The 72,089-nt window shown below is 37.8% G+C and overlaps 3 protein-coding genes, 3 non-coding genes and 1 pseudogene across 6 annotated transcripts; 2 read left to right on the top strand and 5 right to left on the bottom strand.

Moving 5' to 3' along the window:
- Positions 1-20,014: 20,014 nt before the first annotated feature.
- On the bottom strand, positions 20,015-20,086 carry TRNAY-AUA (transfer RNA tyrosine (anticodon AUA)). Its single transcript has one exon. It is a non-coding gene; the product is annotated as a tRNA-Tyr (tRNA).
- A 316-nt stretch (positions 20,087-20,402) lies between these two features.
- TRNAY-AUA (transfer RNA tyrosine (anticodon AUA)) lies at positions 20,403-20,474 on the bottom strand. Its single transcript has one exon. It is a non-coding gene; the product is annotated as a tRNA-Tyr (tRNA).
- A 577-nt stretch (positions 20,475-21,051) lies between these two features.
- On the bottom strand, positions 21,052-21,123 carry TRNAY-AUA (transfer RNA tyrosine (anticodon AUA)). The gene has a single exon. It is a non-coding gene; the product is annotated as a tRNA-Tyr (tRNA).
- A 1,051-nt stretch (positions 21,124-22,174) lies between these two features.
- LOC149653754 (uncharacterized) lies at positions 22,175-23,041 on the bottom strand. The gene has a single exon (XM_089847051.1). The coding sequence runs from the start codon at positions 23,039-23,041 to the stop codon at positions 22,175-22,177; it is 867 nt and encodes a 288-aa protein (XP_089703177.1).
- A 69-nt stretch (positions 23,042-23,110) lies between these two features.
- On the bottom strand, positions 23,111-23,515 carry LOC149653753 (uncharacterized). The gene has a single exon (XM_089847050.1). The coding sequence runs from the start codon at positions 23,513-23,515 to the stop codon at positions 23,111-23,113; it is 405 nt and encodes a 134-aa protein (XP_089703176.1).
- A 21,981-nt stretch (positions 23,516-45,496) lies between these two features.
- On the top strand, positions 45,497-47,287 carry LOC149653752 (uncharacterized; annotated as a pseudogene).
- A 5,911-nt stretch (positions 47,288-53,198) lies between these two features.
- Positions 53,199-54,497, top strand: LOC149653751 (uncharacterized). Its single transcript, XM_089847153.1, has one exon. It carries the CDS (start codon positions 53,329-53,331, stop codon positions 54,091-54,093), a length of 765 nt encoding a protein of 254 aa, XP_089703279.1. The 5' UTR covers positions 53,199-53,328; the 3' UTR covers positions 54,094-54,497.
- Positions 54,498-72,089: the final 17,592 nt, after the last annotated feature.

Below are 72,089 nucleotides of genomic sequence, written 5' to 3'. Positions count from 1 at the left end.
CCGCCAGCTTCCGCTTCCATCGAATGCTGCCCCACTCACTCTGTTCAACCAACAATCAACGTCTGTTGGGAGGAAACCGAGGCTTAATAAAAATGCCAAATTATTTTTGTAACGGTTGTAGGAATGATTCAAGGTATTCGCTTAAAAAGATATGAAAGGAATATCCTTCCACGCGTTTCCAAAGGCAAAAACCCAGATAGAAAAATGTAAAAGATGGATATTAGCTTGTGGAAGACCGATTTCCACTAGCTTCTATTCACTTTCAATAAATTTCAAGCTTTGTTTTTGGTTTGGGAAATGGTTTGAAAACGATATTTACCATGCCGTGTATTGTTAAATACTTAAGGTTACTTGAACAATTAAAAAACAACACTTCGTATAGTTAACCATGGCAGAAATTTAAACACGACCTTCCCCTGCTAGATCAAAGCCGGTTTTTAAATTTGACGCATGCGCACGGACACCGCGATGAGGCCCCGAGTCAGCGCCAGAGAGAGACGATTTTAGCCACGTAGCGAACGAACGCGCCTATTCACTTTAACACTCCCTCGCAAGTCTCTTCTCCCTGATTGTATCAGAAATTATGGTAGTTTATTGACTAAAGCCATGTTCACACATACATGGGAAACTGGTTCGAAGCGATTCAAAACGCTCATATTTATAATAAGTGAACAAAACTGATACTCTAGAAACTAATTACAAACGCTGTTTCTTGAAACAACTTCGCAAAACAACGTAAAAAGGGTTTGGAGGTCAGTTTTTACTTCTCAGGGATATTTCACCTGGGATGAGACTATATTTCAGAGTTATTTTAGCTGGGATGAGATAAGTCTTATGGATATTTTCGCTGGTCTTAGCAGGCAACACTAAATTGAGACCTAGCAAAGCTTCGTTAAGTGTGAACCGAAGCTGTTCAAATCGGTAATGAAAAGGGTTTTATAACTAGTTGGGCAAACCAGTTCTGAACCGATTCAAAGCGAAACTGAAGGTTAAAACAACCTAAATTGAGTCCTCGAATCTGATCACAACTGGACTAGTGTAATAAAACCAGTTAAAGAAATTTCTTTCTAAAACACGTGGGACCAATATGCAGTCTTTTTAGTGTTCATATAAATGACGTTGGTGCCACTGATTTCGGCGCCAAAACCCAAATTCTGCCTAAAAAGACGGAAAAGGCTCAAAATCCCTTCGTGTAAGAGGGGTATTAATAATTCACCAAAAACTTTGTATCTTCATCTTCTACAAATTGTCAAGAGACTTCATCGTAAATTACGTATGAAAAACTCAACCCTTACATTCCCGTTCGTAGATCAATTTAGGAAACTTTTGTAAGATCTGAGGCAAGAAGTAGCTATTTCGGCATTAAAATGTATATATACCAAAGCCTGATGTGTTTTTTTAGTACCAAGATGTCTTAGTTACTTTTATAGGCCAAGCACACAGAAAGAGGTATAGGTATCTTTAGGGATCGCGCACTCTACTTTCCATTAACAAGGCAAACCCTTTTCTCACGCCTCGTGCCTAATGCACTACTAACTGAAGTTCATAAGGTAAAGCACCACGTAACTTAACTATAATAACATTGAACATTTTCTTTCAGTATATTATCATTATTATTGTCGTTGACTATCTCAGAATTATGTAGGACAAGAATTTGTTTCTCCATCCACATTTGTAGTAAGGAAAGTGTATGGAGGCTAACGTAAACGAAACATTGACTACATGAATTAGTTTATTAATTTAAAACATTTGCCAAATTAATTTAGATTTAAAATAATTTTCAATTTTTAAAAAATTTTGAAATTGCTTCTATCAATTTAAAATAATTTCAAAATTGCTTCTATTAATTTAAAATAATTTCCTAATTGCTTCTATCAATTTAAAATAATTTCAAAATTGCTTCTATTAATTTAAAATAATTTCAAAATTGCTTCTATTAATTTAAAATAATTTCCAAATCTATTCTATTAATTTAAAATAATTTCCTAATTGCTTTTATTAATTTAAAATAATTTCCAAATTGATTAGTTTTAAATAGTTTGCCGAATTTGTTCTAAAAATTTAAAATATTTTAATATCACAAACAACCAAAAAAATCAAGACGCTTCCGAATATGGATTGTGGAACTATCTTCGTCAGAGAGGAAAAAGATAACCACAGAAAATTTTCATATACTTGCAGACTACCTTATTTTTATTTTCCTTCGATTTAATTAGCCCAGTTTCGACAGATGGAGCTCCATTGGAAACCTCAGCTCAGGTTTTTCTCCACACGATAAATTTTTGTGATGAATTTCTGTTAGAAGTTCGCGGCCCTTCCCTTTTTTATTACAGATTCTCTTGGCCAGAAAGGTGAAAAAAGTGTCAATTCTCTCGAGGGACTTGAGCATTCGCACCACCTGTGCACTACTACGAGCTGGAACGGCACTCAGCTTGTCGAACTTCACTTTTTTGGACGGTGTTTCTTTTTATTTCTCCTTGAAACAGGCCATGGGATGTGGAAAAAGTCAGATTCATCCGATAGGGAAATAAGGTAAGGGAAGATGTAGAGTAGAGAGAAGGGAGTTACTCTCTCGAAGGTGGTTGCTTCTAGAAGCTGCATAATTTATCATCTAGTGACAGCTTTCCGAAGCGCTTTATTTCCTTATTACATCTAAAAAACTTGAGGCCTAGTCCCGAAACAAGTTAATAGCGTTAACGGCCATACTTCTACTCTGTTCGGGTTCGCCGATACATCAGATGGCCATTTTTTTTCCTCAACGGAGTTCAAAGGGAAGCCAACGTACACCGAACCTTGGGGATGTTTTCTGAAGGTAGAAACGTTGGGAAAAAGAAGGACAAATGACCCTTTTAGTACTACGTGAAATTTTCCTCATTTCCATGGCTAATGGAAAACAAGGTGTTCCAAACTGGGTGGTTGAACCGAAGTACAGTGGGTTCAACGGAGCGTTTTGAGTCGAAAATGTTCAATGGCATTTTTCCGCAAAGGCCATCGTTTAGATGTTATGGACTACGTTTAGTAACTCACAATTGCGTTCGTTTTGTTAAAACTACGTCATAAGTTATTGAACGCATTATTGGTACGTTGTTCAACTTGTTCCGTCTCGTTCAAAATGGCGTCTGCTCCTGCGTAGCGAAACAGCTCAGTTAGGGTTGAACACGTCGCCATCTTTTAAAATTCTGACCCGACAAACATCAAAAATATCAAGTTTGCGAAATTTAAGTGATTTTTATTAGAAAGGTTCAGTAGTTTTGAATTCTTATGTTTTACCTCGGACGAAATCGAGGCTCTTTCACCTTGTTGGTATTATAAACTATATATAGAAGATCTGGAATACGTTTTTCTTTTTGAAACACTTTCTTCTTCTGGGCATTTCTATACTTTTAGAGGCGTCTCACGTCGAGGGAGAAAGGGCGAGCATGGGTCGTTCGCATCTTCAGTTTGAAATAGGATTTTGTTGGCTTTTTAAAAATCGCATCTCGGCCCAGAAAATGGGAAACGTGAGGCAATTGAATAGACCCTTTAAAACCCATCGTTTCCAGCTTTCGGGAAGCCTTCCTCTAAGAAAAGACAGCCAATTTTGGCGCCCTTGCAGGAAATAGGGGTCACAGAGGGACAGGTTCTGGGCAGAAACAATATGACCGTCAGATTTTACGATTGCCCTCCTTTATTATTACGCCCTTTCATTTGTTTTATTTTCTGTTTCAAAGACAGTATAGATGGTATACTTGAGACCTCCCTTTAGCCTGGTATACTGTCGTTTTTCACGTCAGGGGCCGCGTTTTGACCCGTCATCAGGCGTCACTTTGGAAAAACAAATCTTAAGTTTGGGTAAGAAAAGTGCGAATAATTTACTAAAATATTTAACGCCATCTTACTGGCACGATGCGTAGTACATAGAAAAATTTGTTTCATCGCTACACCAGCTCGAAACGCGACTTTTTAGCGGACCCTCGATAACCTCGATAGCTTGTAGTAACTGCAAGGATCGATTATATAAAAAATTGAAAATGATTGAACGGAAAGTTACATGGCATCCATAGCAAATCAAGCAATGCAGTGAGGTATGTGAAAATATAAGTCTTGCTAGCTCAAATTTCTCTGGATTCAGAACAAAAATTAATATTTTCCTATTTTATTCCAATTTTATTGTTGTTCTGTTAGGCTTAGCAGACTTATTCCTCTTCCAAATGAAAAAATAATGTCAATATAAGTTACCTGGAGACGTTACCTGTAATTTAACCTTTAATTTACAGCCACCGCTGAAAATTACTGATTTCTAGCATAAATCAATTTTACCACGGTGTTTCGCCTTTATATTACCGTCAAATTATCAATAACTGTATCAATAGTTTGTGTTTTGGCGTTGAGAACCAACAAAAATAAATCATATTTAAATAAACTAAATTATGACTTCAAAAAATAATGCAATTTCACATCTATATCCAAAACTTCCTCTATGGCTCACAATATTGTTATCGCTCCCCAGGCAAAGTTCTGGTGAATAACTAAGCATTCTACCGAGCTACGATTTACTAACTCTTAATGTCACTGATCATTAAGTCCCCCTCCTGGATTGTTGAACTTTAAAACTCTATAAAAAGCGGGCAAAGACAAAGAAACTCTAATTTGTTCCGGGAAAAAAGTTCTTTGCAAAAATGAAATCCTTCTAAAAGAACAAAGAAGCTTTATCAAGAACCTTTTAGGAACCTAAAACTTTGATTCAAAAGGTTTTTCTCGAGAAAGAAATTCTACGTCCCCTTCACTAGCAGCAATTCCTTAATTTTTCGAATATAAAGCGGAGTACTGCTAACCGCGAGTTTTAATTTGAAAATTGAGAAGATTTGTGTTTGTCGTTGCGGTCAGAATGAAGTAAGTTAAGAAAAAATCAATGTTCGGTTTTTATTAAAGTAATACGCTGTATAAATGGAATACGACTTGGTTCATTATTGCAGGAATTACATGGCAAGACTGTGATAAATGTGCAGAACTCTCGTAAAACCAACTGCACCTATCTATACTAATGTAATAAATAGGTAGCATATGTTTTTTGTTTGTATGTTTGTGTGCAGGGCCAATATCAGAAACCACTTTACCGATTCTAAATACTCTTTCATTAATTAAAATCTACACTAGAACTGATTAAATTAATATTTATATTATAATATAAAGATGTAAATTTGATTTAATTGATTGTATATCTGTTTTGTATGTATGTTTGTTTCCTTCTTTCTGGGTTTTTATGATTGTTTGTTTGTATGTAGAAGTAATCTCAGGAATTACTGAACCGATTTTAAATCATATTTTTCTAAATCGCCGGTAACGGCTAAATATTGCAGAAAGAAATTCGGTAGGTATATACTGTTACTTGCATGTCTGCTCTTTCGATTTTATTAATCAATATGCAAATATTCTAATGAAATTGAATTCATTGTGTTTACAGAGAAGGTGTTTGGTCAAGCCATGGTTTTATGGGCACAAAGAAAATTGAATTATTTCAAGTTTTTTAAACGATATATTATACTGCTCAGCCCAATGTATTTAATGAATTCTTTATTACTGTAGAACTTCAGAATTTTTCTTTTTATTTTTATTGTAAAGTAAAAACGAAATCCACCGGGTAAGAATTCGGATAGATTTATCGCATTTCTTAGAATTCTTTTCGATAGAAGGAAAACAAAACAAGATGCTCTATAATGCAAACCCCAAAGTTCTCAACACTACAAATTCGACATATTATTATAATTTATTTAAATTATAATGATATCTAATGAAATGTAACCACGCTTCAGGTTATTAATTTCTGATGAAAATCTAACCTTTTACTTCAATTACAATTGAACTGTGAAGCGCTGTGTAGTTCCGGCAGTAGGTCAGAGATAAAAAAGGTTAGAGCCTATTTGAGTTCTTTAATGCTTTACACATTTCCACGATTACTATTACCGTATTGATCCCTAACCATTTCTTCTTACTTGCCATGTTAAAATATCCGAAAACCGTAAGAACTAGTTCTACTTCTTCTTCAGCGTCGAAGTACAAACTAATACCCACATTGTATTACTGCACAATATAGGACGAGGCTGAACATGGTCCGAAAGATAAGAAACCAACGGATACAGAGATCCTCTAGATTGTTTTTTTCCAAGAAAATATATTATTTTAGAAATAAAAGCGAAATAAGAAAACTTCAAACGAAATGAGATAAAAGCATTTATTGTCTATCAGTTTGACCGCGGGTTCCAGTTCGTGAGTTCAACACAAAATCTCGTATAGAAATCTGCAGGGATTGACTTAGCTAAATAGCTATTCCCTGAGGAAGGTATAGTCTTCAGAAACGTGTCGAAATCGCAACGCGGTCTCAATTTATCTCTAGCACACAGTTTTCCATTTATACGGTATTCCCACGGGAATCGAAGACTTTACCAAACAAAATGACGAAAACCATCTTTATAGCATCCCTTGAAATATAGAGATACTCAGAAGTTAAACATTGCTTAACCTTAATTTTTTATCATATGAGAAAATGGGTACTCTCAGTGTTTTGCGAGAAAGCCTAACGTGTAGTGTCCATTACACGCCATTACCCAAACTTATTTGTTCATATCTTCTTTAATATTGTGGATGGAATCACGTTTGCAATTGATGAATTAATTTTTTATGTGCTCTTTCAATTTCATTTAGGAAAGAGTAAATCTATTTCAGAGTATCCCTTTTAAGGAATATACACACAACTTCACTCTGCGCGTTATCGCTATTCGGCGCGACGCCTTTTTACTTCTTAAAAGAGCATCTCGAAAAAGACTAGACAGTAACTGTATAAGCCCCACTGCATAATTCGTTCCTAAAATCTCAAACTTCGCAAACCTCACGATAGTAATTAAAGAATACGCCGGTTGAGTTTGACGGACCGTCTCTCACTTTGCATCTGTTAGTTGGTATATAGAGTACGCAGATACAGCTGTTGCTGAAATTTAAGAACGCCTGGTAGCTAACGTGTCATTTCGGACGTAACCAAACTTCCGACAGAAAACCCCATAATACGATCGTTTCGTGAGCTTGCCGAGGCTTTCTTTCATCATGGCTTTACGAAGAAATGGTTTAAGAACTCTTGTGTAATGTTCCAAATGTGAAAATGATAACCTCTTCAGTCTGTTCTTAAACAAATTCCACACGTATTATGGGAAGCTTTTGAATTTGGTCTAAAATTACCTTAAATTTTAAAGCAAAAAACTGAAAAAAATTCATAAGAATCACTACTAACATTTGATTTCTTGGCTTTGAAAAAAAATATATTTTCAGTTCAACAAATCAAATCAGTTCGTTATCCATTTTTCGAGGAACTCTGCCTGCGTTACGATTCGTGCAAACCGGAGAGAAAATAGTAATGTTAAACGTCGGATTAAGATGCCAAAAGACTTCTCGTGTCATAAAAGGTTCCACATTATTATTTTTAGCTGACAATATTTGGTTTACACTTTCATTTTTTTGCGACGAGAAACAGACCTTTTCAATATTAGAGCAATATATATCCGTAAAAAATATAAATAATATGCGAAGAGTAAAACTTTTTATTATCCGAAGTGCATATAAAATAATGAATATTTAAAACATACAGTTTATCGATAACTATAGAAATTATCGTACGCATTCGAAGTCTTTTAAAAGGTCTTCGTTTCAACAAATGTACAAATGTGAATTATTTATTTTCAATGTGATTTTATATATGTTTTGAATAAAAGTGTAACGTCAGAATAATTATATATTTGCTTGTGTAACTTTTTACCAGTTTTTTGTATTCTTTTGTGTGTCTTCTCGTGTGTCGTCCACGAATTTAAATTTTAAGTTCAATATTTTATCGTGGTGATTTATTTCAGTTTTAAATGAAAAAGCGTATAGTATATGTACATTGATATTTCATAGATTAGATTTCATTGAGATATATGGATGTTTTAAATAAAAAAATGCTCCATTATTAAGATGTTTTTAATGTCTCCTAGTGAACATAATAGTAAATTCTTATTTTATATAAGCAATTTATGAAGTTTTTTTTGGTTTTTAGCCATATCGTAGTATACGATAGGCTCTTAGTTTGACCCGAACCGTCTTCCGTAGTAGTAGTAGTAGTGGCCGGGGTTGTCGCTTCGTTATCGTCAGATTTTATCTTAAAAGGAACTTTACATTACCACAACCCACCCATAGGGGTTACTGGGCTCGGTTAGAGATTTAGTTTTAATTAAAATTTTTTCAGGTCAGACCCGGGAATCGAACCCGGGTCGCTGGCGTAATAGACAAACATTCTACCACTGAACTATAGAGACTTGATAGAAACCCCGAGTTTTTTATCATTTATTTTATGTCTAAAATGTCGGGGTGATGTGGGGTGGGGTACCTCTTAATCTGTGGGGTCGGATACTTTTGAATTTTAATCTGTGGGGTCGGATACTTATGAATTTGTATGTTTGGGGTTTTTATATTTATTTTCTTTTTATGTATTAAATATATAACGATTTTCCCCGTTTCCTACCGCGCTCCTCATGTGTTTCGTTCTCGTTCGGTAGCTTTTGTCATCTATGTTATGTTTGACTGGAACGTTTTGGCGGTTAATTCAAATGTGGGTTTAGATAGAGCTAACATAGTGTTAAATGAACGTTATGCGTTTGATCATTTTAGCATTGCTAAAGGTAATTCGAGGGGATAATCACTAAAATGCGTAATCACTATAACTAAACTTTCTCTTTCAAAAGTTTCTGGTCATAAGTCCTTGTTAGAAATTTATAAGATGCGATAAGTGTGCATCGGCATAAGTCTATGTTGTAAACTCATCGAGGGGATTATCACTAAAAACTATCTGTTCTTCGATTCGCCGGAATATTAGAATTACAGCAAAAGTAAATTTATACGGTTATAATTTAATCACTGTTTAGAGTAGGGAATCGAGGGGCTATTCACTCTGATTTTATGCACGGTAAATCATTTAAGCATTGAAAAAGATAGCGCTATTCACTCATTAGGGTAAGGTATAGAGGGGTTATCCACTCATTAGGGTAGGGTATAGAGGGGCTATTCACTCGTACGATGTGGCTACTATTACGAGCCCTTGGGCCGTCTTGTTATATATTGAATTATGGCTTGCCAAATAATAACAGTGGAAAAAACTGGTTATTCAATTTGAATTTCAGGGAAACTAATGAGCAAAACAACTACTGCGGATCATTAATTTAAATTGACTTTGGTGCGTAATCCATTTTTAATTAATTAAATTCAACTTCTTCAAAATGGATAAAACCTCACAAATGGCGACCACAATGGCGATTGAAATTCCGTAAAAGTATATGGTGAAAACGGGACTGAGAAACCCAAGGGACAACGGAATGGTCTCTTCCAGTTGATTGAAGTCCGTCAAAAGCAATTCCCGAGATTTAAAGGCGTCCTCAATTTCTTTTGGAGTTCCTTGACTAGTCTCCGAAAACATAAGTGTTCTGATTAAAAAAATAAATTCATCATTTTGCATCTAAACAAAAAGTAATGGTTAGTGTGGACATCCCTTCATATACATAGCTTCTTTAATTGTAATCATTTGAAATCAATAAACACGTTTGCATGTAAAAAGGAATGCATGTATTTTTAAGTATTTCTCATGTTAGTCCAGGCCCTGGGCGACAAAGATTGAAGGAGTACAACATACATTGGCAATCCTACCCTATAGGTGCCGACTGCTCCTATCAATTAAGACGTTTTTCTTAAATTTTTAAATAAATATAGTTGATATTAATTATTCTAGTTAAATCGTTTTAACAAATGTTTTGCCTAAAATCATTTTAAGCATATCTATTGTTGACGTCAGAATTCAAACGTACGACACTTAGTTTTTAGGAATTTAGGGTATAAAAGGCGATTGATTCACAATATGTGATAAGAAAACCAACAATTGCGTGAATCTTTGGTGGAAGCCCTACCATTGGGAGGCTTAACGTTTCTCGTAACCCTAGCCGTTCGCGGCGTGGTTCTTAATCCTAATGATGATTAAGCCAAATATTGCTTTCTGCGAACATGTTAGCTCCGATTTGCCAAATGCGAGCATGGTGACAGACCCACTCACAGACATTTCCAGTTTTATACCTCTCCTTGACGTCATCGTCACTCGGAGAAGCAAAACCGCTTCTATACACTTTGGTAACATCAAGTACAGTACTTACAAATAGTTGATGTTTTCAAGTATGTCACGAGGGACGTGTTTGTTTATGAAATAATGATAATATCTTGGCTCGTAAGACTCTTTTCCAATGTAAATTTTTCTTCTTGATTTCACCAAATTGGTTTGAGCGTGATAAAATAAATCTGTTAGAATGTATTTCTTATCTTGAAAAAGCGCAGTGGTGCCACGGAGAAAAGCTTCTTCAAGTATATAAAGCGTAAAAGAGTAATTGTAGATGAACCCATTTTGATCAATCTTTTTCTGGAGTTTGGTGCTAAATGACGAGTTTCTCTGAATGGTTCAAAAATAATTTTATACTTTTCGGTTTTGATGGTTGAAAGATGAAAATCGGTTCGTAATACCTGCTAGTGGGAGGGAAAGGGGCGGGTGACTTTCTTACTCGTCACAGCGCTTGCATACATATACCCTGTATATGTAAATATACCAATGCGTATTCTATTAATTGAGAGACTAAAGGGGTAATTCGTTTCCCGCTTAAATCTATATATTTTCCTAGCCTGAGAATGTGAAATAGTTCCAGGTATATATTTTAAAAAGATGAAGTCGTTTTAAAGCAAGTGAATTGCGATATATGTCGTTTGAATAGCTCTAATTGGTTTCAACACATTTATGAACTACTTTTTCTAAAGCATGTAAAAATATACAGTTTTAGTAATAAACGGTTTGGTTTTTAAGAATTGTTTGAAATAAGTGAGTGGTAACCCCCTTTAAAAGAACTTAGTGGACCATCTCGAATATTACCTTATAGTTAGTTTGAAAATATAACGTTTCCTAAGGCCCTTATACATAACCATCTCTGACACATATAAACATATTTTATAATGAGCAACCGAGTATTCCCAAAACGATCATATTTAATATACTAATAACCAATTACAAATCCTACTAAATGTTTGAATCGCAGCCCTTTCAAATCCAGTTTCATGAAAATGAACATAATGCTCGACCCTTCACCTCCGCTTATTTTTTCGAGTAACATCCCCCAAAACTCGGTCATGTGAGTTTGAAAGCGCACACCCCTAGCTCCACTGAAAGTATTACGATCAGCATGAAAATGGAGGGTCCTACCTTCATCGACAAGTGAATAGGATTGTTTTCCGGTATCATTAAAGTAATGTCTTTCTGCTCACAAAGATCGTCAATGGTATTTATGTATTTTGTTTTGGTTAATAACAATTCTGATTTCAAGGCACCAGAAAAGCATTTGGTCAACACCGAACACCCGAGTAACCATCCGCACAAAATGATCCTCGGTGACTTCGAATTTATGTTCTCGAAACTGTTTTCTAGGAAATCCGATAAATATTGCCAAACATACTGATTGAAGTTAATCGTCAAAGCAGGTATCCATCCTAGAACAAGTGCATTCAATGTGAAATAAATTTGTTTGAGAAACGTAAAAATAGCCGACTCTTTAATTAAAAAGCCAACTTTTCACGTTTCGCTTTTAAGCGAATTCTGTAACCTTTTGCTAATGATAAGGATGTAGCCAATGATGATACCATAGACATGATTAGCAATGCCGTAGCGATCAGGCACCACGTGGGCGTATCCAAACCATCCACGGATAAACGTGTGTCGTGTTTATTCACTGTGTCGAAGCACGTTGCAATGCGAGAATCACCCATTAAAATGGTTGGAGAAACGTGATAAAGAAAAGGGTCACTGGGTACTAATGAATAAGTTACGACACCCATATCAATAACCTGTTAACATCAATACGAACGTAAAAAGGAAGAGCTAAAAAACCGGAATGTGTAATGATAAAAGATAACTTTTCAGTACTCTTTCGTCGTTTTTGATAAGTCTTAACGATTAATATTGTTCCAATACCCAGCAAAATGACTTTTTTAAAGGCAAACGCTTAAAATCCTTTCTCTTTTTTTGGCTAATTCCTTCTTTTACAAACTATACTTTCAATAAGAGACTGTCTCTACTCTTGTGTTGTAATAGTGAATGTTACCCGAATTAAGATGGTGGTAAATTTTTTGGGTCAAAAACCATAGTAGGTTTATTTTCCATATTGTCTAGTATTGGAACTACCTCGAGCAAATAGCCGAAATGAAATGCAACTAAATTTCAAAGGCAATCATACTAATATATCCATTGCTAAAATATACTCTGACGTAATTTATGTAAGAAAGAAAAAAGACAGGTCTCAAATTCGCCTTCGTTGAAAATTATTTAAAGGTATTAGGTTTTTGAGGGGATGCGGTTGAATCAATGATCATACATTTTAACCTTAAACGGAATGGAGGCTTTGTCTTTAATCATCATGAGTTCACCAGAGGTGTTTCATTACAATGTGGGTGAATTAATGATCAAAAATATTATAAAAATTTAATGAACTAACCTTTTCCTTTACTGCGGTGGCAAACATGTGACCAATCTCATTATTTTGATAACCGTGAACCTTCAGAAGGGTTTCCGAGATGTTTAAAAGTGGTATATATTTTAATCTAATGGAAAAGGAAAAGCAGAAAATGTTGAATTCGTAAATAGCTTTTGATTTCATCAGCTATACACCAAACAATATAATTTCACTATTTGATTACTTACGATACGTTTCGAATATTGTTAAGAATATAAGCAGGCAGAAAATTCGTGAACGGATACCAGAGAGTAATAAGTCCATTTGCTATATATTGTCCAAAATCGTCGGATTTCTGTATGTATTTAAGTCATGAACATTTTAAGGATTATTTACATTAGTGAAGATTTCTTTAATCTCGTATAGGGTACTTTTCTTACTTACATGTGCTGTTCCAAACTTAAATTCTCGTGAATGATTTCCTTCAGACATCTTGGGTTTATGTAACAACGCTATAAACACCAAATGAATTTCAGAGTGATACAAGCTAAGAAACTAAATTGCTATAAGGGTCTTGAAGCGATCTGAAAATTCAAATATGGTCTTAATATTTTATCGAAATATTTTTGTCGGGACTCCTATGGAGTTCTTGCCTTATCCCTTCAAAATATATTATTCGAATGTAGAGACCCGTGTTAATTTGATATGTAATGAAGTTTTCGTACAAATATCATTCCGTATAATTCAAAATGCCTCATGTAAACGGATGGCTGAAGTGTGTTATATGAAGCGTTAATTATCATAAACTCATCAGTATTCTGATTGCTTTGACCTCGTAAAATCCTTTCCTCTAATGACATTCATTTCATAGACTAATTGTAAATATAAAAAGGTAGAAGAAATGAAAGGGTTTTGTCACATGTGTTATGCAACATTGGTGTATACCATCACCTTATTTGCCCAAAATAATTTATATTGTAAAACTTCCAATTATCTTATTATCCAATGCTCTGGGACTTAAGCTTTATGAATCTTTTCCTGAAATATCTAAATAATACTTGTGGAAGTCCAGGAAATGCTTTTTCGTTATGCTGACCTTCTATTCGTGCTTAGTCTATGACAACACTGTGAGTCGATGCAACACGCACATAAACACTATCAAGTCGAAGAGATTTTAAACTCATGGCGACGTTAAAAATTTCCATATCGTTCTATTAAAGGACATTGATCCAATTTGTGCAAGATGTGCCTAGCATTTTTGAAGCATATAATGCAATTGCAAGAAAGACCGAGTTCTACTAAAAGGTTTATTTTCATTTATTTATTTCTTTTTTATTTAAGGTAAGTTTTCTGGAAATATGATTTTCATTTTAACATTTTTTAAATAATATATTAAAAATATTAAATTGAAGTAGATAGTATTGATTTTACCTGATTAAATCGAGTTTAAAATGCTAAATATTCCACACGAAAATTTTCCATCGAAACATGAGAAAATGGTCCATTTTTGGCAGTGCAAATCTTCGTTGTCATTTAGACAGGGAAATGCATGTCTCATTTAAAAGAAAAATGTCCATCAGTATGTGTTAGTTCATGGTTATACTTAAAATTGGGAAGAATTTGTGTTTGCGCTGTTACTATACATGAAAGTGAGGTTTACAGAGGAGCGTGCAATGATTCTATATTGCCTTGGTCAACATGCTTCTTCTAATTACCATTTTAATGAGTTTCCAACGGATTTGGATGTCGTATTTTCCCTGTGACACCGCCCATTCGAGAACATTTGCACCACAAGACAAATTAGGTGTACGATTCTGGGGAAATGTTTCCTATTTGCACTTATGCACTTTGATTTCTTCGGATTTCGTTTGATCTCGTCGAATTTTGTTTGATTTCAAAATTTGATAAAATCCGATGAATTTCGTTGGATTTTTAGATTTTTCCATTGATTTGGCCGGACTTTTGATTTTGTTATTGATTTCGTCAGAAGTTAATGACTTCTTATCCTGGGAAGTATTGGACACTAAGGCTTTATATAGTATCCATCCCTGCTAGTCAAAATTGCCTATGGCAATCGTAAAACTACATGAATTAGTTTATTAATTTAAAACATTTGCCAAATTAATTTAGATTTAAAATAATTTTCAATTTTTAAAAAATTTTGAAATTGCTTCTATCAATTTAAAATAATTTCAAAATTGCTTCTATTAATTTAAAATAATTTCCTAATTGCTTCTATCAATTTAAAATAATTTCAAAATTGCTTCTATTAATTTAAAATAATTTCAAAATTGCTTCTATTAATTTAAAATAATTTCCAAATCTATTCTATTAATTTAAAATAATTTCCTAATTGCTTTTATTAATTTAAAATAATTTCCAAATTGATTAGTTTTAAATAGTTTGCCGAATTTGTTCTAAAAATTTAAAATATTTTAATATCACAAACAACCAAAAAAATCAAGACGCTTCCGAATATGGATTGTGGAACTATCTTCGTCAGAGAGGAAAAAGATAACCACAGAAAATTTTCATATACTTGCAGACTACCTTATTTTTATTTTCCTTCGATTTAATTAGCCCAGTTTCGACAGATGGAGCTCCATTGGAAACCTCAGCTCAGGTTTTTCTCCACACGATAAATTTTTGTGATGAATTTCTGTTAGAAGTTCGCGGCCCTTCCCTTTTTTATTACAGATTCTCTTGGCCAGAAAGGTGAAAAAAGTGTCAATTCTCTCGAGGGACTTGAGCATTCGCACCACCTGTGCACTACTACGAGCTGGAACGGCACTCAGCTTGTCGAACTTCACTTTTTTGGACGGTGTTTCTTTTTATTTCTCCTTGAAACAGGCCATGGGATGTGGAAAAAGTCAGATTCATCCGATAGGGAAATAAGGTAAGGGAAGATGTAGAGTAGAGAGAAGGGAGTTACTCTCTCGAAGGTGGTTGCTTCTAGAAGCTGCATAATTTATCATCTAGTGACAGCTTTCCGAAGCGCTTTATTTCCTTATTACATCTAAAAAACTTGAGGCCTAGTCCCGAAACAAGTTAATAGCGTTAACGGCCATACTTCTACTCTGTTCGGGTTCGCCGATACATCAGATGGCCATTTTTTTTCCTCAACGGAGTTCAAAGGGAAGCCAACGTACACCGAACCTTGGGGATGTTTTCTGAAGGTAGAAACGTTGGGAAAAAGAAGGACAAATGACCCTTTTAGTACTACGTGAAATTTTCCTCATTTCCATGGCTAATGGAAAACAAGGTGTTCCAAACTGGGTGGTTGAACCGAAGTACAGTGGGTTCAACGGAGCGTTTTGAGTCGAAAATGTTCAATGGCATTTTTCCGCAAAGGCCATCGTTTAGATGTTATGGACTACGTTTAGTAACTCACAATTGCGTTCGTTTTGTTAAAACTACGTCATAAGTTATTGAACGCATTATTGGTACGTTGTTCAACTTGTTCCGTCTCGTTCAAAATGGCGTCTGCTCCTGCGTAGCGAAACAGCTCAGTTAGGGTTGAACACGTCGCCATCTTTTAAAATTCTGACCCGACAAACATCAAAAATATCAAGTTTGCGAAATTTAAGTGATTTTTATTAGAAAGGTTCAGTAGTTTTGAATTCTTATGTTTTACCTCGGACGAAATCGAGGCTCTTTCACCTTGTTGGTATTATAAACTATATATAGAAGATCTGGAATACGTTTTTCTTTTTGAAACACTTTCTTCTTCTGGGCATTTCTATACTTTTAGAGGCGTCTCACGTCGAGGGAGAAAGGGCGAGCATGGGTCGTTCGCATCTTCAGTTTGAAATAGGATTTTGTTGGCTTTTTAAAAATCGCATCTCGGCCCAGAAAATGGGAAACGTGAGGCAATTGAATAGACCCTTTAAAACCCATCGTTTCCAGCTTTCGGGAAGCCTTCCTCTAAGAAAAGACAGCCAATTTTGGCGCCCTTGCAGGAAATAGGGGTCACAGAGGGACAGGTTCTGGGCAGAAACAATATGACCGTCAGATTTTACGATTGCCCTCCTTTATTATTACGCCCTTTCATTTGTTTTATTTTCTGTTTCAAAGACAGTATAGATGGTATACTTGAGACCTCCCTTTAGCCTGGTATACTGTCGTTTTTCACGTCAGGGGCCGCGTTTTGACCCGTCATCAGGCGTCACTTTGGAAAAACAAATCTTAAGTTTGGGTAAGAAAAGTGCGAATAATTTACTAAAATATTTAACGCCATCTTACTGGCACGATGCGTAGTACATAGAAAAATTTGTTTCATCGCTACACCAGCTCGAAACGCGACTTTTTAGCGGACCCTCGATAACCTCGATAGCTTGTAGTAACTGCAAGGATCGATTATATAAAAAATTGAAAATGATTGAACGGAAAGTTACATGGCATCCATAGCAAATCAAGCAATGCAGTGAGGTATGTGAAAATATAAGTCTTGCTAGCTCAAATTTCTCTGGATTCAGAACAAAAATTAATATTTTCCTATTTTATTCCAATTTTATTGTTGTTCTGTTAGGCTTAGCAGACTTATTCCTCTTCCAAATGAAAAAATAATGTCAATATAAGTTACCTGGAGACGTTACCTGTAATTTAACCTTTAATTTACAGCCACCGCTGAAAATTACTGATTTCTAGCATAAATCAATTTTACCACGGTGTTTCGCCTTTATATTACCGTCAAATTATCAATAACTGTATCAATAGTTTGTGTTTTGGCGTTGAGAACCAACAAAAATAAATCATATTTAAATAAACTAAATTATGACTTCAAAAAATAATGCAATTTCACATCTATATCCAAAACTTCCTCTATGGCTCACAATATTGTTATCGCTCCCCAGGCAAAGTTCTGGTGAATAACTAAGCATTCTACCGAGCTACGATTTACTAACTCTTAATGTCACTGATCATTAAGTCCCCCTCCTGGATTGTTGAACTTTAAAACTCTATAAAAAGCGGGCAAAGACAAAGAAACTCTAATTTGTTCCGGGAAAAAAGTTCTTTGCAAAAATGAAATCCTTCTAAAAGAACAAAGAAGCTTTATCAAGAACCTTTTAGGAACCTAAAACTTTGATTCAAAAGGTTTTTCTCGAGAAAGAAATTCTACGTCCCCTTCACTAGCAGCAATTCCTTAATTTTTCGAATATAAAGCGGAGTACTGCTAACCGCGAGTTTTAATTTGAAAATTGAGAAGATTTGTGTTTGTCGTTGCGGTCAGAATGAAGTAAGTTAAGAAAAAATCAATGTTCGGTTTTTATTAAAGTAATACGCTGTATAAATGGAATACGACTTGGTTCATTATTGCAGGAATTACATGGCAAGACTGTGATAAATGTGCAGAACTCTCGTAAAACCAACTGCACCTATCTATACTAATGTAATAAATAGGTAGCATATGTTTTTTGTTTGTATGTTTGTGTGCAGGGCCAATATCAGAAACCACTTTACCGATTCTAAATACTCTTTCATTAATTAAAATCTACACTAGAACTGATTAAATTAATATTTATATTATAATATAAAGATGTAAATTTGATTTAATTGATTGTATATCTGTTTTGTATGTATGTTTGTTTCCTTCTTTCTGGGTTTTTATGATTGTTTGTTTGTATGTAGAAGTAATCTCAGGAATTACTGAACCGATTTTAAATCATATTTTTCTAAATCGCCGGTAACGGCTAAATATTGCAGAAAGAAATTCGGTAGGTATATACTGTTACTTGCATGTCTGCTCTTTCGATTTTATTAATCAATATGCAAATATTCTAATGAAATTGAATTCATTGTGTTTACAGAGAAGGTGTTTGGTCAAGCCATGGTTTTATGGGCACAAAGAAAATTGAATTATTTCAAGTTTTTTAAACGATATATTATACTGCTCAGCCCAATGTATTTAATGAATTCTTTATTACTGTAGAACTTCAGAATTTTTCTTTTTATTTTTATTGTAAAGTAAAAACGAAATCCACCGGGTAAGAATTCGGATAGATTTATCGCATTTCTTAGAATTCTTTTCGATAGAAGGAAAACAAAACAAGATGCTCTATAATGCAAACCCCAAAGTTCTCAACACTACAAATTCGACATATTATTATAATTTATTTAAATTATAATGATATCTAATGAAATGTAACCACGCTTCAGGTTATTAATTTCTGATGAAAATCTAACCTTTTACTTCAATTACAATTGAACTGTGAAGCGCTGTGTAGTTCCGGCAGTAGGTCAGAGATAAAAAAGGTTAGAGCCTATTTGAGTTCTTTAATGCTTTACACATTTCCACGATTACTATTACCGTATTGATCCCTAACCATTTCTTCTTACTTGCCATGTTAAAATATCCGAAAACCGTAAGAACTAGTTCTACTTCTTCTTCAGCGTCGAAGTACAAACTAATACCCACATTGTATTACTGCACAATATAGGACGAGGCTGAACATGGTCCGAAAGATAAGAAACCAACGGATACAGAGATCCTCTAGATTGTTTTTTTCCAAGAAAATATATTATTTTAGAAATAAAAGCGAAATAAGAAAACTTCAAACGAAATGAGATAAAAGCATTTATTGTCTATCAGTTTGACCGCGGGTTCCAGTTCGTGAGTTCAACACAAAATCTCGTATAGAAATCTGCAGGGATTGACTTAGCTAAATAGCTATTCCCTGAGGAAGGTATAGTCTTCAGAAACGTGTCGAAATCGCAACGCGGTCTCAATTTATCTCTAGCACACAGTTTTCCATTTATACGGTATTCCCACGGGAATCGAAGACTTTACCAAACAAAATGACGAAAACCATCTTTATAGCATCCCTTGAAATATAGAGATACTCAGAAGTTAAACATTGCTTAACCTTAATTTTTTATCATATGAGAAAATGGGTACTCTCAGTGTTTTGCGAGAAAGCCTAACGTGTAGTGTCCATTACACGCCATTACCCAAACTTATTTGTTCATATCTTCTTTAATATTGTGGATGGAATCACGTTTGCAATTGATGAATTAATTTTTTATGTGCTCTTTCAATTTCATTTAGGAAAGAGTAAATCTATTTCAGAGTATCCCTTTTAAGGAATATACACACAACTTCACTCTGCGCGTTATCGCTATTCGGCGCGACGCCTTTCTATAGTCGAATGCTCTACCACTGAGCTGTTCCCCCTTGTTCATAGCCGTAATGTCGAATTAACTAAAATAAACGGAATGATCCGTGCTGTTACAGGGGGAACTCGGGTTTGAACCAAGAACCTCTCGATCTGCAGTCGAATGCTCTACCACTGAGCTATCTCCCTTGTTCATAGCCGTAATGTCGATTTAACTAAAATAAACGGAATGATCCGTGCTGTTACAGGGGGAACTCGGGTTTGAACCAAGGGCCTCTCGATCTGCAGTTGAATGCTCTACCACTGAGCTCTTCCCCTTGCTCATAGCCGTAATGTCGATTTAACTAAAATAAACGGAATGATCCGTGCTGTTACAGGGGGAACTCGGGTTTGAACCAAGGACCTCTCGATCTATAGTCGAATGCTCTACCACTGAGCTGTTCCCCCTTGTTCATAGCCGTAATGTCGAATTAACTAAAATAAACGGAATGATCCGTGCTGTTACAGGGGGAACTCGGGTTTGAACCAAGGACCTCTCGATCTGCAGTCGAATGCTCTACCACTGAGCTATCTCCCTTGTTCATAGCCGTAATGTCGATTTAACTAAAATAAACGGAATGATCCGTGCTGTTACAGGGGGAACTCGGGTTTGAACCAAGGGCCTCTCGATCTGCAGTTGAATGCTCTACCACTGAGCTCTTCCCCTTGCTCATAGCCGTAATGTCGATTTAACTAAAATAAACGGAATGATCCGTGCTGTTACAGGGGGAACTCGGGTTTGAACCAAGGACCTCTCGATCTATAGTCGAATGCTCTACCACTGAGCTGTTCCCCCTTGTTCATAGCCGTAATGTCGAATTAACTAAAATAAACGGAATGATCCGTGCTGTTACAGGGGGAACTCGGGTTTGAACCAAGGACCTCTCGATCTGCAGTCGAATGCTCTACCACTGAGCTATCTCCCTTGTTCACAGCCGTAATGTCGAATTAACTAAAATAAACGCAATGATCCGTGGTATTAGAGGGGGAACTCGGGTTTGAACCAAGGACTTCTCGATCTGCATAAGAAATGCTCTACCACTGTGATATTCCCTCTTGTTCATAGCCGTAATGTCGAATTAACTAAAATAAACGCCATGATCCGTGCTATTACAGGGGGAACTCGGGTTTGAACCAAGGACCTCTCGATCTGCATTGAAATGCTCTACCACTGAGCTATTCTTCCTTGTTCATAGCCGTAATGTCGAATTAACTAAAATAAACGGAATGATCCGTGCTGTTACAGGGGGAACTCGGGTTTGAACCAAGGGCCTCTCGATCTGCAGTTGAATGCTCTACCACCGAGCTCTTCCCCTTGCTCATAGCCGTAATGTCGATTTAACTAAAATAAACGGAATGATCCGTGCTGTTACAGGGGGAACTCGGGTTTGAACCAAGGACCTCTCGATCTATAGTCGAATGCTCTACCACTGAGCTGTTCCCCCTTGTTCATAGCCGTAATGTCGATTTAACTAAAATAACGGAATGATCCGTGCTATTACAGGGTGAACTCGGGTTTGAACCAAGGACCTCTCGATCTGCAGTCGAATGCTCAACCACTGAGCTATTCCCCCTTGTTCATAGCCGTAATGTCGAATTAACTAAAATATATAATATAATATAATATAATATAAATACACAATATAATTCCATGAAATACCTTTTTGTCCGCAAAATTTCTTTCAATTGGTTTGTGTTTAAGTTTTTCCAAATCGATTGGAAATCCTGGTCCCCTCTCTTAAAAGTGAGAGCATTATCACTAAATATCGAATGTGGGATTCCTCTCCTACCGACCATACGCCTGAATGCCAGCAAGAAATCGTCCGTTTTCATTGAGTGCGCCAGTTCCAAACGCATCGCCCTAGTTACACCACAAGTAAACAAGCAGATGTAATACTTGGTTTTAAATTTCCCGCTAGATATGTACAACGGTCCTGCAAAATCTATTGCTGTTACCCTAAATGGGGCGATTTGTTGATTCTTTCTAACGGTAGGGGTGCTGTTGGAGCATGATAAGGTTTAGCCGCAAACCTTTTACAAATTAAACAATCGGGGATGACAAGCCTTTGTCATCTGCCTTCCCGCTATGATCCAGTATTATCAGAAGGGGATAATAGAAGAAGGATGACACTCTGTATCCTCTTAATGCTTTAGTTATGTAACGTCATTCTTCCCAGGCTCACCCTTTTAGTTTGCTTTCCCGCTCATCAAACTACAAATGGGCATCGCACCGTAAAGTGAATTCTATAATTGTTTGGCACTAAATCCCCAGCAATCATCCCACAAACCTCGTCTTGACGTGGGACAAAAATGCACAAGCGCGTCTTGCCAAATATTTAAACGCTAATAGAGTAATGATGAGGGAACTATTTATCGCGCATGTGATTCGTTTTAGTAACCTTGCTCTAAATGTTCCGATGTTGGGAAGAGTGACGTTACACTTACCCCGATTTGTGGTACACTTCTCTCGAAGAGAAGTATTATATACTTCTGGTATTATTCACGGGTTTGCGCGAGGGTGGTTTGCACTCTCCCGTGCAACATTTGCCAATGACTACGATTTGTTATTAATTCTGAAAGCTTATTTTTGGGCAGAATGATTGGGTGCTTTTTCGCGTATGACATGAGAGATTTTTGCAATCTCCCCCCAACGCAAAGAATCCCGTCCTCATTTAGGTGGGGATTTAGAGAAAGTATTTTTGATTTCGGGTTAATTGGTTGATTAATTTTTAAAGCGTTTATTTCAGGTTTAAATTCTCTTCCTTGGGTATGTTTGACCCATCTCAATTCAGCCCTACCCATTTCTTCGGCCGGGATTGGCCCCGTCCTATTGTTAATACCCATTTTAAGCTCGTAGAACCTAAATACGAATGCTGTTACTCGTAAAAGGCGCCCTAGAGAACTAAATTTGTTAATGTCTATCAAAATTTCCAAGCTTTTGGGTGTTTTTATATCAACCGCTAAGGTTAAAACTTTTCGTTTTTCTTTTTCAAAGTTTTCTAATTTAGTTTCATCTAGTTTAAGATCGTTTAAATGTTTGTTTGGCCATTCGGATTTTCCCAAAATTAACCAAGGCGGCCCCGAAAACCATAAATGATTGTTGACATATTTATCCGCCGACAGACCCCTTGTGAGGAGGTCTGCGGGATTTTGTGTGCCTGGGCAGTGAGCCCAACTTTTGGGGTTCGAAAGTTTCTGTATTTCGGCTATTCTGTTGGATACGAAAGGTGTGAATTTATCCTTTTCGTCTCTTATCCAACATATTGCTATTGTCGAATCCGACCAATAGTAAACGGCTTCAAGATTTTCTTTAAAGGTTGGCTTAATGTAATCAACTAAATTAACGCCTAAATAACAACCCATCAGCTCTAACCTGGGTAGAGTGTGTTTCCCTTTAAGGGGTGCTACCCGAGTTTTTGACGTTATGAGTGACTAGTCCACCCTTTGAGAAGTGGTCGTAAATCTTTCATAGACAGCGCACGCATGGGCGCCCAAGCTATCGTCGCAAAAGCAGTGAAGCTCTTGCGTAACTACCCTTCCTCCTCCAAAATATTTTCGGGGAATTTCTAATTTTGATATCTGTGGCATTTCCTTTGCCCAAGTTTCGAATGCCTTTGTTATTTCGTCCGGTAGGGTGCTATCCCAATTTTTGTCTTTGATTTTCCAAATCTCGTGGAAAATCAGTTTAGCTCTTGTGACGTAAGGCGCCAAAAGACCGATCGGATCAAATATTTTGGCAACCGAACTCAAAACTGAGCGTTTGTTATTTTTTCGTTTTGTAGCTTCTCGAGTATGGTTTCCAAATTGAATGAGAATTTGTCTAAACCTGTGTCCCATTTAATGCCTAGTATTTTTACTATTTCGGAGTCCGTTTCTGCTCTGAATATTTCTTCACCTTCGTGATTTCAGTCGTACGTTTCCCACATGTCTCTAAGTTCGGGACTATTTGTTTTCCACTTTCTGAAACGCATATATAACGCTAGGTATATATCATTAATTGATATATACCTAGCGATAATTCGAATGCCCCCTGGAAATTCTCCTCCCCAGTCCCTAGATCATCGACGTATACCGATTCATCCAGAACTTTAACGATTTTAGGGTCTTCTCCCTTGCCATTGTGAATGTGGTATTTTATGGTCCCCCCCCCCAACAAAAATGGCGAGGAATTTATCCCGAAGGGTACTCGGGCTATTCGCATTATTTTGTACTGGTTAGGCACAATGTTTTCGTTTTTCTCTCTGACCAATAGGAATCTAACATGGTCCCTCCCGGACGGGTTTAACCCCACCATCAAGAACGCTTTTTCAATGTCAGCTGTGATGGCGATGTTATTTATACGAAATTTTAACAAAGGCATTGTAAATAAAGGGACGGGCTTGGACGAAACGGCGAGGCGCGGGGGTGGTGGGATGAACGTTTACACGCCCGGTAAGCCCCGAAATGCCGGAAGAGGATGCTGGAAACCGAAACGAGGAGGAGCATATGGATTCCATCTCACAGGAGGAGGGTACTGATGAAAGTCAGTAGGGGCGCGCAGTTGTGGGACACCGACCGGATGAGCATTCGGGCTTGAAAGCGGGGCATAATGCGCCACTGAAGAGAGGTGCGGCGTCATGTGAAGCATCGGCGAGTTATTCTGGGAATCAGAAGTGCGGGATCCGGAAGACTCATGGTGAGGACGAGGTTGAGGTCGAGTGGCGAGCGGGGCTCGATGGTGGGGAAGACGAACTACTTTGCAGTTACGGACCGCCAGGCCAGTTTCGCCATTGTCTAAACGTTGCTTAAGTTCAGCTCTGGCCGCGACATGTTTAGAACGCTGTTTGGGAGTATAGTCAGGGCGAGCTTCAACGGAGAAGCCAGGGTCCGCAGCCTTACGCTGGCGTATGTGGAAGTAAATCAAACCCTTGTGGCCGGGCGAAAGGAGAATAACCTTAACAGGCCTTGGGCGAGCACCTGCAGGGGCAACACTTGACCGAGACGGAAGAAACGCGAGAAGGATTTCACATAGCAGTCGTGTAAAAAGGAGGGGATACGCTCGGAGTCAGCATCGTGCCCGTCGTCAGGAAGCCCGGACAGGAGAACATTGCATTGACGGTTCAGCACTAAATCAGTTTCTTCGTGTAACTGATCAACTATATCAGTTAGGTTAGGTCTGGGGCAACCGTCACCCGGCTGGTTGGCAAGTTGTTCTTCAACTTTTGAAGTAAACGCGGAAATTGCCTCGTCATGACGTTTGATGTCAGGGGCGAGGGCACTAATGACACAACGCTCATGTTGCGTCAGGGAGGTGGGTCCAGATCCTGCTACCTCTCTCTTCTCTAGACTCTATAGTACAGGAAAAATAGGTTTTAACCCTGAACAAATTGAAACAAAGCTGAAAATTTCAGATCTTATAGATTTTTGGGCGCTCTTTAACGTGGTGTGGTCTCCCACACTCTCCCATTGGAGGAATTTCCGCCATATTGGAAAATGGCGGACAAAATCGAGAAAACGTTTAATAACTCCGGTTCTACTTAACCGATTAACACGTAATTAGGCTTCCATTGTAGATGATCTTCAAACACATAATTCACCTCCTAAGATATTTTGTCCTACAACTAACCGGAAGTTCACAATCTGACTCTGAAGATTAGCCTCATATAAAAATGGGAATTTAAAGCATTTTATGGTTTCTATATTCAGAATACATTTCAAAATCGAGAAAAAGTTTAATAACTCTGGTTCTACTAACCCGATTAACAAGTTATTAGGCTTCAATTGTAGATTACTTTCAAACACATAATACATCCTAAAGATATGTTGTCCTACAGCTAACCGGAAGTTCACAACCTGACCCTGAAGATTAGCCTCATATAAAAAATGAGGATCTAAAGCATTTATGGTTTCTATTTTCAGAATACGTTTCCAAAATTAAACATATAGTTCCTATTACTGACAAATTTTGTTTCTTTTCTTACAAGAGCTATAATGTATAGTACGGGAGAGGGTAAAACAGCCTTTGTACCATCATAAAACTTAATGTTTTAATATATACCATTGTTCGCCCACACTTGCAGGGCCGGATTAACAATATTTTGGGCCCTAGGCAAGGCCTTAGACCCGGGCCCCCAGCCCCCCAACAGACCACAGTTTAAGAGAATCTAAGAGACATACTATTTTCTATACCTTTAATTGACTTAACACTTAACTGCATATTTAAATTTCTTTTTGAACTCAATAGTTAAATTTCTTTCATTCTAACTCAAGAAATTTATCAATTATCTCTTCATAGTCTATGAAGTTGTTTAGTAAATCCTTTTCAATATATATAAGATAAAGAATTTAATTTTTACTGGGCTAATGTGGTTCTTAGGTAGTTTTTCACTCTTTTTAAAGCTGAAAAGGATCTTTCGCCACTTGCATTGCAAACACAACTAAATTCTCAAAACAATTTCTAAGTTTGGAAAAGTTGAAATGATATTATTGGTACGAATGAAGGAATGAAAGAATTCTGGGTTTTTGCTTTCTTCATTCTTCACGAAATGCTTGAAATGTAGCAGTTCGTTTTCAAGCTCTTCAAAATTTAAATCATTGCAATACGTTTCTGCCAATTCTTGGAAAGCTCCAGAGAAAGATTCATCGGGAGCATGAATGTTAAAAATAGGTTTGAACTTTTCATCAGTGTCCTTGTTAACTTCAGATTGTTTTTTAGTATTTGTCATTAGATACGACGTAAAACACTTTTATTTTGAAAGCGCCCCGTCCACTCAGTTTGTTTTTAGCCACATCGTATGATGTACATCTACGATGAGGCTCTTAGTTTGGCCTCGTTTGGTTCGTGTATTTTAAGAGGATGGGCATTTTAATAGTAACTTTAAGCATTGCATTTAATCAGTGGCGTCGGAACCGGGGGGCAGGGAGGGCTCAAGCCCCTGCTCTAACGAAATGTGAGGGGGCGCAGCCCCCTCACATTTGGTTTTTAATTTTCTTACTTTGTATTCATTTAGGTATTAAATTTTAGATTAAAAATAAAAAATTGCTATATTTTAAGACCTACTGCATTACAAAAAATTGTAAAGCATATTTTAGCTATACTTTCTGAATTTCTTTAATAGTAGTCTCACCCCTTGAGAAATACGGTCCAGGGCTGATACTAAGTCACTTTTTTCAAATTCGGTTACTAAAAGTCACTTTTCCAAAAATTAGTTACTATTTGCCATTTTTTTTGGATTTTTGAGTCTTTCGGTGTTATTTATCTTCTCGACCACAAAGTTAAACGTAATATATTTGTCTTATGACGGTTTAAACGAAAAAATAGCGAGATCACAGTTGATCAAAGTCCAAAATCGTGGAGCTCGCTTCGCTCGCTCAGCAAATTTTTAACTTATTATTTAAAATTAATCCAATTCAAATGAATGTTTGTTTTATTTTTGAATGCTTTGCATTCTGTAATTGAATTTCGCCGTAGACCTTTTATGAGGTGACCTTTCTTTTGACTGGAAATATCTAAGACCATAGATTGGGCTTAATTACGACTCCGACCTTTAAAATATCTTTTAAATCGGTCATCTCTGAAAACATTTCATTTCAAGTGGCCCTTTTTATAGCTTGATTTACCCCTATTTAGTCCCTTTTTGCTTTCTATTTCTAAATTAATTAGTCACTTATTCAACTAAAATTGAGCGTATGAGTGAGTATCACCCCTGAATACCTTATGCATAGTCTCATTCCAGGTTAATATCGTCTTACAGTCTCATGCCTCATCCCCGGTGTATATCTATAATTATACTATTTAAAATAATACTTGTGTAAATTACGACAACAGCTTTCAAAAGACGCTCCGGAGCAGGTTTGGGGCGTTATCCCATACATCCTCCCTGGTCTTCATCGGAGCCCGAGCCCCCCAACTTCAAAACACTTCCGACGCCCCTGCATTTAATTGTATCAGTAAGGGTTAGCATTTTGAATTGTGTTTTACGATTGCTCGACATATTTAAAGCGAGATAAAGGATTATGGTGTTACCTTAATTAAAATGGAAGGTTTAATACTCCCTTTAAAATTCCTGTCACCAGTTGACAATAAGGGTTTCACGCTTTCAATCCCGCTCCCCTATATCAAAATTCAAAGAACCGACGTTAAATTTAGAATGGCCTTAAGGAGATGTTAATTATTAGAAGTTACGTGTATTTCTCCACAAATCGAGAAGAATTTAAAAAAAGCACTAAGTTGTGGCCCTAAATATTACAATTATAATGTAAGTAAATTTATTGAAGTAAGGATTAAGGGTTATTATTTTTGTTAGGGCAACGAGGGGTTATTCACTCTCATTTTCTGTACTTCTTTTAATGGGCATTTACGGGTATTTCGTTTAAACACTGATAAAGGATGCTCATCGTGGGGGTACTCACGTTTTTCGTTCGTGTCACACTATTATAATTATAACAGAAGTAAAAAATGAAGTAATCATTTTAAAACAGTTCAGGTAGCGCATCGAGGGCTATTCACTTAAATTTTCTGTACGCCTGTCAAGTACTGTACGATGTGGCTACTATTACGAGCCCAACCCTTGGGTCGCCTTGTTCTTTCCTGCGCCTTTAACATATTTACGTATTTTTTCCCCTTTCTTCGTTACTTTTGTAAATTATCTCTTTTGTGAGCTGAGCAATTATTTAAAATATTTCAAATTATCACGACCACCCCGAATAAAGCTTCTCAAGGAATCATACAATGCAACCCCAGTGTTTAATGACGGTCAGTAACAACACGATTCAAAATGAAATTTCTTTCTCCGAGGATTACGACTTCTCAAAATACATTTCCATTGAATTTTTAAGTTTCTTTTCGTCTTTTTCTTTCTTCCTTTATAAATTGCCATAATGTTTTTGGGTAACGGTTTTTCCAACATTACGCTGCCGTTACATCTCACCTGGCTTTTCCATGGTGTCAGTGACGTTATGTTTTGGTAGAGAAAGAGGGGGAATATATTTTTTGGTTTTTCATTTTCTCAATTTTGGAAAACTAGCTGATTACGGGCCCCTCAGATATCCGGGCCCTAGGCAATTGCCTAACTTGCCTAGTGGTTAATCCGGCCCTGCCTTTATCCAATAGACGAACCTTCTGGCATTTGGGGTTCGATTTTCCATCATCTTTCAAAAAATAACAAGTTGGGAAACCAAAATAAACTTCTCCGATTCGAGAGATCGCCGAGTACATCTCAACCCTAACGATGATAATGGAGTAGAAGCCAATATTACTTTCTGTGAAATGCGAACACGTTTGCTCCGATTTGCCAAGTGCGAACGCGGTGACAGACACACACGCAGACACGTTCAATGTTATACCTCTCCGTCACATCATCGTCACGCCGAAAAGTAATGAAAAAACCATCGAGCTGAAGGTCAACGCCGGGTGCCTTGCTACTAGTGCAATATAGAAAAGAAAACTTTGTTCTTCTTTCGAAATCAGTTTTTTTTTTAAATTTTGTTATTTAAATTGTCTGGCGACCTCTTAATCAAAACGACACCATTATGGCGTTCCGTGTCGCTTTAGACACTGCGTTGCACGCCGCACCATCTATGTAGCAAGTGATAGTCGCCAGCTGCAGATATTTCTACCATAAATTATCTTAGTTACGCTGAGCTGTGTGCCTATTTTATTTACTGTTATTGAAATATTTTCAATTAAATCATTAGTAATGCAAATTTTTAAACTTTATCAGGTATTACGTTTTTTTCAATTTAACAGTATTGTATCAGGGAGTAAGGAACGTTAGAGGGAGTGTTGATCTAATGCTAAAAAAACCGTCATACAGTGGGAAATGGGAAAGAAAGTGGGGGTAGGAATTTTTATCTCCGTTCCACAACTTTAGCTAACGCGCAGGCGCGAGTGACGTCGTTTACTAACGCCAGCAGAGAGAATTTAAAAATTCTCCCTGCCGCCAGCTTCCGCTTCCATCGAATGCTGCCCCACTCACTCTGTTCAACCAACAATCAACGTCTGTTGGGAGGAAACCGAGGCTTAATAAAAATGCCAAATTATTTTTGTAACGGTTGTAGGAATGATTCAAGGTATTCGCTTAAAAAGATATGAAAGGAATATCCTTCCACGCGTTTCCAAAGGCAAAAACCCAGATAGAAAAATGTAAAAGATGGATATTAGCTTGTGGAAGACCGATTTCCACTAGCTTCTATTCACTTTCAATAAATTTCAAGCTTTGTTTTTGGTTTGGGAAATGGTTTGAAAACGATATTTACCATGCCGTGTATTGTTAAATACTTAAGGTTACTTGAACAATTAAAAAACAACACTTCGTATAGTTAACCATGGCAGAAATTTAAACACGACCTTCCCCTGCTAGATCAAAGCCGGTTTTTAAATTTGACGCATGCGCACGGACACCGCGATGAGGCCCCGAGTCAGCGCCAGAGAGAGACGATTTTAGCCACGTAGCGAACGAACGCGCCTATTCACTTTAACACTCCCTCGCAAGTCTCTTCTCCCTGATTGTATCAGAAATTATGGTAGTTTATTGACTAAAGCCATGTTCACACATACATGGGAAACTGGTTCGAAGCGATTCAAAACGCTCATATTTATAATAAGTGAACAAAACTGATACTCTAGAAACTAATTACAAACGCTGTTTCTTGAAACAACTTCGCAAAACAACGTAAAAAGGGTTTGGAGGTCAGTTTTTACTTCTCAGGGATATTTCACCTGGGATGAGACTATATTTCAGAGTTATTTTAGCTGGGATGAGATAAGTCTTATGGATATTTTCGCTGGTCTTAGCAGGCAACACTAAATTGAGACCTAGCAAAGCTTCGTTAAGTGTGAACCGAAGCTGTTCAAATCGGTAATGAAAAGGGTTTTATAACTAGTTGGGCAAACCAGTTCTGAACCGATTCAAAGCGAAACTGAAGGTTAAAACAACCTAAATTGAGTCCTCGAATCTGATCACAACTGGACTAGTGTAATAAAACCAGTTAAAGAAATTTCTTTCTAAAACACGTGGGACCAATATGCAGTCTTTTTAGTGTTCATATAAATGACGTTGGTGCCACTGATTTCGGCGCCAAAACCCAAATTCTGCCTAAAAAGACGGAAAAGGCTCAAAATCCCTTCGTGTAAGAGGGGTATTAATAATTCACCAAAAACTTTGTATCTTCATCTTCTACAAATTGTCAAGAGACTTCATCGTAAATTACGTATGAAAAACTCAACCCTTACATTCCCGTTCGTAGATCAATTTAGGAAACTTTTGTAAGATCTGAGGCAAGAAGTAGCTATTTCGGCATTAAAATGTATATATACCAAAGCCTGATGTGTTTTTTTAGTACCAAGATGTCTTAGTTACTTTTATAGGCCAAGCACACAGAAAGAGGTATAGGTATCTTTAGGGATCGCGCACTCTACTTTCCATTAACAAGGCAAACCCTTTTCTCACGCCTCGTGCCTAATGCACTACTAACTGAAGTTCATAAGGTAAAGCACCACGTAACTTAACTATAATAACATTGAACATTTTCTTTCAGTATATTATCATTATTATTGTCGTTGACTATCTCAGAATTATGTAGGACAAGAATTTGTTTCTCCATCCACATTTGTAGTAAGGAAAGTGTATGGAGGCTAACGTAAACGAAACATTGACTACATGAATTAGTTTATTAATTTAAAACATTTGCCAAATTAATTTAGATTTAAAATAATTTTCAATTTTTAAAAAATTTTGAAATTGCTTCTATCAATTTAAAATAATTTCAAAATTGCTTCTATTAATTTAAAATAATTTCCTAATTGCTTCTATCAATTTAAAATAATTTCAAAATTGCTTCTATTAATTTAAAATAATTTCAAAATTGCTTCTATTAATTTAAAATAATTTCCAAATCTATTCTATTAATTTAAAATAATTTCCTAATTGCTTTTATTAATTTAAAATAATTTCCAAATTGATTAGTTTTAAATAGTTTGCCGAATTTGTTCTAAAAATTTAAAATATTTTAATATCACAAACAACCAAAAAAATCAAGACGCTTCCGAATATGGATTGTGGAACTATCTTCGTCAGAGAGGAAAAAGATAACCACAGAAAATTTTCATATACTTGCAGACTACCTTATTTTTATTTTCCTTCGATTTAATTAGTCCAGTTTCGACAGATGGAGCTCCATTGGAAACCTCAGCTCAGGTTTTTCTCCACACGATAAATTTTTGTGATGAATTTCTGTTAGAAGTTCGCGGCCCTTCCCTTTTTTATTACAGATTCTCTTGGCCAGAAAGGTGAAAAAAGTGTCAATTCTCTCGAGGGACTTGAGCATTCGCACCACCTGTGCACTACTACGAGCTGGAACGGCACTCAGCTTGTCGAACTTCACTTTTTTGGACGGTGTTTCTTTTTATTTCTCCTTGAAACAGGCCATGGGATGTGGAAAAAGTCAGATTCATCCGATAGGGAAATAAGGTAAGGGAAGATGTAGAGTAGAGAGAAGGGAGTTACTCTCTCGAAGGTGGTTGCTTCTAGAAGCTGCATAATTTATCATCTAGTGACAGCTTTCCGAAGCGCTTTATTTCCTTATTACATCTAAAAAACTTGAGGCCTAGTCCCGAAACAAGTTAATAGCGTTAACGGCCATACTTCTACTCTGTTCGGGTTCGCCGATACATCAGATGGCCATTTTTTTTCCTCAACGGAGTTCAAAGGGAAGCCAACGTACACCGAACCTTGGGGATGTTTTCTGAAGGTAGAAACGTTGGGAAAAAGAAGGACAAATGACCCTTTTAGTACTACGTGAAATTTTCCTCATTTCCATGGCTAATGGAAAACAAGGTGTTCCAAACTGGGTGGTTGAACCGAAGTACAGTGGGTTCAACGGAGCGTTTTGAGTCGAAAATGTTCAATGGCATTTTTCCGCAAAGGCCATCGTTTAGATGTTATGGACTACGTTTAGTAACTCACAATTGCGTTCGTTTTGTTAAAACTACGTCATAAGTTATTGAACGCATTATTGGTACGTTGTTCAACTTGTTCCGTCTCGTTCAAAATGGCGTCTGCTCCTGCGTAGCGAAACAGCTCAGTTAGGGTTGAACACGTCGCCATCTTTTAAAATTCTGACCCGACAAACATCAAAAATATCAAGTTTGCGAAATTTAAGTGATTTTTATTAGAAAGGTTCAGTAGTTTTGAATTCTTATGTTTTACCTCGGACGAAATCGAGGCTCTTTCACCTTGTTGGTATTATAAACTATATATAGAAGATCTGGAATACGTTTTTCTTTTTGAAACACTTTCTTCTTCTGGGCATTTCTATACTTTTAGAGGCGTCTCACGTCGAGGGAGAAAGGGCGAGCATGGGTCGTTCGCATCTTCAGTTTGAAATAGGATTTTGTTGGCTTTTTAAAAATCGCATCTCGGCCCAGAAAATGGGAAACGTGAGGCAATTGAATAGACCCTTTAAAACCCATCGTTTCCAGCTTTCGAGAAGCCTTCCTCTAAGAAAAGACAGCCAATTTTGGCGCCCTTGCAGGAAATAGGGGTCACAGAGGGACAGGTTCTGGGCAGAAACAATATGACCGTCAGATTTTACGATTGCCCTCCTTTATTATTACGCCCTTTCATTTGTTTTATTTTCTGTTTCAAAGACAGTATAGATGGTATACTTGAGACCTCCCTTTAGCCTGGTATACTGTCGTTTTTCACGTCAGGGGCCGCGTTTTGACCCGTCATCAGGCGTCACTTTGGAAAAACAAATCTTAAGTTTGGGTAAGAAAAGTGCGAATAATTTACTAAAATATTTAACGCCATCTTACTGGCACGATGCGTAGTACATAGAAAAATTTGTTTCATCGCTACACCAGCTCGAAACGCGACTTTTTAGCGGACCCTCGATAACCTCGATAGCTTGTAGTAACTGCAAGGATCGATTATATAAAAAATTGAAAATGATTGAACGGAAAGTTACATGGCATCCATAGCAAATCAAGCAATGCAGTGAGGTATGTGAAAATATAAGTCTTGCTAGCTCAAATTTCTCTGGATTCAGAACAAAAATTAATATTTTCCTATTTTATTCCAATTTTATTGTTGTTCTGTTAGGCTTAGCAGACTTATTCCTCTTCCAAATGAAAAAATAATGTCAATATAAGTTACCTGGAGACGTTACCTGTAATTTAACCTTTAATTTACAGCCACCGCTGAAAATTACTGATTTCTAGCATAAATCAATTTTACCACGGTGTTTCGCCTTTATATTACCGTCAAATTATCAATAACTGTATCAATAGTTTGTGTTTTGGCGTTGAGAACCAACAAAAATAAATCATATTTAAATAAACTAAATTATGACTTCAAAAAATAATGCAATTTCACATCTATATCCAAAACTTCCTCTATGGCTCACAATATTGTTATCGCTCCCCAGGCAAAGTTCTGGTGAATAACTAAGCATTCTACCGAGCTACGATTTACTAACTCTTAATGTCACTGATCATTAAGTCCCCCTCCTGGATTGTTGAACTTTAAAACTCTATAAAAAGCGGGCAAAGACAAAGAAACTCTAATTTGTTCCGGGAAAAAAGTTCTTTGCAAAAATGAAATCCTTCTAAAAGAACAAAGAAGCTTTATCAAGAACCTTTTAGGAACCTAAAACTTTGATTCAAAAGGTTTTTCTCGAGAAAGAAATTCTACGTCCCCTTCACTAGCAGCAATTCCTTAATTTTTCGAATATAAAGCGGAGTACTGCTAACCGCGAGTTTTAATTTGAAAATTGAGAAGATTTGTGTTTGTCGTTGCGGTCAGAATGAAGTAAGTTAAGAAAAAATCAATGTTCGGTTTTTATTAAAGTAATACGCTGTATAAATGGAATACGACTTGGTTCATTATTGCAGGAATTACATGGCAAGACTGTGATAAATGTGCAGAACTCTCGTAAAACCAACTGCACCTATCTATACTAATGTAATAAATAGGTAGCATATGTTTTTTGTTTGTATGTTTGTGTGCAGGGCCAATATCAGAAACCACTTTACCGATTCTAAATACTCTTTCATTAATTAAAATCTACACTAGAACTGATTAAATTAATATTTATATTATAATATAAAGATGTAAATTTGATTTAATTGATTGTATATCTGTTTTGTATGTATGTTTGTTTCCTTCTTTCTGGGTTTTTATGATTGTTTGTTTGTATGTAGAAGTAATCTCAGGAATTACTGAACCGATTTTAAATCATATTTTTCTAAATCGCCGGTAACGGCTAAATATTGCAGAAAGAAATTCGGTAGGTATATACTGTTACTTGCATGTCTGCTCTTTCGATTTTATTAATCAATATGCAAATATTCTAATGAAATTGAATTCATTGTGTTTACAGAGAAGGTGTTTGGTCAAGCCATGGTTTTATGGGCACAAAGAAAATTGAATTATTTCAAGTTTTTTAAACGATATATTATACTGCTCAGCCCAATGTATTTAATGAATTCTTTATTACTGTAGAACTTCAGAATTTTTCTTTTTATTTTTATTGTAAAGTAAAAACGAAATCCACCGGGTAAGAATTCGGATAGATTTATCGCATTTCTTAGAATTCTTTTCGATAGAAGGAAAACAAAACAAGATGCTCTATAATGCAAACCCCAAAGTTCTCAACACTACAAATTCGACATATTATTATAATTTATTTAAATTATAATGATATCTAATGAAATGTAACCACGCTTCAGGTTATTAATTTCTGATGAAAATCTAACCTTTTACTTCAATTACAATTGAACTGTGAAGCGCTGTGTAGTTCCGGCAGTAGGTCAGAGATAAAAAAGGTTAGAGCCTATTTGAGTTCTTTAATGCTTTACACATTTCCACGATTACTATTACCGTATTGATCCCTAACCATTTCTTCTTACTTGCCATGTTAAAATATCCGAAAACCGTAAGAACTAGTTCTACTTCTTCTTCAGCGTCGAAGTACAAACTAATACCCACATTGTATTACTGCACAATATAGGACGAGGCTGAACATGGTCCGAAAGATAAGAAACCAACGGATACAGAGATCCTCTAGATTGTTTTTTTCCAAGAAAATATATTATTTTAGAAATAAAAGCGAAATAAGAAAACTTCAAACGAAATGAGATAAAAGCATTTATTGTCTATCAGTTTGACCGCGGGTTCCAGTTCGTGAGTTCAACACAAAATCTCGTATAGAAATCTGCAGGGATTGACTTAGCTAAATAGCTATTCCCTGAGGAAGGTATAGTCTTCAGAAACGTGTCGAAATCGCAACGCGGTCTCAATTTATCTCTAGCACACAGTTTTCCATTTATACGGTATTCCCACGGGAATCGAAGACTTTACCAAACAAAATGACGAAAACCATCTTTATAGCATCCCTTGAAATATAGAGATACTCAGAAGTTAAACATTGCTTAACCTTAATTTTTTATCATATGAGAAAATGGGTACTCTCAGTGTTTTGCGAGAAAGCCTAACGTGTAGTGTCCATTACACGCCATTACCCAAACTTATTTGTTCATATCTTCTTTAATATTGTGGATGGAATCACGTTTGCAATTGATGAATTAATTTTTTATGTGCTCTTTCAATTTCATTTAGGAAAGAGTAAATCTATTTCAGAGTATCCCTTTTAAGGAATATACACACAACTTCACTCTGCGCGTTATCGCTATTCGGCGCGACGCCTTTTTACTTCTTAAAAGAGCATCTCGAAAAAGACTAGACAGTAACTGTATAAGCCCCACTGCATAATTCGTTCCTAAAATCTCAAACTTCGCAAACCTCACGATAGTAATTAAAGAATACGCCGGTTGAGTTTGACGGACCGTCTCTCACTTTGCATCTGTTAGTTGGTATATAGAGTACGCAGATACAGCTGTTGCTGAAATTTAAGAACGCCTGGTAGCTAACGTGTCATTTCGGACGTAACCAAACTTCCGACAGAAAACCCCATAATACGATCGTTTCGTGAGCTTGCCGAGGCTTTCTTTCATCATGGCTTTACGAAGAAATGGTTTAAGAACTCTTGTGTAATGTTCCAAATGTGAAAATGATAACCTCTTCAGTCTGTTCTTAAACAAATTCCACACGTATTATGGGAAGCTTTTGAATTTGGTCTAAAATTACCTTAAATTTTAAAGCAAAAAACTGAAAAAAATTCATAAGAATCACTACTAACATTTGATTTCTTGGCTTTGAAAAAAAATATATTTTCAGTTCAACAAATCAAATCAGTTCGTTATCCATTTTTCGAGGAACTCTGCCTGCGTTACGATTCGTGCAAACCGGAGAGAAAATAGTAATGTTAAACGTCGGATTAAGATGCCAAAAGACTTCTCGTGTCATAAAAGGTTCCACATTATTATTTTTAGCTGACAATATTTGGTTTACACTTTCATTTTTTTGCGACGAGAAACAGACCTTTTCAATATTAGAGCAATATATATCCGTAAAAAATATAAATAATATGCGAAGAGTAAAACTTTTTATTATCCGAAGTGCATATAAAATAATGAATATTTAAAACATACAGTTTATCGATAACTATAGAAATTATCGTACGCATTCGAAGTCTTTTAAAAGGTCTTCGTTTCAACAAATGTACAAATGTGAATTATTTATTTTCAATGTGATTTTATATATGTTTTGAATAAAAGTGTAACGTCAGAATAATTATATATTTGCTTGTGTAACTTTTTACCAGTTTTTTGTATTCTTTTGTGTGTCTTCTCGTGTGTCGTCCACGAATTTAAATTTTAAGTTCAATATTTTATCGTGGTGATTTATTTCAGTTTTAAATGAAAAAGCGTATAGTATATGTACATTGATATTTCATAGATTAGATTTCATTGAGATATATGGATGTTTTAAATAAAAAAATGCTCCATTATTAAGATGTTTTTAATGTCTCCTAGTGAACATAATAGTAAATTCTTATTTTATATAAGCAATTTATGAAGTTTTTTTTGGTTTTTAGCCATATCGTAGTATACGATAGGCTCTTAGTTTGACCCGAACCGTCTTCCGTAGTAGTAGTAGTAGTGGCCGGGGTTGTCGCTTCGTTATCGTCAGATTTTATCTTAAAAGGAACTTTACATTACCACAACCCACCCATAGGGGTTACTGGGCTCGGTTAGAGATTTAGTTTTAATTAAAATTTTTTCAGGTCAGACCCGGGAATCGAACCCGGGTCGCTGGCGTAATAGACAAACATTCTACCACTGAACTATAGAGACTTGATAGAAACCCCGAGTTTTTTATCATTTATTTTATGTCTAAAATGTCGGGGTGATGTGGGGTGGGGTACCTCTTAATCTGTGGGGTCGGATACTTTTGAATTTTAATCTGTGGGGTCGGATACTTATGAATTTGTATGTTTGGGGTTTTTATATTTATTTTCTTTTTATGTATTAAATATATAACGATTTTCCCCGTTTCCTACCGCGCTCCTCATGTGTTTCGTTCTCGTTCGGTAGCTTTTGTCATCTATGTTATGTTTGACTGGAACGTTTTGGCGGTTAATTCAAATGTGGGTTTAGATAGAGCTAACATAGTGTTAAATGAACGTTATGCGTTTGATCATTTTAGCATTGCTAAAGGTAATTCGAGGGGATAATCACTAAAATGCGTAATCACTATAACTAAACTTTCTCTTTCAAAAGTTTCTGGTCATAAGTCCTTGTTAGAAATTTATAAGATGCGATAAGTGTGCATCGGCATAAGTCTATGTTGTAAACTCATCGAGGGGATTATCACTAAAAACTATCTGTTCTTCGATTCGCCGGAATATTAGAATTACAGCAAAAGTAAATTTATACGGTTATAATTTAATCACTGTTTAGAGTAGGGAATCGAGGGGCTATTCACTCTGATTTTATGCACGGTAAATCATTTAAGCATTGAAAAAGATAGCGCTATTCACTCATTAGGGTAAGGTATAGAGGGGTTATCCACTCATTAGGGTAGGGTATAGAGGGGCTATTCACTCGTACGATGTGGCTACTATTACGAGCCCTTGGGCCGTCTTGTTATATATTGAATTATGGCTTGCCAAATAATAACAGTGGAAAAAACTGGTTATTCAATTTGAATTTCAGGGAAACTAATGAGCAAAACAACTACTGCGGATCATTAATTTAAATTGACTTTGGTGCGTAATCCATTTTTAATTAATTAAATTCAACTTCTTCAAAATGGATAAAACCTCACAAATGGCGACCACAATGGCGATTGAAATTCCGTAAAAGTATATGGTGAAAACGGGACTGAGAAACCCAAGGGACAACGGAATGGTCTCTTCCAGTTGATTGAAGTCCGTCAAAAGCAATTCCCGAGATTTAAAGGCGTCCTCAATTTCTTTTGGAGTTCCTTGACTAGTCTCCGAAAACATAAGTGTTCTGATTAAAAAAATAAATTCATCATTTTGCATCTAAACAAAAAGTAATGGTTAGTGTGGACATCCCTTCATATACATAGCTTCTTTAATTGTAATCATTTGAAATCAATAAACACGTTTGCATGTAAAAAGGAATGCATGTATTTTTAAGTATTTCTCATGTTAGTCCAGGCCCTGGGCGACAAAGATTGAAGGAGTACAACATACATTGGCAATCCTACCCTATAGGTGCCGACTGCTCCTATCAATTAAGACGTTTTTCTTAAATTTTTAAATAAATATAGTTGATATTAATTATTCTAGTTAAATCGTTTTAACAAATGTTTTGCCTAAAATCATTTTAAGCATATCTATTGTTGACGTCAGAATTCAAACGTACGACACTTAGTTTTTAGGAATTTAGGGTATAAAAGGCGATTGATTCACAATATGTGATAAGAAAACCAACAATTGCGTGAATCTTTGGTGGAAGCCCTACCATTGGGAGGCTTAACGTTTCTCGTAACCCTAGCCGTTCGCGGCGTGGTTCTTAATCCTAATGATGATTAAGCCAAATATTGCTTTCTGCGAACATGTTAGCTCCGATTTGCCAAATGCGAGCATGGTGACAGACCCACTCACAGACATTTCCAGTTTTATACCTCTCCTTGACGTCATCGTCACTCGGAGAAGCAAAACCGCTTCTATACACTTTGGTAACATCAAGTACAGTACTTACAAATAGTTGATGTTTTCAAGTATGTCACGAGGGACGTGTTTGTTTATGAAATAATGATAATATCTTGGCTCGTAAGACTCTTTTCCAATGTAAATTTTTCTTCTTGATTTCACCAAATTGGTTTGAGCGTGATAAAATAAATCTGTTAGAATGTATTTCTTATCTTGAAAAAGCGCAGTGGTGCCACGGAGAAAAGCTTCTTCAAGTATATAAAGCGTAAAAGAGTAATTGTAGATGAACCCATTTTGATCAATCTTTTTCTGGAGTTTGGTGCTAAATGACGAGTTTCTCTGAATGGTTCAAAAATAATTTTATACTTTTCGGTTTTGATGGTTGAAAGATGAAAATCGGTTCGTAATACCTGCTAGTGGGAGGGAAAGGGGCGGGTGACTTTCTTACTCGTCACAGCGCTTGCATACATATACCCTGTATATGTAAATATACCAATGCGTATTCTATTAATTGAGAGACTAAAGGGGTAATTCGTTTCCCGCTTAAATCTATATATTTTCCTAGCCTGAGAATGTGAAATAGTTCCAGGTATATATTTTAAAAAGATGAAGTCGTTTTAAAGCAAGTGAATTGCGATATATGTCGTTTGAATAGCTCTAATTGGTTTCAACACATTTATGAACTACTTTTTCTAAAGCATGTAAAAATATACAGTTTTAGTAATAAACGGTTTGGTTTTTAAGAATTGTTTGAAATAAGTGAGTGGTAACCCCCTTTAAAAGAACTTAGTGGACCATCTCGAATATTACCTTATAGTTAGTTTGAAAATATAACGTTTCCTAAGGCCCTTATACATAACCATCTCTGACACATATAAACATATTTTATAATGAGCAACCGAGTATTCCCAAAACGATCATATTTAATATACTAATAACCAATTACAAATCCTACTAAATGTTTGAATCGCAGCCCTTTCAAATCCAGTTTCATGAAAATGAACATAATGCTCGACCCTTCACCTCCGCTTATTTTTTCGAGTAACATCCCCCAAAACTCGGTCATGTGAGTTTGAAAGCGCACACCCCTAGCTCCACTGAAAGTATTACGATCAGCATGAAAATGGAGGGTCCTACCTTCATCGACAAGTGAATAGGATTGTTTTCCGGTATCATTAAAGTAATGTCTTTCTGCTCACAAAGATCGTCAATGGTATTTATGTATTTTGTTTTGGTTAATAACAATTCTGATTTCAAGGCACCAGAAAAGCATTTGGTCAACACCGAACACCCGAGTAACCATCCGCACAAAATGATCCTCGGTGACTTCGAATTTATGTTCTCGAAACTGTTTTCTAGGAAATCCGATAAATATTGCCAAACATACTGATTGAAGTTAATCGTCAAAGCAGGTATCCATCCTAGAACAAGTGCATTCAATGTGAAATAAATTTGTTTGAGAAACGTAAAAATAGCCGACTCTTTAATTAAAAAGCCAACTTTTCACGTTTCGCTTTTAAGCGAATTCTGTAACCTTTTGCTAATGATAAGGATGTAGCCAATGATGATACCATAGACATGATTAGCAATGCCGTAGCGATCAGGCACCACGTGGGCGTATCCAAACCATCCACGGATAAACGTGTGTCGTGTTTATTCACTGTGTCGAAGCACGTTGCAATGCGAGAATCACCCATTAAAATGGTTGGAGAAACGTGATAAAGAAAAGGGTCACTGGGTACTAATGAATAAGTTACGACACCCATATCAATAACCTGTTAACATCAATACGAACGTAAAAAGGAAGAGCTAAAAAACCGGAATGTGTAATGATAAAAGATAACTTTTCAGTACTCTTTCGTCGTTTTTGATAAGTCTTAACGATTAATATTGTTCCAATACCCAGCAAAATGACTTTTTTAAAGGCAAACGCTTAAAATCCTTTCTCTTTTTTTGGCTAATTCCTTCTTTTACAAACTATACTTTCAATAAGAGACTGTCTCTACTCTTGTGTTGTAATAGTGAATGTTACCCGAATTAAGATGGTGGTAAATTTTTTGGGTCAAAAACCATAGTAGGTTTATTTTCCATATTGTCTAGTATTGGAACTACCTCGAGCAAATAGCCGAAATGAAATGCAACTAAATTTCAAAGGCAATCATACTAATATATCCATTGCTAAAATATACTCTGACGTAATTTATGTAAGAAAGAAAAAAGACAGGTCTCAAATTCGCCTTCGTTGAAAATTATTTAAAGGTATTAGGTTTTTGAGGGGATGCGGTTGAATCAATGATCATACATTTTAACCTTAAACGGAATGGAGGCTTTGTCTTTAATCATCATGAGTTCACCAGAGGTGTTTCATTACAATGTGGGTGAATTAATGATCAAAAATATTATAAAAATTTAATGAACTAACCTTTTCCTTTACTGCGGTGGCAAACATGTGACCAATCTCATTATTTTGATAACCGTGAACCTTCAGAAGGGTTTCCGAGATGTTTAAAAGTGGTATATATTTTAATCTAATGGAAAAGGAAAAGCAGAAAATGTTGAATTCGTAAATAGCTTTTGATTTCATCAGCTATACACCAAACAATATAATTTCACTATTTGATTACTTACGATACGTTTCGAATATTGTTAAGAATATAAGCAGGCAGAAAATTCGTGAACGGATACCAGAGAGTAATAAGTCCATTTGCTATATATTGTCCAAAATCGTCGGATTTCTGTATGTATTTAAGTCATGAACATTTTAAGGATTATTTACATTAGTGAAGATTTCTTTAATCTCGTATAGGGTACTTTTCTTACTTACATGTGCTGTTCCAAACTTAAATTCTCGTGAATGATTTCCTTCAGACATCTTGGGTTTATGTAACAACGCTATAAACACCAAATGAATTTCAGAGTGATACAAGCTAAGAAACTAAATTGCTATAAGGGTCTTGAAGCGATCTGAAAATTCAAATATGGTCTTAATATTTTATCGAAATATTTTTGTCGGGACTCCTATGGAGTTCTTGCCTTATCCCTTCAAAATATATTATTCGAATGTAGAGACCCGTGTTAATTTGATATGTAATGAAGTTTTCGTACAAATATCATTCCGTATAATTCAAAATGCCTCATGTAAACGGATGGCTGAAGTGTGTTATATGAAGCGTTAATTATCATAAACTCATCAGTATTCTGATTGCTTTGACCTCGTAAAATCCTTTCCTCTAATGACATTCATTTCATAGACTAATTGTAAATATAAAAAGGTAGAAGAAATGAAAGGGTTTTGTCACATGTGTTATGCAACATTGGTGTATACCATCACCTTATTTGCCCAAAATAATTTATATTGTAAAACTTCCAATTATCTTATTATCCAATGCTCTGGGACTTAAGCTTTATGAATCTTTTCCTGAAATATCTAAATAATACTTGTGGAAGTCCAGGAAATGCTTTTTCGTTATGCTGACCTTCTATTCGTGCTTAGTCTATGACAACACTGTGAGTCGATGCAACACGCACATAAACACTATCAAGTCGAAGAGATTTTAAACTCATGGCGACGTTAAAAATTTCCATATCGTTCTATTAAAGGACATTGATCCAATTTGTGCAAGATGTGCCTAGCATTTTTGAAGCATATAATGCAATTGCAAGAAAGACCGAGTTCTACTAAAAGGTTTATTTTCATTTATTTATTTCTTTTTTATTTAAGGTAAGTTTTCTGGAAATATGATTTTCATTTTAACATTTTTTAAATAATATATTAAAAATATTAAATTGAAGTAGATAGTATTGATTTTACCTGATTAAATCGAGTTTAAAATGCTAAATATTCCACACGAAAATTTTCCATCGAAACATGAGAAAATGGTCCATTTTTGGCAGTGCAAATCTTCGTTGTCATTTAGACAGGGAAATGCATGTCTCATTTAAAAGAAAAATGTCCATCAGTATGTGTTAGTTCATGGTTATACTTAAAATTGGGAAGAATTTGTGTTTGCGCTGTTACTATACATGAAAGTGAGGTTTACAGAGGAGCGTGCAATGATTCTATATTGCCTTGGTCAACATGCTTCTTCTAATTACCATTTTAATGAGTTTCCAACGGATTTGGATGTCGTATTTTCCCTGTGACACCGCCCATTCGAGAACATTTGCACCACAAGACAAATTAGGTGTACGATTCTGGGGAAATGTTTCCTATTTGCACTTATGCACTTTGATTTCTTCGGATTTCGTTTGATCTCGTCGAATTTTGTTTGATTTCAAAATTTGATAAAATCCGATGAATTTCGTTGGATTTTTAGATTTTTCCATTGATTTGGCCGGACTTTTGATTTTGTTATTGATTTCGTCAGAAGTTAATGACTTCTTATCCTGGGAAGTATTGGACACTAAGGCTTTATATAGTATCCATCCCTGCTAGTCAAAATTGCCTATGGCAATCGTAAAACAGGGTCGAAAGTTTCCTCCCCACTAGGAAAACTATCTAATCTACTGAAAAAAATCCCACGCCGAGAGGCTGTGGCACTCAAACTGTGGGCGTGTTCAAAACTTCTTCAGCGCCAATCGTTGAAAAGCTGTCTGTCTAGAACTCTTTGAAAATCCTTTACAATCCGTGGGCCTAGGACCCCACACTAGTTTGACCGGAATTTCTTGCAAACTCTATTAACAGCTGTTCTTGTCACAATTTCTGATTCGTTACCTCAAACCACAGGACACGCCTTAAAGTTTCGTTACTTGCCCGCTGCTGGCGCGCAAATCAGCCTGCCAGCTCAAAATGAGGGAAGCGCCGTTGGTGGCGCGATGATCGGACCTAATAAGAAGTTGGCTAACAGAGATGGTTCCGGATATGGTTAGAGTCCAATACTTCCCAGGATAAGAAGTCATCAACTTCTGATTTCGTTTTTCTCAAGTTGGATTTAGGGAATGACCGACCCCTCGCTTCTCGTTCATTGCCATTTTTAACTCAGTAGGACCAGAAGGGGTTAATAGAAGAAGGATGACACTCTGTATCCTCTTAATGCTTTAGTTATGTAACGTCATTCTTCCCAGGCTCCCCCTTTTAGTTTGCTTTCCCGCTCATCAAACTACAAATGGGCATCGCACCGTAAGGTGAATTCTATAATTATTTGGCACTAAATCCCCAGCAATCATCCCACAAACCTCGTCTTGACGTGGGACAAAATGCACAAGCGCGTCTTGCCAAATATTTAAACGCTAATAGAGTAATGATGAGGGAACTATTTATCGTGTATGTGATTCGGTTTAGTAACCTTGCTCTAAGTGTTCCGATGTTGGGAAGAGTGACGTTACAATCACCCAGCTTTGTGGTACACTTCTCTCGAAGAGAAGTATTATATTCTTCTGGTAGGACCCAAAGAACAAACCCTTCGATTTATGGCAGACTTTTCAGAAGCACCCGTTACAAGTTTTGTGTAAAAGTGTGAGTTTATTTGTCATGAATAATTTTACATTTGCAAGTGCAAATTTTTAACTGTTTTTTCTCTACTCGTCTTCTCAGTAATTTCGGTAGAAAAAGTTTAAAGAAACGTTATTCAGGCTAACATTTGTGATAAGCTCAAGTGTAATTCGACAATAGAACATCAATTGCGGTAAATTTTTGACAATATTTGCGTTAAAAACGGAACCTTCATGTTGTAATATAGTCTTATTATTGTTTAAATATCGCGCCTAGCGCCACAGCCTACTTCATATTCAACTATCTTTGTTATATAGAACTATATGTACGGAGTAGTCTCTAGTCTCCAGTACGAGCTAGACATGTAAATGTAAAAGTCACTGTCGTCGCCTTCTCAATAAAACTTAATAATTTTCCTCATTAACTTAAATATATTTTGTTGACATCAAAATATAACATGGTATCAGAAGTGTGCTCCCCGATTCCGCATTAGTTTGCCCAGTGTTCGCGTTGTCTTTATTAGCCGTCTCCGTTTCTAGCGTCGTACTCGTTCCGAACTGGCCAAGGCTTAAGTTCCCATTGTTTACCGTTGTTGCGTCATCTTTCCACAACATGGCTCAACCAATTGAGTCGGCATTGGCTCAACCATCCGTACCGGCTACCCCGGCCCCAACATTTCAAGTTAGTTCTCCGGAACCATTTTCTTTTTCTACACCGGGTGAATGGCCTCGGTGGATCCGGCGTTTCGAACGTTTTCGCACCGCGTCCGGCTTCAGTAAAAATTCGGAGGAAGAACAAATCAGTGCTCTAATTTATATGATGGGGGATCAGGCCGAAGACATATTTCTGTAATTTAACATGTCAGCGGCTGATTCCAAGGTTTACGCCACCGTTGTGGCCAGATTTGAAGGACATTTCGTTCTCGAAAAGAACGTCCCATACCTTCGTGCCCGTTTCTTCTCTCGTTCTCAAAAGGAGGGTGAACCTATTGATGATTTCATCACTTCACTGTACCAGTTGTCAGAGCATTGCGACTTCGACAAGCTTCAAAATGCTAAAGAAGAAATGATTCGCGACCGCATCGTCGTAGGAATTCGCGACAAAGCCTTGTCTGAAAGATTACAAACAGACCACAAACTGACCTTGGAAAAAGCCATCATAGCCGTTCGCCAAAGTGAAGAAGTTAAACGCCAATCAAATGAACTACAAGTAGACACGAAACCACATGCCAACGTAGATAAGCTCAGTGGCAAGCCTCGCAAATCACGTCAAGCATCAAACAAATTTGCCAACCCAGTTTCTTCGCCTCAAACTCCATATCGTCCGCGGCCACACGCCCAGAATAATAAATCTGCCAATTCAAGACGTGGCTGTCAAAAATGTGGTTCTGAAAATCAACATCGAGTTGAAGAATGCCCTGCCCGTTTTGCAACGTGTCGCAAATGTAATTACAAAGGCCATTATGCTAAGGTTTGCAAGAACAGACATATTAAGGAGATATCCAGTGCCGAACCACCAGCAAATGCCATTCAGGAAGCATACATTGGTGCCCTGTCTGAAGCTAATGGTGCCAATCCCGAGAAGTGGTTAGTCCAAGTACAAGTGGATGGACAACCCATAAAGTTTCAAGTTGACACCGGTGCCGACGTTTCCGTTATACCTGAGTCACTATTCAAGTCTAAACTTCAGGGACACGTACTGGAAGACACAAACAAAAGATTGGTGGGGCCTGGCAAAATACAATTACATTGTTGCGGTATGATAGAGGCAGAACTTCAACACAAAAACCGTATATTCCTCAGCCACATTTATGTTGTACGAGACTTAGAAAGAAGTTTACTCAGCCTGGCAGCTTGTGAAGGTCTCAAAATAATTGAAAGACTTCACCCAATACTCTCCGAGTCAAGAGTAAATCCGGAAAAAGAATTTCCCAGTCTCTTCTGTGAACTTGGTAGGATTAAGGAAGAATACACCATACAGTTGAATGATAATGCTGTTCCGGTTGCGCTCACAACCCCAAGACGTGTACCAATAGCCTTGATGGACCAAGTCAATGAGGAATTAGACCAAATGGTTGAATAAAACGTCATAACCAAGATAGAGAAGCCAACAGAATGGTGTTCTCCCAAGGGGGGCCCATACGCACTTTTCGCGCGTCGAGTTTTCGATTTTCCAGACAACCAGCGCGTTGGTTTACAAAGCTAGCACGGAGGGGCTTATAAAATATCTTGCGTATGTCTGTCAGCCATCCAGTCTTTTCAGAAACAGCGTTATAGTGCAAATGTTGTACAAATAATTTTTGTGCGAGTATTTTTTAATTATGAATTTTAGTTGATCGGTTAATGTGTTTATAAGAGTAAAAATAAATATAAATATAGGCACAGTAAATTTCATAAAATCCATTTATTTCACAGACTGTTTAATTACTTTGGAAGTTGGAATAAAGTTTTATTTCAGGTGCCTGCACATGGTACAAAATAACAATAACTATTCTAGTATATTAATTAATGCAAACTATTGATTATAATAATTATAATTGATTATTATTAATATTATAATTATTCTATCTCATGAAACATGACAAGCTGAATCGACCGGTGCCCAAGCCGAAACCGAGGCTTACCGGATATTTTAATACGTGACAAATTATAGTCAAAACAAAATCACTGGCCGTTAGCTTCAAAGCCAAAAATAATATTAATGGTAGTCTTAAATAACTATTTAATTTATCTTGAGATTCTCGTGTATATTTACCCGGAACAACTTTTACCGACTAGGGCCGTGAGCCCGTGACTCACTCGCCCGACTCCCGAAGTATGTTGTCGGAGCCTCGGACTCTAGATCTCGCGGAGGATATTTGCCGTTTCGCGCCCAAACCCCAAAAGTATCGGCCAGGAACCGTTAACCGTTTAGCGAAAGATTTCTCTCTCCCCACTTTCATCACACGTGACACTTCGCCCTCTCAATCCTCAAGCGGTACGCGTCGCCTTGTTTCGTATGTTTTGAGATATTTCTACCTCTCGCGCCTAGCTCCGAAAAACCGAGATTTTTTGGGTCTGTACGAGCCAACCTAATAGTGCAATTTTTTGCTCATATACAGACCTTGGTGTTCTCCCATGGTTGTTGTTGCTAAGCGTGACAAAAACGAAGTTGTACCCGAGCCCAAGAGGGACCAAGGCCATAGTAAAGCATCTCCAAAGGCAGTCAAATCCAAAGTTCGCATATGTGTCGATTTGACTCAGTTAAACAAACATGTCAAAAGAGAAAGATAAAAAGCTACCTGCCATCGATCATTGCCTAGGACGTCTTGCGGGAGGAAAAATATTCTCAAAATTAGATTGTAACTCCGGTTACTAGCAAATTCCGTTGAACAAAAATTCAGCTCATCTAACTACTTTTATTACCCCGTTTGGTCGATACCACTTCAATCGGTTGCCTTTCGGACTCAGTTCAGCATCTGAACATTACCAAAACCGGATCAATTCTTACATAGAAGATCTAGAAGGGTGTTTCAACAGCCAATATGACATCTTCATATGGGGAACTACCCCTGAAGAGCATGACAAGCGCCTTAGGGCCGTGTTAACGAGATTGGTCGACAAAGGCGTCACATTAAACTTACAAAAATGCCAATTCGCTGTCACAGATTTGATATTTTTGGGTCACAGAATCACCAGTAACGGGATCTCACCAGACGACTCAAAGGTCCAAGCTATACTGGACCTGGCCCGTCCAAACGATGTTCCTGAATTACGTAGGCTGCTAGGAATGACAAAATACTTAGGAAAGTTTATTCCTCACCTAGCACACATGTTGCAACCGTTGACCAGCTTGCTTAGCAAGAAATCAGAGTGGATTTGGGATACTCCCCAACAGAATGCATTTAATCAAATTAAGGCAGTTCTTACTAGTCATCCAGTTTTGGGTTTATATGATCCGAAGAAACCAACTCACATATCTGCAGACGCTTCATCCTATGGTCTAGGAAGCGTTCTCCTTCAAGATAATCCCGAAGGCTCACGACACGTGGTCGCCTATGCGTCAAAGACTCTTTCTGATGCTGAGAAAAGATATGCACAGATCGAAAAAGAGGCCTTAGCCATCACATGGGCATGTGAGCGCTTTCATGATTATATCATGGGCATACATGTTCACATTGAAACGGATCATAAACCATTACTTTCGATATTGCAATGCAAAATGCTTGATGACTTGTCGCCACGTTTGCAACGATTGAGAATTAGATTGATGCGCTATTCTTATACTTTGACCTACACACCAGGAAAATTTCTCGTCACAGCCGACACATTGTCGAGGGCGCCTCTTCAGATTACTGGACCTTCTGAACTACTGGTAATTTCCCACTTGCCAGCTTCTGATTCACGACTATCAGAACTATGGACAGCACAAAAGAATGACGAAACATGCCGAAAGTTGTATCGCTATTGTGCTACAAATTGGCCTGACATGACAAGGTTAATAATCAAGATCCTTGCTATCCATATTATGCACATAGGCATGAAATTACAGCCCAAAATGGCTTATTGATGAAAGGATCAAGGTTAATAGTGCCCAGTAGCATGCGAAGAGAGATCCTAGATCGAATTCATGACGGACATTTGGGTATTTCCAAATGTCGAGAACGTGCCCACCAATCAGTTTGGTGGCCCAAGATATCATGCGACATTGAGAGCCACGTCCGTTCCTGTAAAACGTGTGCTAAAGAATCAATCAATCGTCATGAACCTCTGGTACCGTCTTCCCTACCAGCCCGCCCGTGGCAAATAGTAGCGATGGATATTCTTTACCATGAACGCCGTTGGTACTTGATCATTACGGATTATAATTCAAGATTTTTTTAGCTGCTGGAATTGAATAACCTCACATCAAACACAGTTATATGCGCCATGAAAACTGTTTTCGGACGTTTCGGCATTCCCGAAACAGTACGTTCCGACAATGGCAAACAATTCGATGCTAAAGCCAAAGAATTCCAGGCTTTCGCCAAGCAATATGGGTTCAACACCATCACTTCCAGTCCCAGATTTCCGCAGAGTAATGGCTTTGTGGAGGCTGCGGTTAAGGTGGTCAAGGCTCCCATGAAGAAATCTGATGACTTACAGCTTGGATTATTAGCCTACCGTACTACACCGCTTAAGAATGGTTATAGTCCCGCTCAATTACTCATGAGTCGCCAATTACGTACAACCATTCCCACACACACTGCGAATCTAGAACCTCACGTACCACCAAGAAATGAACTAGTACATAAAGAGACCGCCTTGAAACAGCTACAGAAACACTATTATGATCGCCGTCATGGTGTTCATACCCTTCGCGACCTCGCTCAAGGAGAAAAAGTATGGATTACGGACATGCGGACCGAAGGACGGATTAGCGGCAAATCTCCAGAACCGCGTTCCTATATCATCTCGACGCCACACGGACTACGGCGAAGAAATTGATATCATACTATTCCGCTCACGGCAGGTACTCCGCCGCGTGACGATCGCCCTGTTGTTGAAAATACCAACCACGTCGAAGAGCAAACTCATCCTACGTCGCTCTCCGACAACGATCAACTTCAAGACAACACTTCTCCGGTCTTCCCAAGCCAAGGTGTGCAGGTACCGTGCTGAGGGCTGTGTGGTACTGGGGAAGTTAATCTACGGTATCTCGAACGGTCCCCTCGGGGCACCAGGCGAAACCCCGTTGTAATTAGCCTTCCACCCGGGTTGAGGACTACCGGGTGGTGACCTTTTACTTGCCTCATTACTCGTGGGATCTCTATGGATTCTCTAAAAACTAAAACTAAAAACAAACCTGGGCATGGAGCCGGTTCTACCGGTACCCAGCCTTCTCTCAGGGAAGGAGGCAACTCCCAACCTGCTTCTGGGCGTGATGCTGCCTCTGCCAAAAGTCACCTCCTGCTCCTCAATCGGGTTCTACCAGGTTGAGTGAGGCCAATAGGAGGCGCAAGGCCAACCGCCGAAGAAAACAATCCCAAAAAGATGGCCAGAACTCTGCACTGGGTGCAGGAGATACGGGCCGAGATGGGAGTAACGTCTTGGGTACGGACTCTACGCCTGGTGCAAGAGAAGCTACCATCCTTTCTGGAAAGAGAGCTAGGGCTGAGGACCCTGATCCCTCGCCTAGCTTACAAGCTGCGGCGTCAAAGAAGACCAAGTCTTACTGCGACGTCGCTAGTATTGTCAAGATGGCCATTGTTAAAGATGGCTATCCGACCAATGCGGTCACGGAGGAGGACGTTGTTCCCATCCAGGCCGCTATACTTGACGCACTGGACGCTGAGCTTTCTTCGGGAAGCTCGCTGCCGCGTCCTCTCAATTTCCACATCATGGCTGGGGCCATGATCTATTCTTGTGGGGATTCTGCGACCGGCGATTGGCTCGTGAGGGTGCTACACCATAATGAGCGTGCCATAGGGGGAACACGGCTTTCAGTAATGAAGGCCAGTGAACTCCCGAAGCCGTTCAAGGTGTCCTTCCGGACCAAGGATCGTCGCACCACTGATCCGGCGGCTCTTCTCCGGCGATTGAAGGCCTACAACGGTAGGTTTCTGACCGACTGTTGGCGGTGCCTGAAGTCGTTCGATGAGAAGAGCACCAGACGCTGGATCTTCTTAATTGATGGCTCCTCCATGGAGGCCATCAAGGAGGCCGGCTTCGAGGGTCTTACTGGCGTGGATGTCGGGACTTTTAAAGTCCTGAATGCGCCTAAGGACCCTCTCCAGAATGCCCTTGAGGCTTCGGATGAAGAAGGCAACACTGCAGCCAGCGTGAGTGGGGAGCTGGCAGCAAATATTGCTGGCATTAATTTAGAGCCATCCCTTCCAGGTAGCTCAGACATAGACCTCGGGACAGAGTCCGACTTTTTGAAGGACTCTGATACCGAGAGGACCCACGTTCCTGTCACTAGGATGGAGTTAGGGGCCGAGGGTGCTGTTGGTGGAGGCGTGGGAGATACCGGTCTTGGATCGGGACTCCGCGCTACCGCCAAGCAGTAGCCGGGGCCGCCTCTATTCCTGCGATATGAGCATCAAGGTGATCCAGATCAACCTGCATCACTGCAAAGCAGCCTCGGCAGTTTTATGCCGGAGGTTTGCCTTAGAGGGCCTGGATGTGGCCCTCATTCAGGAACCTTGGATTCATAATGGTAAAATCCTTGGTTTAAAGAATGCAGGTAATATCTCTCATGACTTTACCTCACCCAACCCCAGGGCGTGTGTTCTGACCAGGAAGGGTCTTGATATCCTTCCGCTTCCGAACTACCTCACTAGGGATACTGCTGTGATTAAGGTAATGCCCTCCTCTTTTGGAGAGGCAACTGGCCTTAACATGGCGTCCGCTTACTTTCCCCATGATGCCACGGGTTCCCCTCCACCACAGGAGGTTGTCTCTCTTGTCGACCGCTGTGAGAGGCAGGGGGACAGGCTCATTTTGGGCTGTGATGCCAATGCCCACCATGTCACGTGGGGCAGCAGTGACTGCAACAGACGTGGTGATGAACTGCTTGAATATAAATAACGCTGGCGGAGCCCATGTGGAACACTTCACAGAACCTCTCTAATAAAATTTCTCTTCTAATAGGCGGCTCACCTTTATGTTTGGCCTCAGCCCAGCTAGCTGCTGTAGCGTCCCCGCAGTAGTGCCTGACCTACTAGAATAACATCGGTCTGAGGAAACTTGTACAGCGTCCAGTGGTATTAACTCTTAGGATTACCTCGAGTGTGTGTATTCGGCTTAGATAACTATCGGCTAACCAACAGATAACATCTCGAACTCCTTAAATCGGTTACAACGCGAAACTCTCAACAAAAGTCGAAAAATCGGTTAAAAAATCTAGGCGTGTTTTTAAGTGTGCGTTCGGCTTAAAAAAAATCAACGGGCCTACAACTTGTCTACTTCCTGCAAGACTCACCACCCGCTAATCTGTTATCTTATCGACACCGAAATCTCAACATAGACTGCAAACATAACTATCCTCATAACGCTGGCGGAGCCCATGTGGAACACTTCACAGAACCTCTCTAATAAAATTTCTCTTCTAATAGGTGGGTCAAATACTTTTATTATTATAAACTACCCACAAAACCGCAAACTCCGCTAGCGTTATACACATACCAGTTACCAAAATGGGGAAAACTCGCTCAAACTCAAACACCAACCAACCCGAAGATGCTGACCCCAACCAGCCAGTACTTACACCAGACATTGTAGCTGAGCTAAGATCAATATCAAAAAAACTAGACACCCTAACCAATAGTCTTACGGATACAAAAAAATCAGTCTCGGATATTGAAGCACGTCAGATAGCTATGGACAAAAACATCACCGATATTCAAGATGTTATAAACGACATTGGATTACTCAATGTTAAGGTCTCTGATTTAGAGTTAGAAATTAAACAAGTAGATAAGAATGCTAGTGACCGTATTGAAAGTAATAGGATGCGTATCGATAATGTTGAAGTCATGATCAAACGAAATAACGTCTTAATTAGAGGTATACCAGACTCCGACACAGAAGATAGAAACACTCTAGTGACGAAAGTTGAAAATCTATTCTCCCAAAAGTTAAATACTTCCATTACAATCGCCCCGGCTCAGGTATATCGTAAAGGCCCATTTAGTACGGGAAAAACGCGTCCTATAATTTTTAAAGCTGAGACATACGATCAAAAATTTAGTATTCTTTCAAAAAACACCATGCTAAAAGGCTCTAATATTTATATTGAACATGACTTCACCACAAATCAACAATACGCTCGCTATATGTTACGCAATTTTGCCAAAACTAAACAACCTAACAAATATAAGTGGATTGGCACCACAAAAATAGACTTTGGAAATGAAAAATTCAAGTTCGATTTTGCCACGAATTCAGTTGTTAAAAGTTAAATCCTAAATTTTGTTGAAAATAATCCCATTTTATTGTTAACTTCACCAATTTTATGCCTAATATTATTTTCAATAACATCCGTAGTGTTAAAAAAAACTTTATCAATTTGTTAACTGCCTGTCATGCTGAAAATGATGTTCCAGAAATATATGCTCTTGTAGAAACATGGTTTAATCAAAACTATTCAGAACAATACCCAAACTTAAAATTTGTTGGCCAAGGAAGAACTGAAAGATTAGGCGGCGGGGTCGGTTTCTACCTACAAAATCATATAGAATATGAAGTCATTCCCGAAGCATGCTTAATACATGAGAGCTGTGAAATATTTACAATCAAACTGAAGAATTTCTATTTGACGGTGGTATATAGACCAGGGGGTTGCATAAATGAATTCTTCGCGACTTTTGAATCTATGCTAAATAAAATGGGTGATCCTCGAGCTAAAAAAATCGTTCTTGGTGACTTCAATATTAATATATTAAACCAAAATAGTGCAACCCAACAATTACTAGACTTGACAGGGTGTTATGGGTTAGAACAATTCGTTGCCATACCAACCAGAGTAACTCCCCAGTCTTCTACATTAATTAACATTTTCCTATAAATGTTAGCGTTAAAAACAATCTTGATACATCAGATCACTTCCCAATCAAACTAAATTTTAATATGCAAATGGAAACTAAGCAAACTTTGCGAATTAGGAACTTCTCTCGTGTGAATATAATGAAATTTCAAAACAAGCTAAACAAAAATTGGGACCACTTAGCACAATTCGATAACATTAATAATGCCTTTAAAGAATTTCACAAATTCTTCTCAGAAACATATAACGAATCTTTCCCCCATTATGAAACCAAAAAAAGCGACTCCCATAAATGGATATCCGAAAAGATCATTAGGGCCATCAATGAAAAAAGGAAACTGCACTCTAAGTTTAAACGACACCCAACCAATGAAAACGCAAAAAATTACAAAAGTATAAGAAACAAATGTAATAACTTAACACGAAACGCCAGAATTAATTATTATAAAGAGGCTCTTAACATGGCAAAATTGGACCCAAAAAAATCTTGGAAACTGATTACTGACCTACTCAGCAGAGGAAAAAAAATGGCAACACCCCGTATTACTAGCTCCCCGGAAACCTTTAATATCTTCTTTAATCCATCTCTAGAAACGTCGCATGCTATAGTAGAAAAAAACCTGCAATATGTACACCACCTACCAAACTCCATGATACTCCTCGACACGGACGAAATAGAAGTTTATAAACTTTTGTCCAATTTAAAACGCAATTCATCTCCGGGAATTGATGATATTGCACCAAAAATTGTGCACCAGACGGCTAGCTTACTAACAATACCCCTGACAATTCTCATTAACCTATCCTTCAAACTTGGCCAATACCCAGACATCTTAAAAAGATCAGTAATTGTACCAATTTACAAAAAGGGAGACAAAGACTCTCCGATAAATTACAGGCCCATCTCGCTCCTCCCCACATTTGCAAAAGTTTTCGATAAATGTTTCTACAATAGACTAAACGAATTTGCCAAAAAATTTCACCTTATTTCAGCTAATCAGTTTGGCTTTAGAGAGCAGTGCAATGTTGAAATGGCCAATATTCAAGTATACAAAAAGATTATTGACCATTTGGATAATAATAATTACGCTATAGCGACGTTTTTAGACCTAAGGAAAGCATTTGACACAGTATGCCATAACAGACTGCTGGAAAAACTTTACATAATGGGTATAAGAGGCAATGCATTTCAATGGATCAAATCCTATCTTACTGATAGATTCAGTCAAACCAGACTGAATAACACCCTATCCACAGAGAGACTAGTTTCGATAGGAGTTCCACAGGGATCTATACTATCACCGCTGTTATTTAACCTGTTCATCAACGATATGGTGGCCATCGATAATACGAATTCCCTGACCCTTTACGCTGACGACACTGTTAGTCTTGAAGGTGGCCCAAATTTAGACAATCTGATTAATGATGTAAACAAGACCCTAAACAAAATCTACCAATGGCTAAAATACAATCACCTGGAACTAAACAAAGACAAAACAGTGTTCATGCTTTTCTCAAATATACACAAAACTAGGACACGTACCAAAGACATAAGGTTTGGCCCCTACCCCTTACAAGAAGTACAATCCTACAAATACCTTTGTGTATGGTACGATCCTCACCTTAAATTTAACGAACATACCAAAATCATAGCTAAAAAAGTGGCCTATAATATTTATCTACTGAATCAAAATAGGAGAATATTTGATAAAAAAACTCTTCTTATGCTGTACTACTCCTTGGTTTATCCTCATTTAACGTACTGTATAGTAATATGGGGTAATTGCGCCATGCATAACCTTAACAGGCTATGGCTACTACAAAAACGCGCCGTTAGGATACTAGACGACAAGGATTATTTAGCACATACAATACCAATTTTTACAGCTCTCAAAATCCTGAACATTTTTCAAATATACGATTATTTCGGTTTAATTTTTATTTTCAAATCATTGAATTCCTCATTGTTTAACCCATTTCCCCTAAGCAAACTCTCGAAATACTTTACTCGAAAATGTTACATTTTAGAAGTACCATATGCACGGACTAATATAAAATCAAACTCAATTTTTTGCAGAACTGTTAACATGTTCAATAACATAAACCCTCCTTCTCAATTTAATCTGGCCCAATTTAAGAGTTACATAAGCAATAATCTCATACAAAAAAAGTTCTAAACTATTATCTTATTACAATGTATTAAACGCGGCCTAAAAGTCGATTAACGACTTGGCCGGCCCATGATAATTGTAACCACAAAGGTATTGGAAATAAATTATTATTATTATTATTATTATTATTAACTAACGAATGCGTTTGGGTTGAAATTACTGGACACCGCGGTGGTAACATTCTTCTCGGCAATCACTATTTTGCACCACATTTAAAAGTTAGTATCTACGAAAACTATCTAACGCCTTTACAAGAGAAGCTAGAATCATATCAAGGAAAAATAGTTATTGTCGGTGACTTCAATTTACCTCAAGTCGATTGGACAGTTTTGACATCTAATTACTGCAACAGCATGGTCAGACCAAAAGCCGACGTTCTATTGGAATTCATTCACGCACTAAACGTAACTCAGGTTAATTCCATTACGAACTGCTCGGGTAATATCCTTGATCTGGTACTAACAAACTTGGAAAATATTAGCTGCAATTTGGACGTGACAAACATCATGCCAATTGATAAGTTCCATCCTCCACTTACCCTGGAAATCAAAATTGAACCAGCAAAAATCGCCCCGACTAAAACTAGAAAATCAAACAAACTTAATTTTAAAAAAGGAGACTACGACAATATCTACAAAGGTCTCAACGAGCGTAACTGGACGGATGTCACGGAATCCAAAGACGTTAATTTGGCAGTACAAATCCTACAAGAACAAGTGCAAAGAATAATAAGAGAAAACGTCCCTCAATCTGGAAGGAGATGTTCAAAATATCCAATATGGTTCTCTAAAGAGCTGAGAAAAAGCCTCAACAAAAAGCATTATTACCATAAAAAATATAAACGCACAAACAACACTGATGATCTTCTGAGATTTAAGGACAATAGAAGACAAGCACAGAGGCAAATAAAAATCGATCGTGAAATTTGGAGTTCCACAATAGTATCCGACATAAAAGATAAACCTGGTAGGCTCTGGACATATGTAAATAATAGACTCAAACCTAAAGATAGGGAGTCTCTTATAATTGCGGACGAAAACGGTATATTAATTACCTCAAATCAAGAAATTGCCAAGAACTTTGCAAAGCTGTTTGGAACGATAGGACAAACAAGTATTGGTGGCGAAATAGACTTACCTTCTGACTATGGAAATTGTGAATCTTTTCACCATTTAACCATTACTCATAAGGATGTATATTTTGCCATTAAAAATTTGAAGCCCAAAAAATCTACCGGTTTAGACCAAATACCAGCTTTCATTATAAAAGGCTGCATAGAAGTATTTACTCCGCTACTCGTACATATCTTCAACCAGTCTATTGCCAGCGGTCAGTTTCCCGAGGATTGGAAAACCTCCGTAATCATTCCCATTTATAAAAAAGGCCCTAAGAAAGACGTCCAGAATTATAGGCCAATATCTTTAATTTCCGTATTCTCCAAAGTATTTGAAATGGTGATGCACAAGTACATTCGTGCCTGGTTCAAGCCAATGCTTGCAGCTGAACAGCATGGATTTTGTAACTCGCGATCTACAACAACTAATTTAGCATCTTTTATAAATTACGTCGCACCACGACTTGAAAATCAACAACAAGTCGACGCCATCTTTATGGATTTATCCAAGGCCTTTGATAGGATGAGTCATCCGATGTTATTTAAAAAACTTGAACATTACGGACTACGCGGCAATATTTTCAATTGGCTTAAAAGTTATCTAACAGGAAGAAATAACATTATCAAAATCAACGGGGAATTAACAGAAGTCACATACAAAACGGAGCGTGGTGTACCGCAAGGATCATCCTTGGGACCGTTGCTTTTTATAATTTTTATAAATGACTTATATAACCAACCAAGTTCGGAAACGCAAACAAGAGCATTTGCTGATGATAATAAGGCATTCCGCGAAATAAAAACCGTACAAGACTGTCACCATCTAGAAGAAAAAATAAAATTAATTACAAAATGGGGCAAAGAAAATGAAATGCCTCTTAATGCGTTAAAAACTTATGTGACTTCTTTTTCAAGAAAGACAAACATAATAACCCACCAATACAAAATCGACAATATCGCCGTCGAGAGAACAAATCTCATAAAAGACTTGGGCTGTCTACTAGACAGCAAGTTATATTTTAACGACCATATCTCAGTGACTGTTTCAACCTGCTTGAGAACTTTATATGGAATTCTGAGGATAGCCAGGAATTTAAAAAGTGCATCCGTTTTTATAAAGCTATTTATAGCAGTAGTCCGACCAAAGCTGGAATATTGCTCCCTTATATGGGGTGGATGCGCGAACACAGGAATTAAGCGGATGGAAAGGGTACAACGGAAGTTTATTGAGCTTTTAAACAAAAACTTTCTCAAAAACGAGAAATATAGTTATTGCGAGCTACTAAAAAAAAACCACTTACTTTCAATTGAAAATAGAGTAAAATATACAGAAATTATGTTCGTATACAGTATCTTACATAATAAAGCGGATTGCTTGGAATTTACTCCGTTGCTAAATTTCCGCGTTAACTCTAAAAATACAAGAAACCCATCCCTATTTCATCTTTGCGACAAACCAAGACTTAACAGTATACAGAGAGCCCAGGATACAAGTAACGCTATATGTGACCAAACAAATATTTTTACCGGAAGCAAAATTAAGTTTAAAAACGAACTTAAAGCTATTTTACTAAGTACCCAGCATTAACTTCTAGAGATGCTAAGTAAACCAATTGTTTTTTTTGTTTTTTTTTGCCTTTGACAATAATATATTTTTATTTATTTATTTAAACCATTTTTACATATTTATTTAGACTATTTTTATTTATTTATTTATTTATTTATTTATTTATTTATACTAATTATATTTTATATAAAAACCATTGTTGACAAAATTTAATATAAACTCTGTGCATCTGTAAAAAGTGCGAAAGCATGTTGTTGCATAGAGTCAATAAAATTTGAATTGAATTGAATTGAATTATTATTATTAATATCTGGTCGGTACGAACCTGCATATTCTCAACAGGCACAATGAGCCAACCTTCGTTACTTCTAACAGAAAGGAGGTCATTGGTGTCACCCTGGCCACAGACAATATCAGTCTGTCGGTTTCCAACTGGCATGTGTCTAATGAACCGTCTCTTTCGGACCATAGGCACATCTGCTTCGACTGGTCCGGCTACAGGGAGGAACTTCGCCTCCTTCTCAGAGGTAATGCTCCAAAGCTTTCCTCGGTGCTGGAATTTGATTCGGCAGTTGATCTCATGCAACAAGCCATTATCGATTCCTACCACCACAACTGTCCAGCGAAGCTTACCAGCCGGCCAAGGCTCGTTCCTTGGTGGAATACGGAACTTGGCAAGCTTCGCAAGCTCACTCGGAAACTCTTTAATAGGTTTAAGAGGACTGGGGACTGGACTATTTATAGACAGACCCTCAATAAGTATAATAAAGCCATCCGGGAGGCCAAGAGGAACTCCTGGAGGGACTTTTGCGGTAGCATCTCTGATGCCCCCGCTACTGCCAAAATCATGAAGATCCTGGCTCATGATAACACTCACCAGCTCAGCACCATTAAGGTGGCAGATGGTGAGTTTACCAAGTCAGGGACTGATACCCTTAAGCATATGCTTAAGGTACACTTCCCAGACTCCAAGGCCTTTGACCTCACAGGCACCGGCGCTCCCCCCGTGCACTTTCGGAGAGCGCACAGGGCGGACTGGGGCATCGCCAATAAGGTAGTTACATACTCTAGACTTCAGTGGGCTGTAAACTCGTTTCAGCCCAACAAGTCCCCTGGCCCAGATGGCGTCTTTCCCGCCCTCCTCCAGGAAGGCATAGACGCCATTGGCCCTTATCTGTGCAGGATATTTAGAGCCTGCATTGCTCTGGCGCATATTCCAGATGTCTGGAAGCGCTCGAAGGTTATCTTTATTCCCAAACCTGGGAAGACGAGCTATCTTGAGGCTAAGGCATTCAGACCTATCTGTCTTACTTCTTTCTTCCTAAAGACTTTAGAGAAATTGGTGGACAGGTATCTGCGGGATGGTGTTCTTTCCCACACACCCCTGTCCACTTTTCAGTTTGCCTATCAGAAAGGCAAGTCCACAGAGACGGCGCTTCATGGCATTTTGAACTGCCTTGACAGGGCCATCGAGTTCAAGGAGATGTCTTTGGCCATCTTCCTTGATATTGAGGGTGCCTTTGATAGGGTCTCTAGTGAAGTCATCCTTCGCGCTGCGGAGCGGTTTGGTATTGACGACACTTTGTGTCGTTGGATAAAATCCATGCTCACGTATCGCAGGGTGACGGCGTCTCTTCTCGGGGAAATCTTGGAGATCTCCACCGACCGTGGCTGTCCTCAGGGAGGGGTTCTTTCCCCTCTTCTTTGGTGCCTGGTGGTGGATGAGCTGCTGGGTCGACTCGGGGAGAGGGGATGTCACTGTTTTGGCTATGCGGATGACATCGCAGTGATTGTTACAGGGAGGTTCCCTACAACTATCGCTGCACTGATGAAATCTGTCTTGCATGATGTTGAGGATTGGTGTAGGGGTGTTAACCTAACCGTCAATCCCAACAAGACTGTCCTTATACCGTTTACTCGGAAAAGGACTAATGACCTATTCAACGATATTTCCTTCTTTGGACAGGTTTTAAAGAAGTCCTCCGATGTCAAATACCTTGGCGTGACTTTCGATGCCAAGCTTACTTGGAAGTCCCACCTTGATCTGAGTATCAAGAAGGCCAAAATTTTATTTTGGCGTTTAAGAAGTTCAGTCAGCAAGTGCTGGGGCTTAAGCCCTAGCGCTGTAAACTGGATTTATACCAGGATCATCAGGCCAGTGGTCTCCTATGGAGCTCTTGTCTGGTGGCCCAGGGTTCGCCTTAAAACAGCCCAAGATGAACTACGCAAGCTTCAAAGGCTGGCGTGCATCGGTATCACGGGGTCCATGAGAACAGCCCCCACAGCTTCTCTGGAAATCCTTCTCAATATGCTTCCTCTTCACCTTTTTATTGAGGAGGAAGCTATTATGGGAGCCTGTAGGCTCGACAACCTCGGCTGGTGGAAGCCCAAGCATTGGGACTTCAGTCACACCAAGCTTTTCAGTGAGTACAGCAGTACTGAGCCATCACTCGTGATGGTCTCAGATAAATCTGTTATATCATACCACTTCGACAAGCCCTTCAGCGTGCACTTTCCCAGTCGCGCTGATTGGGAGACAACCCCAGTCCTCGGGACTGGGGGGGAGTCCGTCTGGTTCACGGACGGCTCTAAGACGGACTCTGGAGTTGGTGCCGGGGTCTACTGCTTGACCAAGAAGTTTGGTTTTTACGAGAGCCTTGGCAACTATGCCAGCGTTTTCCAGGCGGAAATCATGGCCATTTGTTTATGCGCGGATTTCTGCAACAAGAAAAACTATCGCGGACGGACGATTCAGATCTATTCGGATAGTCAGGCCGCCCTCAAGGCGCTGAATCAGTGCCTTGTCGATTCCAGACTGGTGCTCAGCTGTCTGGATCTGCTGGGTTCTTTGGCTGCCCGCAACAAGGTTCAATTGCTGTGGGAGCCAGGGCACTGCGGATACCTGGGCAATGAGAGGGCTGATATGTATGCCAAAAGGGGGGCTGAGGCGAAGTTCTTCGGACCAGAGCCTGCGGTTCCCATCCCCCATGGCATCACTCGCCATAGGATTCACTGCCGGATGTCTGCACTTCAACTGCAGCTCTGGCTTGACATGGATGGACAGAGACAGGCCAAGGAGTTTGTCCCGGGTCCTTCTATCACTAGGGCAAAGGAACTGCTTGCCCTCACCAAAAACAAAATTAGGCTGGTCACCAGTCTCCTCACTGGACACTACCGGCTGAATAGACACCTGCACTTATTGGGCATCGTTGATGACCCACTCTGTAGGTTCTGCCGGGAGGTAGAGGAAACCTCCTCCCATATCCTCTGTAGCTGCGACTACCTCGCGGCCATGAGGTTCGAGCATTTCGACATGCATACTATGGAACCTCACCAGTTCTCTACTGTCTCGGCCAATCGGATTCTCCGATTCATCGAGGCGACAGGACTCTTCGCAGTCTAACAAGCTCGGGGCGCACAATATACCCTTGGTATCGGTGCTCGGTGCGGCGACGCGCCACCCCCTTCAACAATAACAATAACAATCTCGACGCCACACGGACTACTGCGAAGAAATTGATATCATATTATTCCGCGCACGGCAGGTACTCCGCCGCGTGACGATCGCCCTGTTGTTGAAAATACCAACCACGTCGAAGAGCAAACTCATCCTACGTCGCTCTCCGACAACGATCAACTTCAAGACAACACTTCTCCGGTGCCGCTGCAAAGTTCACCCCAACATCATCGCGATGTCCCGCGCAACAGCACGCCGACCGCTCCAGTCCAAACGCGATCGGGACGAATTGTTAAAAAACCTAATAAACTTGATCTATAAACAGTATTAAATCTTTCACCCTGTTTTTCAAAAAAAAAAAAAAAAGACAAAAAAGGATGTTGTAATATAGTCTTATTATTGTTTAAATATCGCGCCTAGCGCCACAGCCTACTTCATATTCAACTATCTTTGTTATATAGAACTATATGTACGGAGTAGTCTCTAGTCTCCAGTACGAGCTAGACATGTAAATGTAAAAGTCACTGTCGTCGCCTTCTCAATAAAACTTAATAAATTTCCTCATTAACTTAAATATATTTTGTTGACATCAAAATATAACAATTTATATTGAGTTAGTTTTTTTAAGAAAGTTATTCAAACAATTGAAGAATATTTTCGCATTCGAATAACATAAGTCTGTGAATTTGACGCTATATATGAAATGTTTGGACATTAAAATTGTACCGGTATATGGATTCAACATTTTATTGTGACAAAAATATATTCAATATTATTGAATAAATTATGTGACATTTAATCAGTATGTATGTTTTCCCATTAAATTTTTATAGTTTATTCTAAATATTGGGTATTCACAATCATGATAGTGAAAGGTTTTGGGGATAATCTATAAGATAATGAATTTCATAGATTCCCCAATTTATTTTGTGCAAAACATTGAGCCTGTAAAGGCCGCATTGTACTCACAATACTATCGAATTTTAATTTCAGTATTTTATCATTGTTATTTACAACATTATTTAAAGGAAATATCTCATTCAGAAACGTAGAATTTACTGTAAATATCCAATGACATTTAGAAAGTCTCTAGAAAAAACTCATTTTGAACGTTTATCAAGGAAATTGTGGTATATTTTATGTTTTGAGTAAAATAGTTCATTGAACAGTTAAACTATTTATCTTCATCAAAATATCTGAGACAAACCCTGCTTTAAGAAAGCTACGATTACAAACATTTCATAATTGCTGTTTCTTATATTTGAGGTTTATTTTCTTTAATGTAAAACAGTTTATTGAAAAAAACTTTGAATATATTAAACGTGTATGACTTTAATGAAGTTTAAGTGCCAAAATCTCATTTGAACAAATAACTTCGTATTTGAACATTTTTGAAATATATATGGTTCTACACAGTTGTTTTAAATTACGATTGGAATTTTATGAATGTATCCTACTTAATTTGGGCGTTAATTTAAGCGTGTATGGGTCCCATAAAAGTTTGATTATTAGATCAATTTGTCATTGGTTATCAACTTTAAATTTGAGATAAATTAAAATGGAAAATTTATAATAATCTTCGAAACTGTCATAGAAAAGATGAAGTTTTGTTTCGTTCACTTGATAAGATCCAAATGAAAAGAAAATGTGTAAATGTCATTATAACTTCCAAAGAGCTTGTACCTTATCCATCTAAGTGACATTATTCTCAGTTTATCCTTTGAAAACTACTTGTTTTATTATTTTATATATTAAAAAATCAATCGATGTTTAGTTTATTAATTGATCTTAAATGCTCTTCCACGCTGCACGTGATTTCGATGCGAGGGCTTACTATATGAAAACTGATCCAGTATTCATAGATTAGTTATGAAATGTTTAAATATATGGATGTTTGATTAAGGTTTTTGGGAACCGCTCTTTTGTTAACAAGTTTCCCGGTAACGAAAGTGAATTATTATTTAAATATAAGCATTTTAAAAAGCTATTTGATATTATATATTGAATAATGGTTTCTCTAATAATACAAATATAGAAGTCGGTTATTCAATCAAATTTCGGGGCAAACTAACGAGCAAATCCACTAAAGCTCAATCGCAATATTATTGCGAAATATAAATATATCGTCAAAATTGTCTTTGGTGCGTAATCCACTTTTAATGAATTAAATTCAACTTCTTTAAATTGGATAAAATCTCATAAATGGCGACCAAAGTGGCGATTGAAATTCCGCAGAAGTATATGGTAAAAATGGGACTGAGAAACCCGAGAGACAACGAAGTCGTCTCTTGAAATTGATTTGAGTCCGTCAAAAGAAATTCTTGGCTCCTTAAGTCGTCAAAAGTTTTTCTAATAGTTCCTTGACGAGTCTCCATAAACATTAGTATTCTGAAATAAAAATTTTAAATCATTAGTTAGCATAAAAAGAAGTTATTGTGATTAGTGGACATCTTTTTATAAATAAAGCCAATATTATTATTATTATTATTATTATTATTATTATTATTATTATTATTATTATTACTCTTTTACCTGCACGAATTGTAAGCCTTCTAATCGTTTATCGCGCAGTCGACAACAGTCTCGCACGTCACTCAGCTCTATATCTGAGCAAACCAACCTCTCATCAGCTTCTAACGACGACATCAGCGACTTTAAGCTCGGTTCTAAACAACCCTGCTCACACTGCACATGCACTTCCGTTGACGATATCAATGACGTACTCACTAACCTGCTCCGCCCGGACAGCCTAACTCGGGAACCGAACTCTATTTTAGACAAAATGCTTCAGAAATTGGACGCCCTCGAAACATTGGTGCTGACTTTAGATTCACAGGTCACAGAATTAACAAGCTCTAATAAACAGCTGCGGAAGGAGCTTTCTGAGCTACGTGGATCTGCTTCCACTTCTACTATCCGGAGTGACACTGCGCCGACGCTCCCTCAGGGGCGTTCCTACACTGCAGCCGCCACACATTTCCCTATGCTTGGATTGCTTCCACCCTCTACATCAGCAACTTCGGGGCCACCACGACCACAGTCCATGGTTCTACCACCTACATCTAAGCCACAACAGCGCGTCCGCAAGCCAACAAAATCGGGATCAGCGGTAAACTCTAAAATAAAAACTGCGAGTAGACAGCCTCAACGACAACGCAAGGCCCTATTCGTTAGCTGGCTCGACCCTACTCTGCTTTCTTCTGACTTGTGTAAAACACTTGTTGAGGACGAGGGAATTCAGTCGGCTATGTGCGTCCGTCTGCGGCCGAAAAATCCCAACGCCTCTCACTCCTCTTTTTATGTTACCTGTTCAGACGAAGATGAGTTCTCCCGACTCTCTGATCCTGATATCTGGCCTGTGGATTGTATAATCGCAGACTTTGGTGGGCCACTCCGTGATGCGTACAAGCACAGTAGTGAGCTCCCTCCGTCGTCTCCAACGATCCAGCAATAATGACATTGTCGATTGCCTACCAGAACGTCCGCGGCTTAAGAACCAAGGCTAGTGAATTTATGGATAATGCGATTTCTCTTGACTTTGACATTATATGTTTAACAGAGACATGGTTTAACCATGAACACTTTAATGCCAACTATTTTCCTGATACTTATATTGTATATAGAGCAGATAGACCGGATCTTGAATATAAAAACGTTCGGGGTGGTGGCGCCTTAATTGCCGTTAAGAAGTCACTAGATAGTATAAGGCGGCATGATCTTGAGGGCGTCGCGGAATGCGTCTTTGCGCAAGTTAAGTTGCGCTCCGACGAGTTCCTCTTGATCGGTACGGTCTATTTTCCCCCATCGGCCAATGACGCTAATTACTCCACGTTTAGGCAACGACTTCTCCAGGACTTACCAGACCAGGATACTAATTTATTGCTTCTTGGTGACTATAATTTACCTGGTGTGCACTGGGCGACTAACGACACTCTGGGCTGCACCACCCCTACTGTAAATAAGGCGCGTCACATATTTGAAATATGTTACTATTATAACCTCAGGCAATTTAACGAGTTAAAGAACTCTTGTGATAATATTTTGGACTTATGCCTAGCCAATGTTAATAACTTAGATATTTTATCATTGTGTGATCCTTTTGTTGCCCCGGATGCCTATCATCCTCCCTTTCTGGTAGAGTATGCGATTCCGTCATGTCCTCAGCCTAACAAGCCGGAAAAATTTTATAAGTTTACGAAAGGGAACTATTACCAACTCTACACCACTTTGCGCGAATCCAATTGGCTGACCATTTTAAATTCCCAGGATGTTAATTTTTGCGCTACCATATTAACACGTTATTTAAAGTGCGCTATGGATGCTGCCATACCTATGCAGATTGGTAATAGTTCGTCTGCGTTTCCTAAGTGGTATTCCTCTGAATTGCGTTCTGCTATACGTAGAAAGAAGTACTACTTTGGAAAATATAAGCGTTCTGCTTTCCTACCTGATTTTATAAATTATAAAAAACAAAGGGCTTTAGTTAGACGATTTGCAAAGCGTGACAGAAATATTGAGAGTAAACGTGTTTGTGAGGAAGCATTGGCCCACCCTAAGAAATTTTGGAGTTTCGTCAATGGGAACATTAAGAATAAGACGCATCATATCTCCCTCAAGATTAATAACGAAATGATTACTGACACAGACAGACTTGCCACTCATTTCGGTGATCATTTCTCGCGTATTTCAATTGATAACACGCCTTCCCATGATCGTTACATTTATGACTCGTCCAATACTGAACATCACCCGTTGTCCTCAATTATTTTCACACAAAATGACATCTACAAAGCAATCTTAAAGCTGCCCAATAAGTTGTCTACAGGTACAGATAGGATACCGGCTTTTATTATAAAGGGTTGCGGCGACATATTACTGCCAGCACTTGCTCATATTTATAATTTATCGTTAAGTACAAAGATCTTTCCCACTATTTGGAAACAAGCGGTGGTTTCCCCCATTTATAAATCGGGCTCTGCATGCGACGTTAAAAATTATCGTCCAATTTCTCTCTTATGCACCCTTGCTAAATTATTTGACATGCTCGTACATGCTAAACTGCAAGTGTGGTTCAGTGCTTTTCCATTTGAAAGTCAACATGGCTTTGTACCGGGTAGGAGTGTGGACACGAATCATGCTGTGTTCATGAATTACGTAGCCCCATTGGTGGAAAATCGTGGCCAGGTCGACGTCATCTATCTCGACCTGGCTAAAGCTTTCGACCGTGTTTCGCATCCTTATCTATTGGATAAGATGCGAATCTTGGGAGTAGGCAGTGAACTTATTGGGTGGTTTCGCTCATACTTGAGTGAGCGAACTAACATGATTAAATGTAATGGTGTCTTAAGCTCTTTTACTTACCCTATAACTTGCGGTGTGCCTCAGGGTTCATCCTTGGGCCCTTTATTGTTCAATATATATATATATGACCTACAATATTCAGTTCAATCCTCCATGCTAATCGCGTTCGCGGATGACCATAAAATCTGTAAAACTATTACCTCTCGCGAAGATTGCACTAAACTCCAAAGTGACTTGCACGCTATTGCTTTATGGTGTGACGCCAATAACCTGCCAATTAACCCTACCAAATCGACTCAGGTGACCTTCACGAGGAGAGTGGGCAGAGAAATCTGTAATACATACACCATTGCAAATACTACTATCCCTCAAAAATTACAGGTGAATGATCTTGGCGTTAATTTTGATCGTGCCTTGCTTTTTCATGAGCACGTGGCGATTACAGTTAATCGCTGTCGCCGAACTTTAGGCGTTTCCTTAAAACTATGTCGATCTCTAAGATCGTTAAAACATTTTAAACTGCTCTACCTCAGTCTAGTACGTTCTCGACTTGTTTACGGTTCATTGGCATGGAGTGGCTGTAGTTCCTATTTACGACAAAGAGTAGAATCGGTACAACGGAAATTTATATTATACACCCATACGTTCTTCTTGCGAAATCTCGCTTACGATTATCAATTTTTACTAATTAGGCTTGGCCTTCCATCTTTAGCCCACTTACTTGAAATTATTGATATTAAATTTCTTTCAAAATTAATTAATAATAAGATTAAATTAAGCGACTTACTCGCAAAACTTAACTTTTTAATTCCAAATTCTCTCCGTCATACCATGACTTTTTATGTACCTATGAAAGTTCTTAATCCAATTACTCGAATTCAGAAAACGTATAATAAATATTCCCAGACAATAGATATATTTTCCGTACCGATTAAAAATATACGCTAGTGCAAAGTTTATCTCAATCCCATGTATATATGTAAAAAGTGTATTTTCTGTAATTATATTGTATTGCTATCTTTTGATGTCTGTCTATATTCTCGTGAACTACTTGTATAGTTTTTTATATAGACATTAAAAATCTATTTCATTTCATTTCATTATTATTATTTGAAATCAATAGAAACTTTTGCATGTAAATACATTTTTTATGAAGTATTTCTTTAGAACTTGTACATTTTGAATTGTGACGCACTCCTGTAAGTCCTGCAGGTTCTGTGAAACTAAGTTTGAAGGAATACGACATACTCCATCAATCCCACTGCCGACTTCCCCTTGTCTACCGGAGGTGATTTGAGCCCAACGCCCCTTCCGTCGCTTTCATAGTAACCTCATTTCCTCTCACTGATTATACACATCTCGAAACCTAATCTGCAACAACCTGGCCCCTGCATGATATCTTTCCGTAACTCCAATCATTTGTGTCAATGCGATATAATCAGTCATTATTAGGATCAGGGATATATATATATAATTTTAGAAGTAGGACTGGAGAACGGTTAGTATTTACTACAATCCAGCCCAGTATAGAGCCCCTCCCTTCAACACGTAAGGAAAGCTACCTTTCGATGACGTTGCTGACGGGGACGGAGAAAAATACGTTATTCGTTTTTACCTCTGTCGCTATGACCCGCCTCTTCTTTCATATCCCCCTTGTCGGGTAAGGGGGTCCGGGACTTTCAGGCCCGCCCCGATTACTCTGTTCTTCATTCCTACTCCTAAAATTAAATCTATCCCTGGATATAAATTATGAGATATGAAGGTACCCTCCCACTGGATTGAAATTCCATTCAACCGATTTGCTATAAAGTATTGAAGAAGCTAGCACAAAGGTGGATTTCGAAAGCGTCCCTTTCATCCAAATGCCAGTGATGCTCACCGCATTTTCCTGTTGCGCATTATAAATGTTAGGATGAGGCCAGGAACGAAAGTAAACGAAATATTAGTTGCCGAAAGGTAATATGTTCTATATTTTAGATGGGTTATGTTAGGTTTGACTAGGGTTATTGAGGTTAATCTAGGTTAGTTTATATTCGGTTCGGTTTAGTTAAGCTAGGCTTGAGTAATCAAGGTTAGGTTAGGTTTTGTTAAGCCAGATTAGAATAATTTATTTTACGATAGGATATGTTAAGCAAGGTTAGTTTAGGATAATTTATGCTAGAATGGGATGGGTTACGTTTGGTAACTCAAAGTAAAAATAAATAGTATTAAATGAATGAAAAATATTTAGGTTCGGTTAGCGCATAACAAAAACATTTAGAGGATTCAAATTAAAAGAACTGATTCTGTAATAATGGATTTGAATAAAAATTGAAGATTGATCATTGGTTTCCTTCACTAGGTTTACTGCCTGAGTATACAATTTTTCACTTTAATTAAATGAACTGTTATTAAGGGTTAATTTACAAAAAGCGTCTCCGTGTTTTAAATAAATTTTAAATCAATCGTTTTTTCGGTAGAACGAGACCTCCAAATTAATTAATAAAGAAAATAATTAAAAAAGAGGGTGCTAGCATTTCAAGTAGAAAAAATCTTTGGTTTTTGAATTTTGAAATTCTGGGCACTTTATCGATTGTATAATGTCATGTTAAAAGTCAATACGGTTGAACGTAAGGAAGAACACGCTTATATACATTTTGGTAACATCAAGTACAGTACTTACAAATAGTTGATGTTTTCAAGTATGTCAGGAGGGAGTTGTTTGTTTATAAGATAATGATAATATTTTGCTTCGTAAGATTCTTTTCCAATGTACAATTTTCTTCTTGATTTCACCAAGGCAGGTTTAACATAATCGAGTATGGATGTCTCAATGTATTTCTTATCTGCAAAAAGCGAAGAAGTGCCACGGGGAAAAATGTCTTTAAGTATAGAACTCGTAATAGTATCATCGTAAATGAACCCATTTTGTTCAATCTTTTTCTGAAGTTTGGTGCTAAAAGACGAATTTCTCTGAATGAAAGAAAAATAGTTGTATAGTTTTCTGTTAGATAGTATTGAACTTACCCGAACGGGCCGAATAGCTACTTGTGGGAGGGAAAGGGGCGCGTGACTATCTAACTCGTCACAACACTTCCACTTGCTTTTTACTTTTTAAACATTAAACATTTATAGTACCATAAAATATATTTGATTTGCTTTATGAAACTTTATGTTTGTTTAAATGAGTATCATAGAATATCTCCCACATGAAGCTTCCAAATTGTCAACTACACAAAGAAAGTTTTTCGCTCATGCGTGAAATGTATTCTGACTTTTCTCTATTTCTTGTGCTAAATTGTTTTCTTAATTTCTAGTGGTATAGAAACGTAAAGCTCGATACCTCACCGTCGCTAAAGGAAGTAGTCCACTTAGCCTTGCAAAACCGTATTGTTACCGTTTTAAGTTCGTAAATCATCCGAATGAGGGCGCCCATTACCTACGTCTGAAAGCATCGTTATCAGATGGCGTTCTGTTCGTATTTGGATACGTGACGATACGTTAACGATATGGTTTCACAAGGCTTAGTGGACTACTTGATTTAGTTTTCGAGTTAGGGGCTCTAGTGTACATCTCCAAATAACCACTTTAATGAGCTCAGTCCTGTGCGGTTGAAAGCGCACACCCATTGCTTAACCGGAAGTATTACGACGAATATGGAAGTGGAGGGTTTTACCTTCAGCGCCATGTGAATAGGAAAATTTTTCGGTATCATTAAAGTAATGTCTTTCTGCTCACAAAGATCGTCAATGGTATTTATGTATTTTGTTTTTGATAATAGCATTTCCGATTTCAAAGCACCAGAAAAGCATCTGGACGAAAC

Source organism: Phalangium opilio, unplaced genomic scaffold (assembly GCF_054372755.1).
Source record: "Phalangium opilio isolate 3A_F unplaced genomic scaffold, DU_Popi_V2 ptg000082l_1, whole genome shotgun sequence".
Classification (NCBI taxonomy): Eukaryota; Metazoa; Arthropoda; class Arachnida; order Opiliones; family Phalangiidae; genus Phalangium; species Phalangium opilio.
The sequence above is the reverse complement of the archived record's forward strand: the minus strand, read 5'-3'. Positions and strand labels throughout refer to the sequence as shown.

What these genes read in the sequence shown, in the direction of transcription:
- LOC149653754 (XM_089847051.1), bottom strand. Translation starts at nt 23,041, where the DNA reads ATGGGTTGTTATTTAGGCGTTAATTTAGTTGATTACATTAAGCCAACC.
- LOC149653753 (XM_089847050.1), bottom strand. Translation starts at nt 23,515, where the DNA reads ATGGGACACAGGTTTAGACAAATTCTCATTCAATTTGGAAACCATACT.
- LOC149653751 (XM_089847153.1), top strand. Translation starts at nt 53,329, where the DNA reads ATGGGGAAAACTCGCTCAAACTCAAACACCAACCAACCCGAAGATGCT.